The 51718-nt window shown below is 47.5% G+C and overlaps 1 protein-coding gene and 1 long non-coding RNA gene across 3 annotated transcripts; one reads left to right on the top strand and one right to left on the bottom strand.

Annotated features, from left to right (window-relative positions):
• Nucleotides 1-24789: 24789 nt before the first annotated feature.
• LOC311436989 lies at nt 24790-47914 on the bottom strand. Its single transcript, XR_014693194.1, has 3 exons — nt 47625-47914; nt 46332-46498; nt 24790-25075 (listed from the first exon to the last, which is right to left on the bottom strand). It is a non-coding gene; the product is annotated as an uncharacterized lncRNA (long non-coding RNA).
• Nucleotides 31530-47742, top strand: TH (tyrosine hydroxylase). 2 transcript variants are annotated; one of them, XM_084519636.1, is made up of 14 exons: nt 31530-31641; nt 35109-35312; nt 38560-38734; nt 38882-38970; nt 39180-39247; nt 41002-41052; nt 41730-41875; nt 42279-42414; nt 42513-42582; nt 43218-43274; nt 43870-43965; nt 44132-44265; nt 47088-47196; nt 47606-47742. In XM_084519636.1, exons 1-14 carry the CDS (start codon nt 31552-31554, stop codon nt 47621-47623), a joined length of 1443 nt encoding a protein of 480 aa, XP_084375762.1. In that variant the 5' UTR covers nt 31530-31551; the 3' UTR covers nt 47624-47742. The 2 variants fall into 2 exon arrangements, with proteins under 2 accessions (XP_084375762.1, XP_084375761.1); XM_084519635.1 differs by having other exon boundaries at nt 47088-47742.
• Nucleotides 47915-51718: the final 3804 nt, after the last annotated feature.

The raw sequence follows: 51718 nt of genomic DNA, 5'->3' as shown, positions 1-51718 counted from the left end.
AACCCTGCCCAAGCTCAGGCTGCAATTCCCTCTTGCAGCACTGGGCTCCTGAGGTGAATCACATAGGGTGTAAAAATGTGTGTTCATTGCTTCAGGACACTGCTAGCATTTCTCCAAGCCATTCATTATTTTTGAGCCTCTTTCTGCTTGCCCCAAAGCTTTGCACTTTTTTGTTCCTCTAGCTCCAGCGTTTGTCACTGGCTTCAGCCTCATTCCATTCCCAGCAAGGCAAAGAGAGCTACTGGGCTTCTTCAGCTGTTATTTCTGTTTCTGTAGCCTTTGTCTTAGATGAGAGGCAGTCTGCAAACTGCTGGTTCAAAGTCATTTGGTCAGAGCTTGAGCAAAAAAGAGACCTTCCCGTCTGCGCAGGGGAGACGTGTCCATGGAGGTCAAGGTGGGGCGTGAAGGCAGAGCACTGACAAAGTAGCCACTCACCCCAAGATAAAGCCGCTGAAGACCAATGTTAATTAAACAAGGAGAACGTTTTTGTTTCAGCATGTTTATTAATTATTATTATGACTAGGCACCGTTTACACTGCTGTAATGCCTACAGGTCTGAATTAGCAGTGCAGAGTCGTTGTGCTGCATGGTGAGCGAGCACACGCACGGGCAGAGCTCACCCACCAAAACACAGCGTGGTTAGCACTGCTTTTCATCCCTCAGCCCGACAAAGCACCCGCAAGCTGCTCCTTCAGCCCTGGGGTGCACCCCACCAGGCAGGTTTCGAGCAGCAGGGAACAGAGTTGTGCCCCTACATCCCAACCTGAGGACCATGTTGGACCACTTCTGCCATGGGGCCACCAGCTGACTCCTGTACCTACACCTACAGAGCTCAAATCAGGTTCAGAAAGGATGCTGGTTTACCTCGTCACCTTATTTTATTTTATTTTATTTTTGCCTAAGGCAGTAGTAGCTAAGGGTTTCACTCCTCAAAGCAAAGTCCCCTCCCTTCTGGCTGTGTTTCACAGGATTGTGATATACAGGCCATGTAGAAGGAGCAGTAGGAAAATATTAGGAAAAAGAAAAAAAAAAAAGAAGGGAACAACAAACAGTCATGACCTGAATGACTCTGTGACCTTCTAGACACATTGCAAAGCTTGGGAGCCATCTGTCTTCCACCCAGAGCTCCTTCTGCAAGAGGGGGCTCTCTCTAATTTCCTGGGCATCACTAATTAAAGAAGAGGGGGTTCCTCCAGTCCATCACTGCTGCAGAGGAAGGCAAACCCTTGCCTGGCACCCTGTGCAGGGACACCCAAGTCCTGTTGCCAATGCTGCTGCCCTCTCTGGGGGGTTGTCTAGAAGCTCCCCTGCTTCACCTTCTCTCTCCTCCAGCCCTTGAGCACCTCTGTCCCCTGTGGTTCCTCTGCTCCCTTCAGCTGAGGCTTCAGGTCAGAGCTGTGAGGAAACCATCATCGGCCTACACACTGAGTCCCTCCAGAAGAAGGATCCGGAAACCCTCTGGCAACCAGTGTAGTGAGGCCACCCTGAAAAATCATTCTTAAAAATAGGAATTTTCCTTTTTTTTTTTTTTTTTTTTTTTTTTTTTTTGGTGTTTTGTTTTAAATTTGAAGCTGGAAAGAATGGTGGTGACCCTCCTTAGACTGTGCCATGGTTTTCTGATGGCCTCCCAGCAATGGGGATGTTCCTGGGGAAGGAAAGAAGAGGATGCCATGTGTAATATCAGCCAGCATCCCCACACCCCTGGAGCATGGTGTTTGTTTCTCTGTGCTCATTCACGGCCCATCACAGTGCCCCAGGTTCCCTGAGGGGACCCCAGCAAAGTGGGTACCCAGAGCAGTGAGTGATGCCGGGGACCCCAGCAGCAAGCAGAGCACGAGCAGACAGGCACAGACACATGCCCTATGCACCCTTTTGCCTCCCTTTGCCACAACAACAAAGAATTAGCCCTTTCTTTTGAAGTTTATCTCCTCCAGCCCCAAATAACCCCCTGTCCCCCTGCCTGAGCTTTCCAAGCTTGGCTCCTTGGCCAGCTTGCCCTGCTCTGCGAGCCGGAGGATCCCTCCTGCTGCCTCCCTTGTGCTGCCATCAGGTCCAACCTGTTCGATTTGCGCTGCCCTGGGCGCTGTGGGTCCCAGCTTTCTCTTTCTGCTTCATTTAATTTGAACACCCGCACCTCTCCCTGCTCTCCTCCCTGCTCACTTGGAGCCCCAGGCACTTTGCTGTGCAAGGCGCAAGGCAGGGCATCGCTTACACACCTGGAATATGTTGCAACAAGCCCAGCAGCCTCTTACAAGGAAGTCTTGGGCCCAGACGATGAGCTAGAAAGTCCTTTGCAAGGCCGCCTTTCTAGGGGAAAAAATATATATATATATATTTCAATTGTTCCTGGAGGGATTGGTTTGCTGCCCCACTTTGTTCTTCTTTTTGGGGGGTGGGAGTTTAGCATTCCCCTGTGCATGCACGTGGATGGCTAGCCAGGCGTGCATGTACACAAACAATATACACAGGGGGAAGGATTAGCTAAAACTGCTTGCCTTTTTTTTTTTTCCTTTCTTTTTCTCTTTTTTTCCTCCTGATTTCAAAAGAAGGCCTCTGTTGAAATACTTCAGTCACTTGCATGGTGGTGGGGAGCACTGAAACGGGATCTTGCTGGCATGGAGGAGCTGCAGGAGGGTTCCTCAAACATGTAGCTGTGACTTCTATATGCAAAACTGCAACTGCACACCCTACCCATATGTAATACACCTTCCCCGGCATTGCCATCCTCTTCCCAAAGGCAGGGTGAGCCTGCAGGAGTGAGACTGAGCAGGGGATGGGCAGGCACTGATGGCTGTGGCAGGAGGAGGGATGCTGCATGTCCTGGGCTGTGGCATGGCATGGGCAATGCAGCCTGACAAGCAGATCACCCATGGATGCTTTTGGGGGTCTGCAGAGGCAGCAGGCTGCAGGGGGTGGCTTGCAGCATTTGTGCCAAGGCACAGCTCTGCTGTGATGGTGGGGAATGAGCTGCTGGAGATATCAGATTGATTCAGCAGGGGAAAAAGGCTGCCAAAGCACACAGAGCTGGACCTATGCTCTCGAGTAGGACCAACGACAGCAGAGACAACAACATGATGATAGATGATAGAAAGCCTTTGGGCCTCTCATTTCTCGGTGAAGATTTAAACCCCTGTCCTTCTGCTGAAGAGCCAGCTGGAAACGTTACACCATTTAGTGTAAATCGCTTCTCCGCTGCCACTGCACCCAGCTGCACGGCCTGCGTGGTGGCTATACACTGCAAAGCACATAAGCATCTCATTCGGTGCAGGGCTTTCTCTGCATGGTTTCTCTGCCTCAGCAATTTATTCTGCTCTGTGCTGTTTCTCCCTACTGATCAATTTGAACATCCGTTTCTTTGCTTGTTTTACAGGCACAGAACTACTTGGCCAAGACACGCTGCAGCAGCGCTCCGTCCCGAGCATCCCCTCCTTGTTTACCAGCTCGCAGCAGCTCAGAGGATCAAGAGTTCAGAGCAGCACTCCGAAGGTGAAGCCGAGCGGATGCAGATGCCGTTCAAGGTTGCTTCTCCCCTCCAAGTGGGTGGCAGCAGTGCTTGCTCAGCACTTTGTGACAGGCTCATCCAGAGGGAGAGCTGCTGGAAACTCCTCTCTGCACTGCAAGGGAGAGCAGGGGCTGCTGCCAAGCCAGGAGCTGGCAGAGCCATCCCCAGCACATGGGCTGACATTTGGGCTGGGCTGAACTCAGGGGGAATCTTAATTTATTTTTCACTGCAGATTTCAGCGTGGCTGATCTTTTATTTCCCCTTTAAAACAAAATAAGAGGGTGCACTTTTGCCTTCTATCTCAATCTTTTGCAACCTTCCAACACTGCCTCAAACCTGTTTCGTCTGCTTTCTGTTTTGAAACAGCGAGAAGACGACCATAAAGCTCACTATAATCTGTCTCACCTGGGTGACTCACGCAGAAATGCCACCAGCCTGTGGCGGTGGCCCCGCGGTCCCCAGGGATGACTCAGAGCGAGTACGGGAGCATCCGCATGAGAGCCTGGTGGGAGCCGCGGGTAGGAAAGTGCACGGAAGCAAGCAGCTTTGTAGGTCAGTAAGAGCTTTTGGTGCAGAGTTGAGACCATTTTTTGGTAAAGCCATGTTGGTGCCTCCTGGGGCAGAGAGGTGGGAGAGAAGGGGAGGATGATGCTGGTGCGAGGCAGGGTGGAGGAAGGGGAGAGGAGGAAAAGATGCTTTTCATATGAATGTTGCCTTTCAGATGGAAATGGCAGGGTCAGCAGCAGCAGCCCTTGGACAATGGCCCAGTTCACTCTGCTCCCCACTAGCCACAAAGTGATGTGGGGATGATGGCCGAGGAGCATCATCCATGCCCCGAGCCTGGGCTGAGCCTGTCGGGGCTCCCCGCCGGTGTATAGGCTGCTCGCTGAGGGCCCACAGGGCACAAAAACCGGCTGGAAGAATGCTAACATGATGAGGGGGAGGGAGAAAGAGGGAAAAAGGAGAAGGAGAGAGAGAAAAGCCAAAAGATTTCAACACAAATAATCTTCAAGGAGTGTTCTGTAAACAAAAAGGAGGGCATCGCGCCAGGAGCACCTGCCTCTCCGCATTGACATTAATTGTTTGGGGAAGGAGAAAAAAATACATTTCTCTTGCCGCACGTGCATGCAGGGAGAGGTGGCTGTGCTCTTCCCCAGGCCCTTTCCAGAGGAGGCAGGAGAGGAGGTGATGCTGGATGCAGGATCGTGCCCGTGGGTGCTGCAGCAAAGGCAGCCCTGGAAGCCAAACCCAGTGGCATCTACTTCGCCTTCCTCCTGATCGCTTCCTCGAGGATGCACATTCTTTCTAAATCTCTTGGCAGTTGCAAGCTCTCAGCATTTTGCATCACTCTCCGATCCCACTATTGTTTTTTCTCCACGTACCGTGGGCAATCCCTGGTCAGACGCTGCCAGGCTCCTGACCTTGTGGCTCTCCTGAGCTGCCGAGTCCCTCGGGTGCAAGTTTCTTCCTGTTCTTGGGGTGGGTACGGAGGAGCTGGAAGGCTCCTGCACCCACACGAGCAGTGGAGGAGGATTAGGCTGTGCACGAACAAGTCCCTAATCATCCGGTTTGGCAATTTCCTGCAAGCCACCTCACCCCTCCCGGGTGCACCACTCACCCATGCAAAGTGCCTGGCACCTCCAGTGACCACTGCAGGCTTTGCCAGTGTGGACAAAGTGCGAGGCTCTCCCTGTGCCTGCTCTTTGGCCATCCCCGTGAGTGCCAGCTCACCCTTAGCCGGGTGGAGATGCACTGCTTGTTTGGCCAAAAAGGCCTCGGGGCTGTGACATAAAGAAAGGAGCTTCAGAACATTGTGGTGGGGAGAGACAGAGAGGGACAGCAGGACTTTGGTAGCTGTAATTGGCATTATCTGTGACGCACTGCTTTGGGAGGGCTGGAAGCATCCACATTTCTTCACTCGCAGGTTTAGAGGCTAAAGGCCCCAGTTCCACACAGCATCCCCAAGCAGAAACCATCTGCGTCCCCTTCTGGCTTTATCATCAAGATAAAGTGGCTGTGGGAAGCCATGACTGAGTACTGGGACCTCAGGGGGTGAGCACAGGACTGAGCTGAAGCCACCTGGGCTCCTGCAGCAGGAGATGAGCTCCTTCCACATGGGCAGGACCACAAAGCTGGTGTTTTATAAAGGGACATGGGGCTAAATGCTTACCTGGTGCTGGGAGCATGACTGAGGTGGGCAGAGCTCCCTCCTGGGGCACCTCTGGTCTTCCTGGTGACATGGATAAAGCTCACCTGAGGCACACAGCAAGCCTGAACAAAGCCATCAAGAAATCTGCTGGTGCTGATGGGTTTGTTAGCTGGTGCAAATGGTAACGGGTTTCATCTGAACACCGTGGGGCTGATTACAACTTGCTAGAGAGCTTTCCTGGGGATCATGTTCGAAGATCTTCCTACAGATACAGCTAATATCAGCAGAGGGCTGGCACCTAGTGCCTGTGTGCTGTTCTGGGCTGTGTGACCGAATTTTGCAGTCACTGCTCAAGCGCCATGCAATGGCACATCGTTACCTCCGCATTTGCTCATCCCATAAACGCAGAAGGATGTGCAGCCTGTGTCGCTGGAGGCAACTAACGGGCCAAAAATCTTGTTTTGCCAACACAACCTGAAACGCTACTGTTAAAAGCCCTCTGGTGTGGAGCAGTCCTTGCTTTGCTTCCTCCGGGGAGGGAAGTCTGTGGTGGCATCGCCCACCTTAAACCTGGGTTATGTGGGTGCAGCAGAGCTCAGGGAGTAACACAGAGCTCCACTGCAGACTGGTGAGCACGGGGGATGTCCAGACCCATCCTTTTGCAGCCCGTGATGCCGCCTTCCCCCCAGCCCGCCCGCTCCCAGTTTAACCATTAACAGGCTGGCTGGCCCAGTGCAGACAATGGTCTGTTTGTTTAGCGCCGAGGGCTGGAAGGGAGCTCGTATCGGGGCCTGGCAGATTTATCAAAGCGGAGTGATTAGCTCTATTAGAGAAGGGATTTGTGTCAACAAAAAGACAGGTGCAAAGAGACTATTCCAGCTGGCAAAGGCTTCACAGAGCTTTAAGCATTTCAGTGGCAATAAAACTTCTTCCAGGAAGCAGAGTCGGATGGGAGAGACCATGTGTGTTGCTGACTTCTTGGACTGGCCCTCCCAGCATCTTGTCCTCACTGTCTCCATGGGGGATGTAGCCTTTAGGGTCCCCATGTCCCTTGTTTCTTCTGTGAGGTTGGAAGTGTTTCCCAGCTTTGGATGCCCCATCCCAAGCCAGAGGAGGGTGGGATGAAAACCAAGCATGGGGTGGCATGAGCTCCTCCTTGGGGACATGCCACTTGCAGCCCCTTGAGCCACACCATGGGCTGTAAATGCCCAGACCTTGATCTCTCTTGCGAGCTTTCTGTGGAAACAGAAATGGAGAGCCCTACTGACAGCTCAAATAATGTCAGCTACTCATTCTTAATACCTTCTCTTCTGCACTTGCAATTTCGCTGTAATAACCGCTCTGAAATTATTATTCAGTTTAGGCTGCATGGAGAGCAGGAGGAGCACATTCTTACCCCTGGTTCCAGGGTGGACAAATCTCACTCATAAGAAACGCTTTCAATGACCAGAACACAAAGTACTTCCAGGACAGCAATTCTGAGCATTTCTGAGAACCAGCTGGAATTTTGATTGTGAAAAGTTTATTGGGGGGCAAATCAAAGAAACGGGAGAAACCTGAGCATGGATTGGGTTACTACTTCTCTGACATGAGATCCTGGCTAACCTGATATGGGAATGATTCATAGAAGAGAAATTTGCTACCCTTCCTCAGAAGTCCACCAACATGAAACCATTATTTTATTTTTTTTCTTCTGTAATAATATTTTTCCTACACTAACAGATATATTTTCTGCTTCTCACGTTGCCTACATCCTTATAGGATCTCTTCAGAGGAGCTGTACTGATGCTGTAACATTTTACTGAGTGTAACATGGATGAAAATGTTTCTTCGGGCACATTATGCTGGCTAATAGTGTGTTAGCAATGCTGACTGAGGGCTGGATTTGCTAGCTGATTCAAGTCCATATGGCAACTGAGCACCTACTGAGCTTTTCAGAAACCTACTAGATGATAATCTACATTTTTAGGCATTGACTTGTTCGTGACTTTAAGCACCTGAGTCCTCACTTCAGCCCTTAAACCTCTTCTTCTGAGTGCTCCAAATGCTTCTGAAACTTTGGTGTGTGTGTGTGTGTGTGTAAGTATAAAGCTGTATTAAAAGTGCATTCAAGTCCTCCCAGCAGGATAGCTTCAGAAAGATCCCTGTATTTGCTTTGGGGCTCAGTGGAGGATCCAGCCCTAAGGGTAGCTCCCGAGATCTCTTGCACACAGGTCCCTGATGGAGCAGAAGCCTGCAGACAAAAAGCACCTCCTGCCACACCGATTTGCTGCAAGACCTTTGGGGCTTCATTCCACCTTCCCTTGCCTTGGCTCTTTCTGTTCCCCAGTGGGACTGGTAGGATTGTTCTCCTTAGGACACGTACCTGGAGAGCCGTGAGGAGCTCAAGAGCTGCTGCTCCGCTTGCAGCCGGCCACGCTTTTTCACAGCTGCATTCTTTGGCTGGTTGGAGGGAGTGTTTATCACTGAGGGCAGCTATAAAATAAAGGCCTGGGGCTACGTTTTCAAAACAGGTGCCTCAAACGTGGTCACAAAATATGCACGTCCCAGCAGGGAGCTGTGCAACAAGAACTGGGCGCTGTGCCTGCACTGTTTGCATTGCCTGAGCAATACATGTTTTGGAGCTGTGATTGCCCAAAGTCTGGTGCTGGAGGAACCCAAAGGATTCAGATTTAAGGGTTTCCATCCGCACCCTGAGTTATGGGTGCAGATGGAAAGCTGGGAGGATGGAAACCTGTGTGGATGGAAACTCAGGGGAGGCATCCTGAGCCCCACTCTGATCAGCCATGGGAGAGCTTCTCCCTCCCCTTCAACATTTTCCCATTTGTGCATGAGCTTCTCAGTTTCCCTCCTTGTTTCCTTCATGGTGAGGATTTTTTGGGACCTGCTAACACCTTGCTCCGCTCTATTTCTCTGTCTAGAGGATACATGGAGCTAACAGATGTGGGGGGATATCAGAAGTTTGGGCAGTGAAAGCAGAGCTGGTGTCAAAACAGAGCAGGGCTAAAGAGAAGAGCCGTGGTATTCATGCAGTGTGCCTGATTTCTCATGCTCAGTGCTTTCCACACAGCAAAGGAGACTCTCTCCTGCTTATAGATTCTTGCCAAAGTCTTTCCTGTGTTTTTCTTTTACTGGTATCACATAATTTGCACTGACAATGAGGAGGGTCAGTTCCACTTTATCTTGGCATCGTAGAGCTGTTCAAAACAGAAAGCTCAGAGGCTCTGCTCTTGCATCAGCCTTCAAGGAACAGAGCACATTTCACCCCATCAGTGCAAAAGCATCAGTTCTCCTCTGTCCAAACGGCAGCATAGAGCCATCAGCATGACAGAGGTATCTGAGGGCTCTCCATTTATGTCTCTTCCCCAGGGATTAAATAACGGAGATAGGCAGGAATGGAAAGAACACCAGGCTCGTGAAAATTCATGCAATTATTTCGTGGCAGGTCATCACTGCCATTTTGCTTTTGGGTCAGGAGGATGTACAAATGCTGGTGCCTGGGCAGGGATCCTGAGAGCATGGGCTGCTGCCTGCCTTGCACTAAGGAGCCTGAGCACTGCACACCATGGTAAAGAAATGGCATGAACTGCAAAACTGTGATTTCCCCTGGTCTGTGCTCTTGCTTTGCCAAAGGGGTCTTTTGCTGCACCAGTCAAAAACCTTACTTTGCACAAAGCCAGGAAGTGAACAGAAGGGCAAGGCAAATGAGATGTCCTCACTCCTGCTTATCAACAGAGAGGCTCACATCCAGTCTGCCACCTAATCAAATCCATGCAAATGCTGAGCATCAGCTGCGTCCAACAGTGGCTGCTCCACACAAAGGCAAGGCGCTGTTCCTGGAATGTGCAATGGCACCTTTACCTTGTAACATATGGATCACCCACCATCACCCCTGAGAACTGCAACATGTGTGCAAAATTGTGTTTTACATTGCTCAGATGTCCCAAATGGCAGCACTTTGGTGAAAGGACAGTGGACTCTTGGCTGCAGGAGGTGACTGAAGCTGGTGCAGCTTTGGGAGGACCTTTCTGAGCTGAGAAGCAGCAGATGCAAATGGCTCCATCCAGCCTGGGCTAGGCATCCAGTAACACGGCGTGCAGGTTGCCATCGGTCATGGCGTATTCCCACAGTGCATCTCACACTGCTACCTGTCTCCTCGTTTCCCCATTTTTGGGAGCTTGTGGGTGCAGGTGGTGGGACTAGGGACCACACCAGTCTGTCTCTGCAGTCAGAGGGCTCCCACACCGGCACACCGTTGGTCTAGGGCAGACACCTACAGATACCTAGTTTCCAGGCACCATATTTGTATTTTAGCCCTCCTTTGGCAGAGACTGAGCCTCATACACCTTCTGTGTTTGAAAGCCATCCTGGTGTTTCCCAGCAACACCAAAAGGTGGCAAAACCCACGCAGCCCTGCACACCTCTCCTGAGGAGTGTATCTGTTCCATGGGTACTTGTGTGGAGAGGTACAAGTACTTCCAATTTTCTAAGTGCTCTTAAGAGCTGGTTATATCTTGCAGACACCTGCAGAAGTCCCTGGGAGGATGGAAAAGGAGGTTACACCTGAACCGCTGCTAATTTGCTCTTGACCCCTTCAGGGGCCATGCAAAGACCTGTTTAAGCCGTGAGGGTTAGGGAGAAGGATTTTAAAAATAAGGTTTGAGTGTGTGGAGAGAGGTAGAAGTTATGAAGGTGAAAAAGGGTTGCTTCACCATTTTTTATGTGCTGTCCTATGAGTCTGGGTTCGCTGTTTGGATGAACAGGTAGAGGATAAGTCTAAATGATTGTAATGAATACTGCTGGTCTTGATAAAACCCTCACTCGAGCTTGCTGGGTTGTGAATCTCAGACTATCAGTAGGTCATGCCTTGCAGTCCTCCCCCTTGCCTAGGCTTTCATTTTTCTTGTCTTACTTATCATGGATCTTCAAGGAGATTTGCTTTACTCCTGTGTATCAGCAGCCAGCCTACAGAGAAAGGAATGAGGTGGAAGAGGAGCACTGAAGCCTGGTGAACCAAGATGCAATGGTTGGATGAGTTTCTAGGCAGGTAGGGGATTATAGCTGACCCCAGAGAGGTCATTTCTCTTCTCTGGGTCTCTCTCTACTGTATGAACCTAACACAATACTCAGCTTTGAAATCTGTGGCTTGGAGAACCGCTACAAAGAATTACTAGAGAGATGTCAGATATTTCAGTGATACCACTGGTTTGCAGGGTGATGATATTTAAGCTCTGGAGAGGCAATACTTCTCATGCCAAAGTGCAGCACTGAGCTGCCAGTTCAGCAGAGCATAGCTGTTCAGAGAGGGCATATTCCTGAATTTCTCTTCTATGCCATGAAATCGAAATCCTACTCATTGCTCTGTGCGGGTGGCAGGCTGGAGAGCAAAACCTAATAGGCACAAGCACAAGCACTCATCCAGCTCCCTGGTGCTCAGCACCCCAGCAACCCCCAGAGGCCCTGCCACCTCCATCCCTCCGTGGGTGGATGCAAGCCCTTCTCATCTACACCACGTGCTGGCGTACCGCTCTTTTCGATTATTTAATTTTGTTTCATCCCAAGCAGCTCCCTGTTGTTTGGTGGCATCTGCAGTGAACCCTGTCTTGGGGAGCCCCTGGGGTCCCTGCCTGGCGAGGGCTCTGCTGGGGGACCTTCCCTTGCTGCTGGTGGAGCATTCCTCATCCACCCTCCTGTAGACACCCGCACGCCTTTTGTTACCTGCCAGGCAAGCGGAGGAACAGGATTGCTCAATGAACATATATGTACCTTGGCAGGCCACCAGCTCCAGCCACTGGCTCCACCCTGCCTTTCCTTCCCCGTAGCCATATCGCTTCCCCCCTCCTCCTTTGACATGCCATTCCTCCTCGCTATCTAGGCTAATCTTCATCAGTCATTGCCCCGATGCTCTCCTGCTCCGACACGCTTGGAGTTTCAGTACAATTCCTGCGGCAGGTCGTGTCACGTCCTCTCACGCCGGCTGCTTTACGTGGATCCCTGCCGAGGCACTGCACAGCCTTGAGCAAGACTTCTTCTGCTCGCAGTAATTTAGGGCGGCTTTATTGCTGGATGTTCATCTCCCCAGGAGGAGGAGCCGGGGCTCTTGGTTTGCTTTGGAGAGCTGGCTAAAGCGCAGCGCCGGGTAGAAACCAGCCAGCATGTTACAGCTTGAGCTCCCGCCTGCGTGATTTAGGCTCTGAGGGATGCAGAGCTGTTATTTCTGGAATGTCAGAGAGTTTCACTTTGAGGTGTGTTTTTGTTTGTTTTCTGGAAGGGCCCAAGCTGGTGCTGTGCTTATGGCCAGCGTGGCATGTCCCCCTGAGCACAGTGGGGGTCTGTGCCATGCTCACTGCCACAGCTGGGCTGCACTGGGGCGTACAGCACTTCTCCCACCAGCCCTTGTCTGTGGGGGCAACGACTGTGGCTCTAGTGAGGGAAGGAGCCAGTCCACGCAATGCTTTCCCCCCTGCACTTTCTATCCTGTCCTACCCTGCTATCTCCTCCCCACCTCAGCCTGGTCCTTGGCCCCTTCAGGCCATGCCAGCCCCTCTCCCCATCCATCCCTTGTGCTGGCTGTTTCCATACATCCTTCCCTGGTTGTCTTCTGTCCTTGCTGGACTGTGCTTAATCATTAGGTGACACCTTCCCTTGTAACCTCACAATTCAGTTGTGAAACAAGCATGTCATGTAGAGAGGTGCTACTTGGTTTTTTGGTAAGACATCTGTGAAGACCACCCTGCCTGCTGAAGCCATGCCCCTGGTGGATGGGTGTTTTGTGGCGCACTGACCAGTGCATTGCCCAGAGATGTTCGTGACAGGGAAAATCTTTGTCTTGATTGCATGGGCAAAAGCAGAAGGAGAAGTCCCGGAGCCTGCATGAGAGAAGCCACCTGAGTCTGGAGGACGCAGAGGTAAAACATCTCTTGGTATGAGCACGGGGAGCAAATCAGGAGGCTCACTGAAAGAGAACCAGCGTGCCTGGCTCTGTGATTGCCCTGGCTGCTCAGTTAACATGCAAAGGAGATCGTGCCGCCTTTGTGTTTACATCTGGTATCACTTCCCCGGGCGAGCCACGGGGCTGGGCAGTGCACGGTGTCACGGGCTGTAATCTGTGGTCTTTGTGCTTTGTTGTATAGTGGTAATGCAAGCTGATATTTCGGAGCGCTTTGAATGCTAAGAACGTGTTTGCATGTTATCTTTTGCCCTAGGTAATTGCAAAGGGCCCGACAGATGAGACGTGGTGAGAGAAAGCTCCCTGGAGAGAGGAAGCACTGCACAGAGAGGGGGACAGCTGTGGAGATGAAGATCTATCCTTACCCTTCAGTAAGTTCCCAAAGGAGTTTTGGACCCAACCTAGGAAATAAAATCAAACAAGGACGTGAATAAAACACTCTATAACAGCTTCACTTAACATTTCCAGGCATTTCTCAGTGATGTCACTGCTTTTGGGTAGCAAATAAATTCCTATAGACACCAGAACTCCTCTTTGGTTAAGGACATTGATTTTCCTAAATCTGTGCTGTGATGACCTTTAAGCTCATTAGGGTCATATCTTACCTATGACACTCAAAACTCCAACCCCAGACTGAAGCACTGAGGCATCTCGCCTGCTCCATCAGAGGTTGGAAGGAGCAGAGCGAGGAGGGAGGTGACGCCCATCCACCATGAGCAGTCATTTTGTGCCTACATCCCCACATCCCCCCTATTTCCAGCCCTGGAAATGGCAGTTACCATTTTTGTACTTAACAATAAATAAGGAACAAGGAAGTTCTGAACCCAGGCATGTAAAAATGCTTGGCCAAAAAGCAGAAAACAGAGTGAAATGAGTTCGAGGAACTAATTTCCTTTCACGGTGACAGTTTTATCCCCTCCTGAAAAGAAAAAGGCAAGAGTGAAACATGCCTAATGTAACCACTAAACCACTAAAAAGGCCAAGAAAAATTGGTTGCTTAACATCTGGTCTTCAAATAAAGGTGGAACAGAGCCGTACTTGTTGCAGGCTCGTTCCCCTATCTTTACTCATGATGACTAAGATGTTTATCATCCACCAACCCCAGAGCAAATTATTGCTCTGCATGAGCAAAGATGACCCTAAATCTGGTGGCACGCTGCGGTGGTCTCCTTAGACTTGCTGCCCCAAATCCAGCCTGGTGTATTGCTTAGCACTGTTTCTGGAAGTGTTTTTGGACCCTTATCCAGCTTGGGCTTCCCTTGGATGCCCACCTGCCATCCTGACTACAAGGAGCCTGGCAAGTCCTGGTCCTCGCCTGACGCCCCAAAATTTTGGCCGAGCCCAAGCCAGGGAGAGCCTGACTCTCACCCTGGTCCCTCTGCTCCATGCGATGATGGGGAGGAGGAGGGCATTAGGCAAATATCCCCAACTTCTTAAGATTCCTGCTTAATGAGCACATTTGCTCAGTGCAGCAGTTTCCCTCCATATCAGTAATCTTATCAGGCTGAGCCTGCCTCTGCCACCTGCAAGCAGAGATATCACGGAGGGGGGGGGCCATAAACCAGTTTGTTTTAAGTTCATATGCGCTAAAGTCAAGAACGAGTTTCAAAGTGAACTTATCTTTTTATTTTTGTCATAAAAAAAAAGGAAAGAAAGAAAGAAAAAGGGATAAAACACGAGCCGGCTCGCTTTATGATCGCCTGATTGCAGATGTTTCCTGTCGGGTGGCTGGGCTGCTCGGCTTTCTGTTTGCAACTACCGAAAGGCGAAAGCACTTGGCACCGTTTTTGGGCACGTGTCGTGCAACTGTTGAGCCACCGAGTCTTGCATGCCGCCTGCCCAGGAGGTGCCAAGTCATACAGCTTCACCTCCCTGCGTGCGTGTCTGCCTGCCGAAGGACCTTCCTACCTGTACCCCGGCTGAAATAATGCTTCCAAAAGGAGCTGGGATGAGGAGGTGAAAACAAGGTGTGACAACTTCGTGCTGCCACTTCAAATGTCGTTACTTTTTTTTTTTTTTTTTAATATCTTCTGGCTAACTGCTCAGATGTCTTATTCACCCCAGGTTTGGGCTGGATCTTGGGCACGGAACAGGCAGAGGATTGCTTGAGAGCCAATGCACCTCTCCAAGAGACAGTGCTGCTCCGCTCCTGCCTGCATTTGTCTCTGCCTGGCACAAGATTTATTGCATCCAGGAGCAAAACACTGAGTTGGCATCATTAAAGTACAGAACAAACCATAAACCACTTATTTCTATAAATACATCACAAATATGTAGGGCCTCGGGTTATGTCAAAGAAATCTTGGCCAACTCTTTCATGCTTTAAACACATGAAAATTCTGGTTTTTAAGAAAGTTTTGAATCATCCTATTTAGAGAACACCATACACGTTTTTATTTCAAATGATAAGTCACATCAACCCTCCAAATTGAAACCCCAGAGAAGACACATGCTGGATGCAGCAAAGGTGACAAGAAACATGCAATTCCTCTCTTTTTCAACTTCTTATCTAGTGGCTACATCACATCCATGTGCAAGGATTTCCCAGCCAAGTACCGGAGGTGCAGAGCAGCCAGATGAGGCAAGGGGGAGGATTTTTGGTACCAAGGGTACAGTGCAGCTGTGTGGCTCATCATGTGCCAGCACAGAAGTGGCTGACGTGGATCAAGAGAGGTGCGAATCTGATTTTGGAGATATGGAGGGAGCTTTTTCATCTCAGGGAGGGATCACCTGTGAGCAGCCTTCTCCCAGAGACTCAGATCTGGGAGAAAAACTCTTAGGATGCTCACTGATGAATGAATCACTGTGTTGTACTCCCTGATCCCAGACCCAGTCCCACCAACACCCAGGCAAAGCCTCACGCTGCTATTTTTTGAAGGAAAAAAAAAAAAGCTGAGACAGAAAAATGTGAGGCTCTAAGGGTTGTTTTTTCTTCTCCTTCTCCCTCACTGAGCCATAAAGATGCAGGGTAGCTGGAGGCTGAGCTTACTCAGGATCTGTCAGCTCCCCAGCCCTGCCCTGCGCTTTAAACAGGACAAACAGGTTATGACATTAAAGTTTCCAAACCTGGGGGTGCTCCTTACCCAGGAGAGGTTAACACAGGGGCACTTTGGGCCCCTGGAGAAGGGGAGGGGATGCTTGCAGGCTGAATGTTGCTGGGTGCAAGTGGGTTTTGGTTTTATTGCTCATAAGAGGGCTCCCGGCAAGCCCTGGGGCTGCAGGAGGAGTGGGTCTGCTGTTACCAAATCCTTGTTGTTTTAGGAGGTTTAGGACATTGCTATGGGCTTTGGGGAAGGAGAACACTTTGCTTGTGAGATATGAACTGAGCCACGGATCAGGCAACGTACCTAAAAGCTGCTGTAATGGGAAGGACCTCTTTGGGGTCCTGAACACCCTCTAAGAGATGCCCTTGGGAAGAGCAGTGTCCAGGCAGCCAGCTGGTGTTAGCAAGCATCTTGGAAACTGCATCTGCTTCCTGGGGCTGAGAGAGAGGGGAACAAAGCTTTTTGGGACAAGAGCAAACACTTGGCGCGTGCATTTTACAAGCTACAGAGTTTCCTTAAAACCGATAGGAGAACTCCCATGGGATTTATTGTGCCACTTTACAAGGTAACAGGATGTTTCCACTGCTTTATGGTGCAAAGGTGCACGGCATCAGAAAAGACACTGGTGTAGAACAGGTGCATCGTCCTGGGGCCGTTTGGTGCTCGGGGCAAGGGGTGTGGAGGAGGAAAGCCCTAAGGTCTGCAGTTTGCCATGGTGCCCTTTGAGATAGAGGGTTGGTCCCACTCTCCAAATACAGGCTGTCCCCAAATGCTCTCCTGATATTCCTGCCCCATAGCTGTGATTTGTCCCTCCCTTTGCTCCAGCTCCCCCCTGCTGCCTGTATCCCCCCTGGGTGAGCCGTGCCCTGGATGGGGGCAGGCGGGCTGACGTCCCCCCAAGCGTCATGAGGGTGACACTGTGACATTTCCCCTTTGCCTGCCGTCTCCATGTATCACTTCTCAGCAGAGCCAAGTTGCTGCCAAGACCCCCTGCTACCCCCGCTGTATCAGAGGGTGCGGTGCCCAGCAGGGTGAATGGAGAATAGTGGCAGACTGGGGAATGGAGATGACAGTGCTTGGGAACACCCCCATCTGCAAGCAAATCAGGCTTTGCTCCCTGTCATCCTGCAAATTCATGGATCTACATTAAAATAAATAAATAAAATAAATAATTTCTTCCAGCTTATGAGGCCCTCCAGTGCCAAGCTGTCGTTTTGCTCTTTTAATTGTATGTATGCTGCTCTACAGGCAAGTCTGCGAGCTGCTTGCAAGCTCTCTGGATCCTTAACCATTGGGAGGCTGGAAAATGTGCTGAAGGGCTTTTCTTTCTATAGGACGGATTCTTCCCTTCTTTCCTCTCTGTTTCAGAGGCTGCGGGAGCTGGAGCCACAGCTGCTGTTCAGCTGCAGCCAGATCTGTGATGGAGCAGGGAGAGCATTTGGAGAAGGAAGGCAGCCCTCAAGGACCGTCCTTGCAGCTCCTGATTTAGCTCAGATTTAGGGCTCAGGGAAGTAAAAGCTAAAGAACCTTAAATCTTTGCTGTTCTAGCAGGTTGCCAGACAGAAGGGTGAAGTCGTGCCATGGAAGAGAAAGCTAAAATAGATTCAGGGACACACATTTTCTGTCCAGAGGGAAGCAGGTACCAGAAGCCCAAAGAAAAAGCATCCAGCCCCCAGCTTCCCTCTGCTCTTTCAGCTGGGTCTGACCTTGTGTAATCCCTCTCTTATCAGCAGAAATTCCTGAAGCCCAGAGGTCTGTGGGGTGACCTGGGAGCACAAGTCCTTCCCAGCAAGCCTAAGGGCAAGGAGAAGATGCTTTTACCTACAACATCTGCTTGAGTGATCTCCAGAAGTGGTACTTAGCTGCCCTGGCACATCTGCAAAAGCCAGCAAGATCCTACCAAAGAGACATTTCCAGCAGCAATGACACTAGCAGTGTGTGTTGGGCAGGAAAATACCTCCTGTGCTTTTTGCATCAAGTCATACACAGAGACAAAATGGAGCACATGCCACCTGCCTACCTGCTTTAAGTGTGGGCAGGTGGTGGGGATGAGCAGCTTGCTCCAGTACATGCAGAGATGCTGAGGAAGAGATGCTGCAGGGATCCAGGATGAGTTTGCAGGGTTGGCTGTTAGACTCAAGGTGGACAAGAATATTTAGTTTGAAACTTTTATCTTCCAGAAAACAAGGGTTATTTATACAAAAATGGCTGCTGCCCAGGCCAGTTGTACCCCATGCATGGAATAGACAGGATATAGGAATGCTCATCAGCCCTTCAAAAGAATCTGTTACATGAATTCCTCCCTGTGCTATCACTCATCCCTACCCCTCACTTTCCTCTCGCATTCAGGATAGACTCAGATATAACATCATGCTTTCTTACCCATCAGGCAGCATTTGTCCCTCCACACAACCTTCCTCCTCCCTTTCTTTTCTCGCACAGTCAGATTAACACCAGGCCCACACAGCTGGGAGCCTAGCAGAGGATTTGTGCAGCGTGGGGTGCACACATTCCCTTCTGCCTGTCCATGGACCTTGGTGCCCCGTTCCCAGCCTTGTTCTCTGTGGGGCAGTCGCAACGGGCTGGGAGCATCCAGAGAGAAAGGCAATGCCAGGCACAGCTCATGGCAGGCGCTCATTTTCTAGGTGCCCCTGGGGGATGTTCTCCTGCTGTTGGTCATGCATAGGCCAACCAGCCTCACCTGGGCAGCAATCACTGGCACATGTAGAAACAGCCTAATTCAGGGGCTTGTCTGGGGCTGATTGCCACAAGCTGGGGATTGCTGTCAGCCCCCGGAGACTGCCAGGACTTTGGGTCATACATCACAAGTCTATTAGGAGTCCATATTCATCCACTGGGTTATTTTCCCCAGGGAAAATAATTCTGTGAGTGCAAAGCATGCCCTAGGGGACTTGCATTGTGTGAATCCACAGGAAAAAAAAGCACTGTCTTTAACCCTTGCAGAAAGCCATTAGGTGATTTGGGTGCAGGCTGGGGTGAGCACAGCATCCATAGGTGACAGCAAGGACAACTGCAGCCATGCTTCAGCCTCCTAACAGGGACACCCAGCTACCATCACTGGCTTTGTCCTAACTCTGCACGGAGCATCATTTTGGGAAGCAAGGCTCCTCTTTTGCTTGTCATTAGCAAGGTGCAGGGGGCAGCTGAGGAGCCCGTCTATCCGGGCTCCCTCTCCTCCCTGGAGAGCTGCTCCTTCCTCCTGGCCCCGTGAGGCAGGCGGGATGCCAAGAGGAGCATTTCAGCAGCAGGAGGAGCATTTCAGCGAACGGGTGACTCCGGCAGTAGCAGGACGGCCCCGCAGCGCCGCCCGCTGCTCCGCTCCCGCAGCGCTGTGCACCCGGGGAAAAGCATCTCGGGGCCAGGCACCACCCGAGCCACCGCTCTCTTTCAGGCTTAAACCATCAAATATCTCCGGCCAGAGAGGCTGCCGTCCTCCTTTTCACCGAGGATGCTTTGCTTTGGGCTAGCTCTGCAGGGTTGTTATGCTGCAGCTAACTTTTCATTGCATGTTAACTCCTCATCTCCCCAAACAGAAAAACTTTCAGCTTGTCATTTGCAGCTCCTTAAATTAAGACAATATTATATGACAGGAGTTCGCCATGTGACAGCTACATCTGTCCCAGACCAGCTCACATGTGCTGCTGCCTGTAAAGTGTTGGTGCAACAGAGGCATACCTTTGCCTGGGGGCATGAAGCCTGTCCTTTTCCCATAAAGAAATCACATCTGCTTATTTTCTTGCACCTCCCAATTCCAGCAGCCTGAAGTGGCACCAAAAATCTATACCGCTTCAACATGACACGCATGGCCCAGGAAAGGGCTAATAGGAGAGGCAGACCACTTGAGAGGCCGATCGATACGCCCACCTGCTTTTGATGACAGGTGTCTGGCAGAGCAAAGCGCTGTCTAAACCCTCAATTACCCTTCCCTCGCATCTCTCTGCCTCCTGACAGTCGCTGTGGTCAAGCCCTCTTCACGCCTTGGAGTGGACCAGGTATCTAATAAAATCCTGTAAAATGCCAGCACATCCCCAAGCCACTTCAGAAAGTCTCTAGTTAATGCTGAAAAGGAACGTGATGAAGGGAAACTGCACCCAGTTATGAGGAAAAGAGGGAAAATAGAGAAAAAGGGAAGATGTAGTTTTGGAAAATATATTAAGAGGAAAAGGAGGTTTAAGACCTTTTAAAAAATTTCAAGTGAAACCTTTGACCACACATTTTCACAGCAGCCAGGTACTTTTTCAAAAGTTACATAAGCATCCAGATGTTCAAAAAAATCACCTGCTTAATACAGAGAAGTGTCCAAGCAGGGGCTTTTTTGAGTGGTCTGAGTTCTGAGCGTGGAGAAAGGCAGCACGTGGGGCTTTGGAGCTGTTCCCTGTCCCTGTCGTGACATATCCCAGGGCTGCAGGTGGGGCTGGTGGAGAGGCAGGCGGCCAGCCGCAGAGATTACCAGCAGCCACCCTGAGGCGACGCACAATCCAAATGAAATGGGAAAAACAAGGGAGAGAGAGGACAAAAGAGCATGTTGTCAAGAGCAGATGAGGGACAGGAGGCTTCTGAGGGCTGGGGCTCGGCGTCCAGCTGGAGTCAGCGCACTCATCTTCCTGGAAATTCGGCAGGGGAATGAGATTTCAGGCTCCCTCGTGCCCATCTCCACCCATTAAACAAATGAGTGTTTACTGAAAGGAGGAGAGCTGTTCCAAGCCCTTTCTTGTTTCAGGAAACCTCTTCTTCCTTATGGACTTCTTCTGGTCCAAGTGATTGGCAGCAGGGGGAGAGGAGCCAACCTGAGAGCTGCTGAGGTTTTGCAATCCTCCTTGGACATCCACCTCAATGTAGGGCTTGCCCATGGGAACAACTCCACTTTTCTGCCTTCCACTTCAACCCCTGGCTGACCACCAGCATCCCGTGCTTGGGCAGAGGGAAGCCTTCAGAGAGGTCAGAAAGTGTAGGAGACTTGCAAAATCAGGCGCTTTCAGGACAAAATCCTTCTGTGGACAGTGAGTCACGGTGGAGAAGGGAGCTGAGGGGATGGTTTGGATATTTATTTTCTTCCTAGAGACATCTCTGATTACAGTTCTTCAAGACTCAAGAGAGCTTTGACATCACTGACGAAAAGGCAGGATGGAGTTGGCAATGGGGCTTTAAATCTGCTTTGCATACAGAGTAGGCACAGTTAGTTTCTAGACCAGCTTTACATCCTGTTTTGAGGCAACCTGGCCCTCAGAAGGAGGTTTCAGGTTCAGAACTGCCTTGCACACATCTCCTGGGCACCACTGTGCGAGGAAACACGAGAATGTTGCTTCTTTCAGCCATGCATGTGGGGACATGGGCAGAAATAAAACACTTCCAGCGGCTCCCGGGCTGTGACTCGGTGCAGGGCTCAGCCTGCAGCCCTGAGTCACCCCGTGTCACTGCCAGCGGAGGTGACAGGTCACCCGGCACGTCACAAGCAGCTGCCAGGCACTCAGCCCCCTGCAACCCTGCCACTGCTCCATCTCCGTGGCTCATGGCTGCCCTGAGGACACTGGGGACCTGAGCAGGAGATGGGAGGATGAGCTGCTTCTCTGCCCCCCAAAATGGGATGTTTTGGGGTGCCTTGAGACACAGACACCTCCAGTGGTGCTTGGAGGAAAGTCCCACCTGAGCGAGGAGCTTTGCAGCTGATGTGGGTATAACACCAGTGGATTGTGGCAAGTAAAAGAAGGCAGTGAGGCATCGTATTATTGACAAGAGCACAAAGTGGTCTTTATATAAAAGTTGCCCTAGGAAACTGAAAAGTGCATTGACTGGTTGGAGAATGGGAGACACTTCTTTTTCTTTTTTTCTCTTCTTTCTGTTTTTCGGTTTTTCAGGTGGGATGTGCAAGAGGATCTTTTTGCAAAAGCTTATTATTATTATTATTTTTTTTTCCTTTTCATTGACAAGCCCAGAATGGCAGAATGGTTGCTGTAGGAAAAGTTCTCCGGGTGGAGCTCAAGCAGAGCAGACTTCTTGGGGCTGGGTCCAACCAGGTCCATCAGCAGCTCCAGGGCTCCACAGAAAGCTGCTTTCCTGCTGGTTGTCCAGCAGTATGTACTGGTGCATAGGGTGATTACTCCCCAGGGGCAGGACTTTGCATTTTCACTTGCTGAGCTTTGTGAGGTTCCCACCTGCCCACCTCTCCAGCCTGTTGAGGTCCCTCTGAAGGCCACCATGGCCACGTGTCACCCCAGTGTTCCTGTTTGGGACCACAGATATGAATATTCCAGAAGAAAACCAGTGGGAATAACATAAAAGGTGTCTTCCATCTTGGAGGTGAAGATGGAGACCAGACTGCCTGCCCATCCAAGGTCTGGAGTGGCCCTGCATCTCCCCTGCCCTGGATGAGGTCCTTGAGGGTTGCCATGAGGTGTGGGACACGAGCTGATGACACTGACCCAAAACGGGCAGTGGGGCTGCACCAGCCCCCACCTTTGGCTCGTCTAAGAGCAGGGCTGCGGTCTGAGCATCGCCGGCTCTGATCAAACAGGGGCTTAGCAGAGACCTTCTCCACTCATGGTTGGGGCTGAAAAGCAGAGCTGCGTCACGGGGAACAACAGGCAACTGTCTCCGCTACCAGCGTGTGCTGCTTATCGGCAGGGCAGCCAGAGGGCTCCATTTAGGGCCGTGTTTGCTTTGCTCAACTGCGGTGCTGCGATAGGGGCTGCAGTGAGACACAGCCGCTGCCAACGTCAGTGCTTCGGCTGCCTGCTCCCATCCCAAACCTCCGCCGGGTCCAGCCCAAAGCCACGTGCCTGCCTTCTCCAGGCTTTCCTCTGTCTGCCCTGCTTATATTTGCCCAGTTCACCCCGATCTGAACCTATCTGAAAGTCCCCTTCCTGCCTTCCTGATCCCTCTGTCTCTTTGAAAAGCAAAAGGGAATGCTCAGGTTTTGCTTAGTCACTTCCAAAATGCCCAGCGCTAGGGTGGGGATCTGGGACTGCATCCCGGCCCCCTTCGGCTCCCCCCATCCCATCCCTGCAGTGCTGTCCCTTGCCAGCCAGGTAGTTTTTGAATGGATGGAGAGTCTTGGTCACCTTCCCACAGAGCAGCAAAATCTGAAATAGAGACAGCAGCTAGACACAAATGATAAACACACAGGAAGAAGAAATGCCTCAAGGATGCTCAGGTCCCGGAACAGTACATGAACAGAGGATATAACCTAGGCAGCATTTACCTGGAAGATGGATGGAAATGGTGCATTTTGAAGGTTCTTCAGCTCAAGAAGTGCTCACAACCTCAAATGTTCAAAGTTTTTTTGCATTGGCAACTTTTTATACTTTTCCTAGCTCTCTGCCTGAGTCTGTTAGCACTGCTTTCCCTTGAAGGTTTCTTTTCCTCCTCGGTCTGTGCTTTTCCTTTTCTCTTTCCAAGGGCACATCCTTCAGCTTTCTGTACCTCTTTCTGCTCTGGTTTTCTTATCTGTCCATACCTTCCCTTTCATTTCTCCCAGCTAGTGAGAATTTGAAGGCATTTGGAGGCAGGGTGAGAGGGACATTTGCCAGGTTTTTCGGAGCAGTCTTGAGGATCTCATTACAGATTTGTTTAGCATGTTCTCTCCCTACGCTGCTGCACTTGGGGCTCAGGCATCAAAAAGTGCCCAAAGCTTTCTATAGGGTTCATTTATGCAGATATTGCTCAGCATCCCTACAAAATAAAATCCCTTTTAGTATACAAAAAAATACCACAAGATGGATTACCTGAAGTTTCAGAGGGGATAAGCCTGGCACAGTTGTGCTGAAGGCAATGGGATAAGTCTTTTTACACCCAGAACTAGTAAAGTTCCTAGTATAATAAAATCGTGCTGAAGAAATATTTGCAAAAGACAACAAACCAGAGAACAATTTATTTATTTGTGTATCACAGGAACTTTCTTTCATCCCAGTCATGACAAAGGAGTGACTTGGAAAGCAGGGATTTGCTTATAGTCCTGAAGAGCACTGGATCTGTATCAGCCAAGCAAACCATAGGAAAGTGTTAAACTAACCTTCTGCCATCCTATTATCAAAAAGAAAAGAATAAAAAAGGAGATAATCCTTGTTTAAATATCACAAGCAGCAGCTGAGTCAGTGGGAGCTTTAGACTGGAAATGTCAGGGAGGAATTTAGATTTTCAGAGCAGTTGCTGCTCTGCAATTATCATAAGTCACTTACAAGGACCCCTTGTCTCCCGTTGCCCTCAACCACACATCTGCAGGGAGGGGGAGCAGAGACAAAACACATGGCCCTACCAGGGACTGATAAGGGAAACTGAGCGCGATCCCACTAAAGGCACAAGGCAAATCCCTCCAGGCTATGGCCAGGCTTCTCTGACTGCAGGTCGGACGTAGGCGGGCAAAGGCAAACCGATGGGAGAGGCAGGCAGCAATATGAGAAAGAGGAGATTGCTGGAGAAAATTGCATGTGAGCTTACCCCCAAAAGGCGTTTATTTGATTCTGGAGTTGTTTTGGGGGTAAGAATGAGGAGGAGACAGAAAAATGGAGATCTGGGGTTTTTCTACCCTCATATTCTTTCTATGGTTCCTTTCCTCTTTTAAAAGCAAGCCTTGTTGCAGTCTAGCACGTCCCTGACGTAAATTAAATAAGTGAAAGTACTATTAACTCTCCTGAGACAGGCACTGCCCCTACCAGCCTGGGAAAGGGGAGAGGATGAGCACTTAAAACACGTAATTTCCACCACATTTCGTGATGCAGAAACACGCATTTTCCCATCTGGTACACGTGAGAAGGCTAAAGACTTCCTCTGCAGGGATGGTGGTTTTCTTTTTTTTTTTTTTTTAACCTGTCTTTTCTCACTACAAATGTCAGGTTTCCAAGGCCAGGTCTTTGCTAGGTGCAGGGTAGAAGGACCTCAGCCATTTTGTTCTGTGAGGAGATAACAGGGGTCTACCATGCTACCATCTCTGATGGACACGATCTTCAGGTGAATATCCCATTCTGGTTAGGAAACTTCAAGCAAAGGGGCACAAAGCTTCCCTCATGGGTTTGCTCACCCTCACTGTTAAAAACTTGCCTCCTACTGCTACCTTGAACTTGTCTTCTTTGTCTAACTTCCAGCTACTGATCCTTATATTTTCTTCATTAGATTAAAGTATCCGTATTTGTAGAGGACTGTTCTAGAAGTGGGAGAACAGGAAATATATTGTAGACCCTGCTTTTCCATCGTGTCATCCCAGTAGCTTAACGGTAGAATTACTCAAGTCAGGCATATTGTACCAGTACAGATCTCTGATTCTTTTCTTTCTTTACTTTCCATGACTATGGATCAATAAAACACTGTTGATACACTTTGAAGATCCAGAAGACAAGCAGAGGGCTTTGATGAGTCATCCTCTTAAGCCTGCTGGGAAACATGAACCTTGCCATGGGTAATGCATTTGAATTCCTCCTCTGAAAAGAAAAGGGAAATATTTTCCCATGTATTTACTTGACAGCTACCTGTTAGGAATAACAGATAAGATCCCAAGCAGATGTGAATCAATAGGAAAGCATTGACTTCACTGCGAAATGCTGGCGCCAATTTCCAATGCAGAACTGGTTGCATCTACATAATAGATCTCATCCATTTGAGGCTGAATGCAAAACGCCGTTCTGCCTATAAACAGAACTATGAATAAACATTTGTATGAAGTCAATACGGTGACATTTTCATAGGTCTGAGACCCTTTGTGTGACTCCTAATGCTAAAATCACATCAGACCTTTTGTCTGACAGGCAGATGGTTTTTATCCTCCAGTGCCCGAGGAGAGAAGGAGTAAGAAGTCGGCAATTTTGTGTGCACGTGGAAGTAGCATGGGCTGCATTGCACTGCTCCACCTGGCCGAGCCAGAACTGCTGCTACGGAAGACAAGAAAGGGGCTAAAAGGACTAGGGGAAGGAGGAGTATCTATGCCAAAGTGACACGTTCATGAAACAGGAAAGTGCTAGGCAAACACTGATGAAAAACCCTGGGCTTCTTCCAGTATAATTTCCCTCCCCCCACAGCTAGAGCAATGAGGAGTGAGCAACTGGGAATGATCCTAGAGCAAATGTGGGGTGCAGAGCCACCCCAGCCATGCTGTGCACCCCTGCGGTGCAGGTCCTACTTGTCAGGGGGACCATTTGCAATGGCTCAAAGTCTCTTTTGTTCCCACACCATCAATTTTGGTGCTGCTAGGACCACACCAACACACTGTGAAACATCCCCAGCCCCTTGGAAAGGGTTATGGGAACTTGCTTTGGATCCCTCACTGCTGCTTCCCTTTCACTGATTTGAGGATGCCACGAGTGAGATAAATTATGTCTTACTGCATGGCATGGGTGGATGAGCATGAGGGGCATGCCCTCACCTTTCTCTTTTCATCTAGAGAAAGAGTTGCAGGATCCGGGTCACTGCAGACCTCTTAGTGCGGGGACTTCAAAGGACTTGGAAAAAAAAAAGAAAGCAGTAACACCAATCCCTTTTCCACATGTACTGAACAAGGCAAAGACCGATAGAAAATCAGACTACAGACAAGAGGAGGCATTTCTCAGGTTTCTGAAAGCAAGCTAAATTCCCCACTGCCCTAGAACCTCTTTTGGCCATGAAGGCATCACAGAGGATGACTTTCCTTTGGCATTACTCTCCAAGGTGAGGCCAGGAGATGAAGGTTCCCAAGAGTGACAGAGAGGCATGGATCTTCCTTCAGCTGGAGGGCACAGCTCTGAAAAATCAGAATGCTTTGGAAAATATGTAGTGCGAAGCCAAAGGAGAAGGGTTGTGGTTGGAAACAGGAGAGGATCAGACAGCCACGATGGAAAGCAAGCAAGGTGAGCACCTTAGAACCAGCCACACGGACCCATAGCCCTACCTCCCCTTGTTTTAGGGCTCACCCGTCTGAAAGGAGGCTAGAACCAAATACTTCAGTCAATTTCTACATCTACTGGCAACTATTAACTGTTTATTCGCAGTAGTGCTGAAAAGAGTGGTATCTACAGCAATTACCAGCCTGAAATCTGAAGGCAGGAGGTGAAGGCAGAGTTAAAAGACTTGCCCAAGGCCATACAGCAAGCAGTCAGAAGCATGCTCCCGGTTTTCTGTGCTGGTTGGTGGCAATAGAATTAGCGCCGGACATTTGATTTTTTTTTTTTTTTTCTTTTCATAATGTTTCTGATGTTCTAGGGCAGTTGTTTACTTGTACATTTATTTTTTTTTTTCCAGAAAAGCAAATTCACTGTCAGAATCGATGCTCAAATAATTCTGTGCCAGATCTCCACACAATAATTACTGTTTTTGGGGGGCTTTTTTCCCCCCCTCTGTTTGGGAGCTCCCAGACCACTCTTCAATCTTTCCTCTCAAAAGGGCTGCCCTTCTTTTTTTTTTTATTATTATTATTTTATTTTTTAAATGAAAGCTGACTCCAGGAGCTGGGAATAAAATACTGGGTATCACAGACATAAATTAAAATCACAAAGACTGGCAATCCAGGAGAAGACTTGCTGCAATACACGTAGGAAGCTACTTCTCCGCACAAAGGTGAAATTCCCTGTTGACCCTGTTAAAGAAGTTGTCTATGAGTTGAAATATAGTGGGCCAGAGGTGTCAGCAATTAGTTTTCCAACCATACAAGATGGCACGCTTCAAGAGATGGTGCTTTTTATTCCGCCACCTGCTCCTGACTGTCTGCTTGCTGCCCACATTTCCAAAGAGAAAATTGCTCCTAAGTGCTTCCCCATTGATCTGAGACAAGATGGTTATTTTGGATTCTGCAGTGGCGGGTGAATCATCAATACAAGGTTTCTGAATTTACACTTGCATGTTCCCGATCCATTTCCTGAAGCAGCAATGGAGATTGCTGCTGTTTATATTCCTAAAACTCAGGGTAAATTCCCTGTTCCTGGGGAGAGGGAGATGCCAAGTCAAGCAGCTTGAATTCTCTCTGAAAACCTATTCCCCCCAAATTCACTATTTTGCCTGAAATCACATTGTTTTCTCTGAAAAGTTGATTGCTGTAAAATTTTCCTGGAATTGCAATTTCATTTTTGACCAATGAGAGAAGAATCGATGGGTTTAGAGGCAAGATTTGAGCAGAATGAGCACAAATTTTGACTCTGGATGTGGAGTTGTGAGACCAGCCAACCCTATGCTCTGAAACCAAGGGCGAGGGGGCATTTTTGGTGCCTTATAGGAATATTCTCAGATTTATCTGAAAACTGAGATGGCCTTCTGAAATGTGAAATCATGGACACAGAGGTTTGCACTTAGCTGCTAAAGGTGTTGGCTGTAATCCTTAAGTCATTGGATTTGCACCCATGGGGAAGAACTATCCTTTGACACAACCCTTTAAAAATGCACTGATAAATACCACAGCATAAAGGCACTAGATGAGGTTGCACAGACCTACTCCATCTCCTATAGAAACCTCTGGGTTTTGCCACTTTTTTTTTTTTCATGTTGGCGGTGTTGTTTTTTTTTCCTTTTGGTTTTGTTTTTCATTTTGCCCAGGGATTCACCCAGTGGTTAGAAGAACAATCCCGGCAACGGGGCTCTTCATCTCTCAGGGGTCACCTCTGTGACTTGGGGAACAGAGGACCCCACACCTGACCCATTCATCAGAGCACATCTGAAGTTGCTAAGCCTCCCCTGATCCAGCAGTGCCTTTCTCCCAGCGTTGCAGCAACCATCTCAGAGCCCTTACTGAGGAGTTACACAGCTCTGCTCCTTGCAGCCCCCCTTCCCTTGGGCTCATCTGTTGTGACAGAGCACAAGCACAAAAGTCAGTGTCTTCTAGATAATAAAAGACTGCAAAGTTAAGAGAGAGATGTGGATTTTAATTACTTTTTTTTTTTTTTTTCTCCTGTTGCTGCCCCAGTCCTAGGGAGGCTGCAATGACATGGAGGTCTAGGGTGTCATTATGGGTTATTAAACTCCTTTGAGGCACTCAGAGATGTTGAATGAAGAGGAGGAAAAAAAAAAACTCTTGATGGAGCTGGCTAACTGTAATTGCTTTATGTGGCAGACTGTAATTATTCAGGCTAAGGAAGGGAAGAGGGAAAGAGTGCGGGCGGGTGGGAGAAAGAGCAATAGGGGGACCTGGCCACCCCACACGGCCATCAGGGCTGTCCTCGGTTGTGATGGGAGGACATCAGCTTGCCCTCCCATGGGCAGACACGATCCCTTTCTTTGGCCCTCAGAGGGCCACTTCTGCAGCTCAGACCCTGTCCTTGCAGCTCCCTAGGCCACCAGAGAGCCCCCCCAGCAGGCTGGGCGGTCATTGCCTTTTGCTGCTGCTTCCCCATGGGACTCGTACCAAGACCTGTTGCATTACACACTGTTTTATGATTACACACAGCTACAGGCTGATGTGCAGAGCTCTTAAAGGAGTAAAGGAGTAGGACTTCACTTTGTCTCTGTGCAGCCTCTGTGCTGGAAAGTGTTTCCAAACAATGTGGGGCTCTTGTCACCAGACAGAGAAGGGGAGACAGCTTAGCAGGATTTACGGAAGAGTCGCATGCCTAATTTATCATCCCTGTAAAGAAGAGGGATTAAAAATCAAGGGCTTTGGGATGAACTAAGTAGAAGAACTGATGGGTTTAGATAGAGTGCTGGATTTTACAAGGAGAGAAACAATACGTAATGAAACAAAAGGAAACCAGAAAATATATTCAAAGCAATCCTGTCTATTTGTACATTAGTCTTGAAAACTTCCCTGATATTATCAGCTCTTTTTAAAGCCCCTGTTTGTCAGAAGAGCCCTTGTATGTGATCTCTGAGTAGCAGCCTGCAGGAAGGCTGACTGACTTGCTCTGTTCCCATATTTGTTAAAATACTTCACCAATTTTCTCAATTCTTCACATGAACTGACATTTTAAGGCTATCCTTTCAGCAGCTTGATTACAAATTTGAATAAGTGGGACTTGCTTTGATGGCTGATTTTAGGTTTATCATCCTTGGCAAATGCTATTCTAAAAAGACCTTTAAGCTAAGTCCGTTATCAACAATTAAAATTCTATCAAAATGGCTGCTCTTTCTGATTTTAAGGTAAGAAAACAGTATGAAGGAAATATTTTGAAACGTGTATTTTCCTGAAATTGAACTGAAAACCAAGAACGAAAAAATACTGAAATTCTGAATTCTGTGTGTTGTTTTAAAGCAACGTGCAAGTTAAAAGAGTTTATCCAGACAAAAATATTCAAATACAATTATTGTAACTCTCTCCTACCCAAGTCCCGTTTTCTTTCCTAAACAGGTTGGCCCAATCTTAGAAAGGCTTTTTACTGTAAAATTTTCATACTGTAAAGGTGGCAAAGTCTGTGAATAGTTTTAATCATATTTCTTCAGTACTTAGCCTAACTATGGCTTTCCTTAGTATCTTTGCAACTTCATCCCAAGCCATTTAACACCCTGATGGCATGAAATGGCCTGGGGTTGCTGTAAATCTGCGTAAGACAACTTCTCCAGCAAAGCAAACAGGCAGTGGCTGGAAAAGGCATCATCCTTGCTTTCTTTATATGCTTCCTTGCCGGGGAGTAGAGTATGTACAAACTAATGGAGTTCCAGAATCCACAGTGGGTGCTCTTTATTCATGTATAACATGAAAGTTATATCATTCTTACTTTTGCAGCCTCTGCTAGAATTGATTCTTCTTACTGACAGCCTACATAGTTTACTGATATGGTCTGGGTTTGCTTTTAAGTCATGTATGTTCATATGAGACCTACCAAGGTATATGAGGAAGCACTAACAGCAGGGTGTCCCTGCTGGGGGAGAGGAGCCCAAAGGATGCTCAACTCCTTCCTCTGGTTCCCACTGTAACCAGCAGCAGTGTCCCTCAGCACCCGCAACCAGACAAGCTGCTCGACCCAAGTCAGAATTAATTTTGGCTCAGAACTGGGCCAAATTTTTAGCTGCTGCCAATTGCTCACTTGGGCTTCAGCATCTACCACCCTCCAGGCTCTGTGGGCTTCCCCAGTTGCCTTGGTGGGGCTGATTGCGCCGCCTGCACCCTGGTGTTCACAGGAGGTGGCACAAACCCAGCTTCCACACCAACAAAGTCAGCAGGTGCCCTCAGCAGACAACTTCCGAGGCATGCTCGCCACCAAGCATTCAGGGAAACCCAACTGGTTTCCCTACCACAGAGGCTTTGGACAGCCTGTCCCCAGCACTGTGGTGGCTCACACAGAGCAGGACAACATTTCTTTGTTGCCAGAGAGCTGCTGTGGATCCCACGGGGGGAAAGGGGCCCTCCTGCACTCAGCAGAACAAGACCCTCAGGGTCCTGAAGTGCCACCCATTGCCATAGTCCCAGAGGTCCTCAGCCATTTGGGTATTTGGCCTCTGGAGAATTACAGCAAAAGAAGCAAGAATCAAAGCCATCGGGAAGGTAGGGTTGACAGGTGTTTTTTTTTTTTTTTTTTCCCCAAGCTTTTCAAGCTTTTTTTTTCACAAGCAAACAAGGAGAAAATAAAAGGCTACATCTCTTCGTTCCTTTTATTTTGTCCTTTCATGGATCAAAATCTTCTCACACAACACCCAAGCTGGGGAAGTAAATCTGCAGGAGTGAAATACGGCGTGAGAATGAACTCCACCAGAAGAAAGGGAAGTGGGGGGACAGAAAACTGAGCGGAAATCTTTGGGCACAGTGAAACAAGTGGGGGGGAGCAGCAGGTCTGTGAAGGCAGGGTGTCTGCAATCTTCGTGGCGATTAGATTTAATGGGACAGAAACGTTTCTCTCCTTCACGTCCCCTCCTCCTCTCAGCCCGAGGGGGAGAAAGGAGGGAGGTGGTGATGGGGGGGGGGGGCTGACGAGGGGGGGAAGATTTGAAAGAGTCTTTGACGTCAGCCTTGCCCTATAAAAAGCTGGCAAGGAGCTGAAAAGCAGAGAGCAGAGCTCGTGGCAGAGCGAAGATGCCAACCCCCAACATCTCCACCTCTGCAGCCAAAGGCTTCCGCAGGGCGGTGTCGGAGCTGGACTCCAAGCAAGCTGAGGCCATCATGGTAAGACAACCCTACCCCACTTCTTTTCTTCCCCCCCCCACCCCAAACAGCGCAGCCTCTCCTGTAGCTGTAGGCAGTGGCAGGCAGGGATAGAGAGGCCAACGCTGTCAGCAGGTGCTTACCCCAGCCCTGGCTCCAGGCTGGCAGAAGAAAATTACTAACACACTCCTCTCTACACATTGGTATGTGTGAAATGCAAAGATTTAGGGGGATGAAAGCTCAATCGAACATACTTTCACCCCCTTGCAACCAAAAGCAACTTAAAAAACCTCTAGACCTAAGGCAGAAGTAACAAAGTATCGCCAGCGCAATGCAATTTTGAAAACTTTGATGCTCTTGCTGATTGCAAGGCAATAAATTGCAGTGATTTCACCTGTTATAGCTTAATGAAAAAAGAGTGTCTTTTATTTTGGACTACCTGCAAGGCACAGGCAATTTGCTCCATTTGTTTGTAGTTGCTCTGTCCCAATACTCCCTTCCCCTGTTTCTATTCCTGCCGCTCCCTGGATTGATTTAGGGCCCTGGTTTTACCTCAGGGAATACTTCTGCACACACCAAAGCTACAGGTGTAAGAAGAGGAAAACATCCCACTGAGCTGCCACTTACCTTTAGAAAAAAAAATTCTGGCGAATCCCTTGGACAGGACGTAGGGACAATCCCCACCTAACCCAAATGGCTGGGACCCCAGGGAAAGGGTGGAGACCGGTGGCATGGGGCAGCCCTACAGGTCAGGGACATGGCCAGGCTGTGGGTGGCCCTTAATGGCACAGGGAGGGGATGCCCCTGGGATGTGTGCTGGGAGGAAACGCGGCAGAGACAGCATTTTAGAGCATGTGGCATGTTAGAAGGAAAGGAAACATTTAGCAAGCAAAGAGGTAAGCTTGCTTTCTCTAACGGATGAAAATTAGGGAAGGCTTCTATTTTGTACAGCCATTTTCACCCTGGCAAAATAAACTCTTGCACGGTTCTTTGAAAATGGGGAATTTCCAGGCTGCTTTGTCAAATACATTGGCTGCTGCCTGGTTATTGGGCAGGCTGGGCAGCTGCCATGTGTTCGGTGGGAAGCAGGGCACTGAGCGAGGGGCTGCAGGAATCTGGATTCACGGGCAGGAGCGCTGCCGCCTGGATGAGTGCCTCCTCCAGCCCAGAGCAGACATAAGACCTCAGCCCACCTCTGCATCTCTTCTTTGAATAGAGATTCTCAGAACAGCAAAAACAAATTAAAAACAACCCTAGCCTAGCATAGGAGATCACCACAATCCTATGGTTTATTCTGCTAGTTTGTACCAAGCGAGGGGCATGGCTCTGCACTTCTACATGACAGCACATGTCCTCGGCCCTCATGGTATCCTCAGGCCATCGGCCACCCAGCCCCTGCCTGCCAGCTCCAGCAGATGTGTCCCCTCTGAGCTTTGCAATCCCAGGACTCTTCCTCACCTGGTGTTTCACACATTAGCTGTGCCAGGCAGAGATAAAACTCGCCCTGTAGAACATCTTTCTATTATATATTTAGATTTTCTGCTGCTAGTAAGTTTTTACAATACACCTTGTAGCTCTAGCAAGGTTTTGGTTGCAGAGTGTTCAAACAGACGGCAGCTGGATGCCAAAGTGCAGGAAAGATTGCCCAGGATTGTTGCAAATAACAAGCCCAAAAGCTTTAATTCAGAGCACTGTATTTTTAACAGCGCTTCTCAGGCTTGGCACTCAGAGCAGCAGCAATTTCAAAGGAAAAACTAAGTACTTGTTTGTGCAAAGTGAATGGCCACATCAGACTCAAGTCCCAGATAGGTAAATGTTTTACAAAAATAAAATTAAACTTCTTATTGTAGCTGGACAGGTACACTCCATGGGGAAATATGGAAATACTGCCAAAGAATGGAAGGCATTTATCATGACAGATCAGTTTGGTCAGCTTATATGCAAAAATGATGCCTAAATGCCCTCCCAAAAGGAGATATTTCCCTGATGAGCACAAACGTGAGAAGCAGTGGAAATGATGTTGAGAGGGAAAGCGCACAGGCAAGCAGCAGGCAGACAGCCCCCCCCCCGCTGTTCTTCTCCCTAACAAAATCCAGCCTTGGCCTTTTATTTTTTTTTTCCACCCCTTTTCAAACTTCCCCACTCAAAACATGTTGGTGTGGAGCTAAGCATCTCCTAGGACCCCTCAACAGAGATTGAACCCCCTGCTCCTGCGTGCCAGTGACACAGGTTCTCACACCAAACCTCCTTCCAGTGCCTTTTTTTAAGCTGATTTACATCCTAAACGGGGGGGGGGGTCTGGCTCCTCCCCTCCTCTGCCCCACTCCACCCCAGAGGAAAAATCCTATTGCACCTTGGGACACAATGCAATAAAACTCCTGTAGCTAAAGCGCTTTGGATGGCTGCAGAACGCAGATCCTGTGGCTAGCACAAGACTGTTTGCCCTGCTTATTGCGGGCACCTGAAAGCAAACAGCAGCTTAGCTTTAAACGTGGTAGCAATATAAAACACACGCTTAAAGCTGAGCACGTTTGCAAGCTCTTAAAAGTTACAGCCCAGGATATTTATTAGATCTCTTCTCTCTTTGGACACGAATACCACCAATTTAGACAAGTGGCAATATGTACTTATTTGTTAGACATTTCTCTGTGCTGCAAGGAATAAAGTGGTTGAGGATCAGCAAATATTATTCCAGAGGGGCGTATTTATTAAAAAATAAAAAGGACTGGGGAGAAGTGCATGGGCTGATGCCTAGAGGTGCTGTGTTTTCCAGTCTGCATTTCAAATGTCGGGGAAGCCCTGAAGCCAGATTTGTGTCAGCTTAAAGCACCTAAGAAGGCTTTCAGAGAAAACATCGTGGTGGGCTTTGAAAATTAGAAAGAAAACTGGCTTAGCATTTAAGCAGGCTATGCTTTTCAAAGGAAGACCTCAAAAACTTCACAAGATAGGAAAGGCATTCCTTGTTTAGCAGCAGCTATTTTCCAAATACTTTCAGTAGAAAATGGCTGTGGGATGCATCTCAGTGCAGCTGGGGGTGTATGGGCAGCAAGGGCCTGGTTTCCAGCAATGGCACAGTTGTGGGCTTCAGCTGTCCTTCAGTGTTTTTTTTCAGATGTCTTCATGTTTATCTAACACCTCTCCCCTTCACTTCATCAGACACTTGAAAAGCATGCAAAATTGTTTCTGATTTTTAGTTTTTGAAAAATATTGAAAGCTTTTGCTAGGGAAGTTGAGGAGAAAAGCCCACTTCAGTCATACCACAAGCATATTTTGCACAGATTTTCCCCAAAGCTCTACATTCCTGAGTTCACTCCTAATGCCTCAGTTCTCCTCCTCAACCCTTCCTCTGCAAAGCTGGGCAAGTCAGCACAACCTTCCCCATCTTCCCCTATTCAGACACCTTGCTCACACCTCACCCAGCTACTGGGGTCACCTCTGATCCCCCCTAGCTCTATTACAAGTGTTATTTTTTCCTGGTCTGCCTCCAGTCTCCACGGTTCATTGGTAGACGTCAAAGCCTCATCGAGGATGCCAGGAAGGAAAGAGAGGCTGCAGCCGCAGCCACTGATGCTGCAGAGTCCACAGAGACCATTGTCTTTGAGGAGAAGGATGGGAGAGCCATGCTGAACCTCTTCTTCATGCTCAAGGGATCCAAAACATCACCACTGTCCCGAGCACTCAAGGTGTTTGAGGTGAGTCCCTAACTGGTTTCTCTGGCCTCAAGGAACACACTATACTTTTCATGGTGGTTCTGTGAGAAATAACACTTGAGTCTATCAAAGACAACTCAGACTGTGTCTGACTACTGCAAGTTATAAGTTAATTTTCTGCATCATCTCCCCACAGTCATGCTTCACTCATGCCCTAGCATGCTCACACTAGGAATGAGCCCTACCTCTGCACTTTAGTGCTTTTATAACACTCTGGGCTGGATTTTGCTTAATTACTGGAGTCAGCCACACAACTTGACACCCACAATCCACACCCACATTGCTTGTAGCATACTGACAGCCCCCTCTACTGCTCAGCATTTCAGCTTCATGCACAGTGCTGATTCCACATTCAAAATGTGCTGTGTGCCCTGCATGATTACAGAGTAGGTCCCCCTTCCACAGTACTGATCAGCATCTGGGTCAAGGCTTTGTTAGTCTCTGATTTGTGTGTTAAAGGTTGGTTCCCCCCCCAGAGGTGCATCTTGTAAATGGCTTTAATATCAAGGGAAACTCTTAACTCTTTGAGCTTTTTTTTTCCCCACCCCTAGCCAGCAATATAATATTCTGTTATTTAGTATCTCAGTGCCATGAATGGAAAGACTGAGATAAGCCCTGGCTATTTGAACAGCAACCAAAATGTGACAACTTGCGTTTATATAGTGCATTATCATCCAGAAAAGTTCAAAAGTGTGTTGCAAACTTAGGGTTTGAGCTATGTTTTATGTATGCTAGTTTAATCTCATTAACTTCAGCAGTAAGGAGAGGACAATTTGTTCCTATTAATCAGTCACGTGGGTTGTAAGGGACCTTCAGGAGTCCCCGGTCCAAACTTCTGCTCAGAGCATGTCTGGTTGCAGCTCAGGGCCATGTTTGTTGCATTGAGTATCACCAAAGCAGAAATTCCGTAGCATCTTTGGACTCTTGTGTGCTGTTTGTTTCCCCCCCCCGCAATGAATTTACTTTCAGTTTGTGCCCCTCGCCTCTTGTCCTCCTGTCATGCACTTTTAAAATGACCCTGGCTCTGTCTTCTTCACACTCTCCCACCAGGTACTAGCACACAGCAATCTCTCCCCTGCACCTTCACTTCTTAAGCCTGAGCGAATTCAATTCCCTTCCTCTTTCTTCATATAACACTGTGCTCCAGCCACCTGTACACCTCAGCATCCCTCCACTATATCTGTAAGAGCACATCAATGCCTTTCTTCTACAAGACACAGTACTCTAGATATGGTGTCCCTCATCCCAGAGGAAGAGGAGGAATCACTTCCCTAGACCTGTTTTCTACAGTCTTGTTACTATACTTTAGTACATGGCTGGCCTTGGTCATCACAAAGGCATGGTGCTAGCTCATATATTGATATACATTACTATAAAACACCTTCTCCCTCACAAAATGCAACCATTTCTGGCATAAAGTCAGATCATAAGCAATACCATATAGCCGACCACTATGCAACACAAAAATTATATCTGGAGGTTACACATTTCCCTGTAATCAGAGGATATTCTGGTTATAGAACATGCAGCACTACCTCTGATGTTCTTGTGAAAAGTGCTTCAGATCTTCAACAATTACAAAGCATCTTACATCTTCTCTACGAAGACTGTTTCGAGAAAAGTTTTCTGCACAACATAAGATTCTTGTCTTAAGACCAAAATAACCTGTAGCATGTGCCTATGAGAAAAAAAAATCTTGGTATTGCCATGGCTGGGTCTCCTTCCTAAGAGAAGTTCACAGCTGCCAGAGAAGGCATGAAAGATCGATCAGTGTAATATCTCAAATGTAACACCGCTTAGAGGGTATGAAACATAGAAGTATAGGTTCTCATAGTTGGTAGATTTTATGTTAGTGCATCTATAATTTAAACAAATTTTAAACATAAAGCAAGAAGTAGGGGCAGTTTATGTCCAAATATCATTTCTTTCTCGTGCAAATTACTTGCTGCATAAAGATCTCTCCTGGTAAAAAAGCTCTTTGAGCTTGTCACAGAGACAGCTTTAAAGATAATAAAAAGTCAAGCATGTCAAGCCACAACAGAGAAAGATTCATTTCCCAGATGCCTCTGGCAATGCAGGTACAAGATATGAAAGCAGACGGGCATAATGACATTTGCCTCATCATGAACCAGGCTGCAGGGAAGCTGGTTTCACTCTGCTGTATGTGTTACATGCAGCCAAAGCATAGGTAATGCAATCACAGCTGTCAGATTAATGCAAAGGTATTGATTGTTGAGGGGACAATGTAATAGTGTAGTTGGTAGATACATTCAAAAACACAATCCTAAATTTAATTTACCTGTGGCATTACATCTGTTCCTTCTCATCTTTCTGCCTCTGATTAACAAAAGAAATTGTGTCCTTTCTTCTACCACAGATCTCCCAGAGACATTGGAAAGGTTGGGTCATTGCAGGGACTTGGGCTTATACTAACAGTTTTCACAGAACTGAAGATATCAAAAAACAAACAAACAACTACCAGGGCCCTTTGGAAGACTATAAACTATTTTGTCTCATTCCTTGGGTGAATTCAGTTCTGATAGAGCCCCACATTAACACTGAGTCTGGACAGAGCTCGGCATATAGCTGGATGTAGGCAGAACAAATGTTTTTCAAACTCTTCCTATGCTCCTCAAGATCCCTTACAAAATATACGAAGAGAACAAATCAGTTTCTCTTACCCTTTTGATCATTTCAGCATTGCAATATGAGTTTCACAGGGGTCTTCATATCAACAACTATCAGTAAAAGTGAGGCCAGACTCTTCTGATGTGGGGCATTAAGCAGCAATGAGATAGTCAAACATTTGTGATGTAGGCACAGGGCCCTCCACCATGGGCTGGCCCAGGCAGCTGTGGTTCAGCACCATGGCCAGCACCCCAAGCCAGCCTGAGCCCGCCCCTCCTACATCAGCACCCCCAAATTTAGGAGATTGAAGGAAAAGTGGATCATAGGAATTAGCTTTTTGCTCTGTCGATTAACTTCTTGATCTAATTTCCTCTGCCACTGTGAAAGTTTTCTATTGGTAAATCACTGACCAGCCCAACTGATTGTCCAGAAACAAAAAACATGAAATTAATAGATAAGTGTTTACCTCAGTTAAAAAAAAATAAAAAGGACAGTGGGAACCTCCCCACAAACACACATACGTATCTTTGGAGAGTACCAGTAGGTGTTTCACGTGTTACAGACTTGTTTAATGCTTTTCTCTTTCTCCCTGTTCTACAAGACTTTTGAAGCTAAAATTCACCACCTGGAGACAAGACTGAGCCGAAAGTCCCGTGAAGGGACCGCTGAACTGGAGTATTTTGTGCGCTGTGAAGTCCACAGCTCTGACCTCAATACTTTCATTAGCTCCATCAAGAGGGTAGCAGAAGATGTGAGGACCACTAAGGAAGACAAGTGTAAGAAACTTACAAAATATTCAATATTAATATTTGATATATAAAAGGAAGACTGCCTCAAGGGTCACCTCCTTGCACACTTCTTCATTGAGTCTCACATCCATCTTTCATTTCCAGTCAGTTTTTCCTCCTTCTCTTTCCCCACAGTTCACTGGTTTCCCAGAAAGATCTGTGAATTGGACAACTGTCACCATCTGGTCACTAAATTTGACCCTGACTTGGACCTGGATCACCCGGTGAGTTAGTCTGCATGGGCACATCTTTGCATTTGAATCCTGAGACATCCCTCAGAAGGAAGGGGCTGGAAAACAACCATTGATGCAGCTGGCTGGGGAGCTGTAGTGCAACCACCACCACGAGAGAAGTTGCTCCAGCCAGTGATGAATGCTATTGAGTTAGAAATTTAGTAATTGATTAAAAATCATGTTCCTATTTGTCATCCCAGGGCTACTCTGACCAAGTATACCGCCAGAGGAGGAAATCAATAGCAGAAATCGCTTTTCACTATAAGCAGTAAGTCTTTCCTAGCATCCATATAGAAATTACACCATGACAATGCAGCCTATTGGGAACTCATTATGCTATTTGCATGAGACTTCTGGTTTTGTCCTCTGTTCAGCCTTGCCAGCTCCTTGTGTGCATTTTTCTCCATGTATTCCAGTTCCTTCCTAATTTAAAAATGTGTACAGTCATTAATTCATATATTAATAAAGTCAGAATACACCTCCTGCATAACAGAAGCTGCTCATAATTCCATCAGATCTCTAACTTTGTTTTGAAATGTAACATCTCTTTCAGAATATCTAGTCTCAACTTCAAAGTTTCACATTCTGAAAAATATACCACATGCCTAGAAAATCTGTTACAATGGTTCATTATCCTGGCTATGAAATAAGTTTAACACTTAATATTTTAAGTGCAAAATGATCTTTGGTAGCTTTAGCTTTCACCTAGTTCTTTCTACATACTACCTAGTGGTCTTTCATCTGCTAGATGGAATTCTGCTATCAGATTTATTTTTTATTTTTTGCTGTAGGGCATTTATAGAATCTTAAGAGGTTCACCTCTTAACTGCCTCTGATAAATTAAGTACATTCCAGTAATGATCTCATCATTGTCTTATATAGAATTGAGACCATCTCTTGTACTCCTACTTAATACTCTTGTTCTGATGTATGCAGTGATAGCTCACAATATCTCTGCTACAACATCAGTCAGCTCTAATATTAAGTTGGGTTTGTAAAGTATCCCCTAGATCCTATTCAGTAATGCTGACTTCCACTGTAACGTCCCACATTTTTTAGCAGGACTTAAAATGTAGATTCCTGTCGAGAGCCATGCTGAAAGCAGGCTATGGAAATTATCTGGGTCACCTTCTTTCAGCTACCTGTGCAACTGATGCGATCCCAGCACAGCTTACTGCTCTTTTGTTTCATGTTCATTGCAAAATTGAAGTCCAGAGTACACGCATTGGTGTTTTTGTCCCATACTAATACTAAATGCATGGAAAGTCACTGTGCCAGCAATGATGTCCTGAGGGGCCCAAGAAAAATTTTCTCCTAAGATAATGTGAACAAACATTTAAGATGCCTTCTCTTGAATCTCATCTGCAGGTTAGTATTCATAGTCTGCTGTGTAACATCCCTTCAGGCTGTGAATGGAACAGGAACTACTTTATCTCTGTCATATGTGAATATATCATATGTTTAAATACAAAACAGAAGGATTTAGGAAATACAATTGTTAATTATGAAGCAGAAAAGGCAAGTGTCAGTCTTCAGTTCCCATTTATAATATTGCTAAGAATCATTTTTCTCACTGCCTTTAATGTCACTGACAATACATTTTTCTGCAGTTCAAATACATTTAGTTTTCCTTATTATCTGCTTTTATTTCCCACCCACTGATTCATTCCCCCAGCCATCAGCTCTCTGTAGCTCAGGCACACAAAATTAATTTCTTACAAAAGGCTTCCCATTTTTCTAGTAAAAAAAACATTTGGGCTGGAAAATACTATGTCAGCTAAGCTTTTGCTCATCCCTTGTTTGTTTATAACCTCCAGTTGGACTAATGCTTTTCTGTCTGTGTATTTGTTACACCTGCACAAATGACCCATTACCCGAGGCTTGTCATTCCTGTCACTTCATTTGGTTTACAGAAGATTGATCAACATCATACAGAGCTTCTCCAAGGGGCTTCCTTCTCAATAGGGAGAGCAGCCTGCCTCATGCCCTGCTGCTGTCAGTAATGGTGTGCTTGCCTTGCAGCGGGGACCCAATCCCTCACGTGGAGTACACAGCGGAGGAGATCAGTACCTGGTGAGCATTGGTTTAACCCACAGCCTTCAGTGGCTTCAGCACCAGAGGCTAGGAATTGAAACCTAAATTGTTCCGGTGTGATATTTTGAAAGAAGTAGCAGGAGCACAGTTATCCTACTTAATGATTTGTTATAAAAGATATTAACATGTTGCAAGTTTTTTTTTTTTTTTTTTTTTTTTTTTTTTTTAAATGGATGGTAGGGACTGCATGCAGGAGAGCAAGCTGTCTCTAAAATAGTGATGGTCTGTCTCCTCCTCTCCTGGGGCTGTACCAAAACCACATTCACTCCACAAACTGCAAGAGTTTCTTCCAGAAGAGCTTACTCAGAGAGGCAGTTCAATCAATTTGGAGTCCTGCTGGGTACTCTGACTCCCATATATTGTCTGTCTTTGTAGTGCAGCTTCAGAAACTTAGAGGAAATATATTAATTGCAATTAGTACCTTGTATATGGTCTTCTGACCTTCAAGGTCAGAAGTAGGTCTGTGCAGACATGACTACTGACCTTGCAGACTCATTTGAATGTGTGTAAACATTCATGCAACCCTATAGACAAAGAGACAGACTTAGCAGTGCAGAAAATAAAGGCAAGAAATCTAGAGGCATGAGCACTTGGTAGCATATAAGCAGAGGACACGAGTGGCCAAGCCACTGAATGTGTCATCTTTCATCCTGAAGGAAGGAGGTGTACAGCACTCTGAAGAGCCTGTATCCAACCCATGCCTGCAAGGAGTACCTCGAAGCTTTTAATCTACTGGAGAAATTCTGTGGCTACAATGAGAACAACATCCCCCAGCTGGAGGACGTCTCACGTTTCCTGAAAGGTGGGTATGAGCCTGGGATGGAGAAGAGGAAAGCCCAGGGGACCCAGCTCTGGGTCTGCCAGGGGTGCAGCAAAGATGGGGAAATTAAACATGGAGGAAAGCATGAGCTGAGATGTGGGAGAAGAGCTGGTGAAGGTTTGTGCATGTCCCAGAGGACAGGGTTAGACCCCAAGAGGTGGTGGCTGCAGCTAAATCTGATGGGCTACACTTGAAGGCCAAGCCCTTCAATGACCCCTAACGAGCAGAAGTTGCTGCTCAGTAGGAGCACAAACATCATTCTGGGCAATAAAGGAGCCCGTTAGTTCCCAGCACTGAAGATTTTGCTTTCAGTGCTGGAAACACTGGACACCAGCACAGCCCATGAACTGTACCCCCACCACAAGGGCCACATGCACTGTTTCAGAGAGGACTGGCTTCCAGCTCCGGCCCGTAGCTGGCCTGCTGTCTGCACGGGACTTCCTCGCCAGCCTGGCCTTCCGCGTGTTCCAGTGCACGCAGTACATCCGCCACGCATCCTCACCCATGCACTCCCCCGAGCCGTGAGTACTCCAGCAATGAACATTTCACCTTTCCCTAATGGGCAAGCTATCCTATCTGCTGCTGACCATGTTTTCCTCCTTTCCCCTGGCAATGGCAGGGACTGCTGTCACGAGCTGCTGGGGCACGTCCCGATGCTGGCCGACAAGACATTTGCCCAGTTCTCTCAGGTAAGGTGGCCATCTGCTTCTTCACCCTGAGAACACCAAGCTCTAGGTGGGACACCAGACTGACCTCGGTGTCGTGCTTCTGGCAAAGAGGTCCAAAGATGTTGCCTGGAGGAGAGCTGCTCCTCTCCAGACTTCACCTGGGCTTTTGCTGCACCAGTAGCTGGACACATTTAACCTGAACATGAGCCCACAGGAGATGCATGGCAGTTCAGGGAACTGATATCTGCTGTCTCAAGGCAATAAAGACTGAGCAACCTGTAAGAGTCTCACTCATGCCCTTTTGGTAGCCATCAAGGAAAAGGTGGGTTTGAGGAAAAGAGGGCAAGGAGAGGTTCACTGGTGGTAAAGGAAGGGAATCCCAAGAACAGTGGGTGGAGGTACTTGCCTGGAGGTGCAGTGGGGTAGCTGGACAATGCTCAGGGCAGGAGGCACTGGGCAGGGGAAGGAAGAGGCCACAAAAGAATGTGAGAAAGCAGCATTTCAAACAAATGGTTCCAGCAGAAACACTGGAAAATGTGAACAAATCCCCTGGCATCAGCTGCAGAGCAGGCTATGAAATAGACAGGAATTCCCAATAACACCACCCTATTGCTGCAAATCTATCCTGAGGTCTACCCCTTCCCTTGTCTTTCCAGGACATTGGGCTTGCATCTCTGGGAGCAACTGATGAAGAAATTGAGAAACTGGCAACTGTAAGTCTTTTTCTCAGCACCATGGAGGCCCCAACCTCCACCAGCATGTCTGTGTTACTGGGGGGACTGGCACAGCATAGTGTGACCACATGTGTGCTGGACCCTAAGTGCTGGCTTAGGGTCCCAAACCCTCTTTCATGATGACCACACAGAGCAGAGATCAGTTAAATAGCAGAGCTCATTTGCACATTAACCCAAGTTTCACAGGCACCAGAGTATCATCAGGCATCATATTTCTAATGACAGCACTGCTGGAACCCTTTGGGATGGGATTAAATTACATCCACTTCCTCTGTCTCTGCCTCAGCAAGGTGACCTGTCCTGCTCCAAGGGCATCATGCAATGCCCAGGCATGACAGGACCAGCCTGGGGACACCATGTCTGTCCTGCCATGGCAGCAGTTTCACTTAGCACTCTGGCAGGGATCGGTGCAAGGTATGGTGGCAGGATATTATCCTCTATGTTTGGTGGCCACGTCAGGCACGTATTCCTTCAGACATCCCCAAACCCTTGCTGCAATGCAAGGACTCAGAAGGGATAGGGAGATGAAGAGGAAGAACTGTGTTGCCCATGTGTTTTTCTTTTCCTTTCACAGCTTTACTGGTTCACAGTGGAGTTTGGGCTCTGCAGACAGAATGGGATAGTCAAAGCCTATGGGGCCGGGCTCCTGTCATCTTATGGGGAGCTCATAGTAAGTCTCCACACAAGTTACCTCTCTGCTCCAGACCCTATATTGCAATCACTTTCCTCCTCTGCACAGCTGCAGTGATTTTATCTGATCTATTCTCCACCTCTAGCATGCATGTCCTCCCCAGTTCCCCTCTTTTCACACTGGCATTTCCTGCCTGTCTCCATAGCACTCCTTGTCAGATGAACCAGAGGTGCGGGACTTCGACCCCGATGCTGCTGCTGTTCAACCCTACCAGGACCAGAACTACCAGCCTGTGTACTTCGTGTCTGAGAGCTTCAGTGATGCCAAAAACAAACTGAGGTAGGACTGGGCACTGAGAGAGACCCGAACAGGGATACAAACCTAGAATATCAAAACAGGGCTTGGCACCTCAGCTACTTTCAGTTCAAGGTCTCAGAAGCACTCTATATAGTTTTTTTTTTTTTTTTAAATTTAGGCCTAAATAGGCATTCACACATTTTTCACCTGTAGTAATTTGCCATGGGGCCCAGCTGTGGTATGATTTGCCCAAGTGTTGGTCTTGAGGGCTCAGATGTGAAGGAATGTGTCAGAGGGGGAGGCACTCATGGAGATGGGACTGAGGGAGTGAAAGAAAGGACAAACCTAGCTCCCTAGTTCTCATAGAAAGGAGTTAAAGACCATCTCCAGTTCCCAGGAAGGCCAAGCAACATAAGAGTGGCAGGTCCAGAAATCAGAGACACAAAACACCCCCAGGACCTTCCTTGCTTCAGGAAGGCTAGGTCAGGTACCAGCCAGCCACACAGGAGCATCCCACCAGCATGTGTCCCTATGAAACACACATGTTGGGTCATGTAAAAATTTTAGCATAGATGTGAAAAGCTGCTCAAAACAGTGCTGGTCTCTGAGTTTAGGAGGCAGAGAAGTGTTTCTTTCTGAGCAGCCACAGGACAGCTTACACATCTGTCATTTAACCAGCAAAAATCCCAGACATCGTTAATAGCTTTAGTTACATGGAATGGACAGTTTTATCCACAGGTGGAAAGGAAGCTTTTGCTTCCTCTTCTGGTTAATGTGTTAGCAGACCCCACACAGTACCCCACTAGTATAATATGGTTTCCCTGTCACAAGTGACTGCAAACAGGATGGAGGCTGCAGGGGCAGTTTTACACACAGATGTCAGATCAAAATAACATTTTCTCAGCCATCACCAGAATCACCTACAGGAGGAAAGCTCAGCCCTGCCACATTGAGCTGTCAGAGGAAGCTTCTGTCTATACTGTTTTGCCTTAGCTTAGGGAGGGCATAGGTTGAGACTAAGCACCACATAACATGCATGACTTTGCAGGTCCTGTAAATGGGGTAGTTCCCATAAATAATGTGGCAGGGACTGCTCTATTTCAACTTCTGCTTTTATGACACTCACTTGCACCACTCATGTAACCCAGAGTCCAGCTGCTCAAAAGCAAGCACCTGGGGAGCCCATCCTCTCACACACACTAGGCTGCTTTAAAAAAAAAACCACACCAAACTGTTGGCTCATGAGTCATTTCCTTTCATTTAAAAGGGAAAAATACACCACTTCATCAAGATTAAGCTATAAGGTTTTGGCAGTGACAGGCACTTTAAACAATCCTCTTTACAGACCACACAGATGTTACCCTATGAGGTGAAAATATTAAAATGCTCATATTATTTGCATTACTGGCAGCTGCCACTATGGGATTGACTAACAACACTACCCCTCAAGAAAAGCTCTTTTCCCAGAGTTTTCCAGGGTGGACATGCACCCACAGCACCCTTCCAGAGGCACACACAGACCTGAGCACTTCACCAAGGTGTCAAGCAAAAACAATTGTGTTAGAAGGCAAGTTTCTAACCATCAGCAGAGGAAGGGTGTGGGAAGTCCAAGCAGTTGTGCTAAGGGGCAGCACTGCAGGTGATAGCATTAATAAGCTGGGTGAGATAAGCCCCATTTTCAGGAAGCAGACTAAATGGGTTTGCAGAAAGCCCTTCCACTTGCACTCATTTCCCCTTTCTGCAGCACAGCAGCACCCCCTCAAGCACCGGCCTGCAAGCTTTGGCTATGTGACCCCCAGTCTGCTCCTGAGACAGTGGTGTTTTCACCCTAAATCCCAGTAATGCATGGTTAGTCTTCCCCACAGCACACACAACAATGGGAGAAAGCAAGGCATTTCTTTCGTTGTGCAGACGCACAGCAGCCACAAGAGGGTACCCTAAGCTAAGCAATTCAGGAGCAAAAGGGTGAAGCCTCAGCCAGGAGCATGCCTGCCCCAACATGCCTCCCCATATCTTCCCAGGCCTTTTCAGCACAAGATTTTAGCCACAAGCACCCACATTTAAATGCCCAACTCAATGTTAAGGGTTAAATAAAAACACAAACCTACCTTGTCAAGAATACACATGCTAGCCTCTGAGCTGACCACGATTTCTTTTCGCCATCAGCTTCACAGTCACTGGGCCACATGCTTCTTTTAAAAAGGTGGCAAGGTCTTGCTCCGCAGGTGCATCAGGCAAAGTCAAACTTGTCATTGAGGTTCAGGCTCCAGTTGACCTTCGGTGCAAAACAGTGCAACTTTGATCAGCTGCACAGCTTGGGTGATGCCATTCCCATCCCCTAGCTCAGGTCTGAGCTGCTCCTGTCAGTCCCACCCTTAGCACGGCCTGCGGCCAGTCATCCCCTCCACACGCAGAGACTAGCAAATTAGCTAATGTCAGAAAGGATTTAGGAATCTAATACTATAATACCACACGTTTTCTCTGCAATTAGCTTCTAAATCTCCTTGGTATTTTTGAAAAAGAAAAGGGCAATTAAAGTAGAAAGTGCCTGGAGATAGCCACAGAGGAATAAGTGCAGTGCACCCTTCAGCTTGATGCAGGCCCACGCTTTCCACCCCAGGAAATCCACACTCAGCACCCCCCCTTGCTGAACCGGATTGATTTCAGCTATCCCTACAGCCCTGTGAAGCTGGAAAGATGGGAAACCAAAGATTTCCTGTTAAGCTAGATATTCTGCCTAAGGGAGGCATTAACCTGTTGTTGTCTGGATGAACAGCGATGGGGAGGAGGAAAAGGAGGGTAGGAGCCAGGCTCCAAGACTCATTTCTTGTGTCGAGCCCTCTGCACCCTTTCTTTCCTTGCAGGAGCTATGCGGCACACATCAAGCGGCCCTTCTCAGTGAAATACGAGCCCTACACCCACAGCATTGAGCTCCTGGACAGCCCCCAGACCATCCGCCACTCCCTGGAAAGTGTAAGGGATGAGCTGCACTCGCTGATTAATGCACTCAATGTCATCAGTTAATACCAGAACTGGGCTACTCCCTGCCCCTCTTCCCTCACAGCCCCAAAATGCCCTCACCTAACTTCCAGCCCATTACTTCTACCTGTTTTCTCCACACATTTGCACTGCTGCCTGTCACCACGCTACCCCAAGAGTTTGCCTCCTCGGTATGCAGGGCCAAGCTTAAAGGAGGGCAGAGGGATGGACCCAAAGCCTGCTGGCTTCTGGGGCAGCTTTTTTAGGGACTGCTGGGAAAAGCTTGGCACAGACCAAGCTACAAAGCTGAAGTCAGAACTTGTGCAAGGAAGAGGAAGAAAGCTGCTTTGTTAAAAGTTAGCTTTATTAAAGAAGTAAGAGAAAAAAATCTATTTTTTTGCAGTTTGAGAGAATAGACTAACCTGCTTTATGAGCTCCAAAGCAACCCCATAAGGGACCACTGGTCTCCACCACCTCCTGCCTCTTGCAGCCCTTGGTATTTGGGAAACACTGTGCCAGTAAAAGGTTTTCTGCCTCAACCATCTCCATGAAATTTAGAGTCTGGTCTTCTAGCCTCCCCTCAGCTGCTTGCACAGAGGCTGCAGTGAGCACTGGAGCCTCCTTGAACCTCACCAGTGACCCAAGCCAGGAGCTACCTGCCTGGCACAGAGCAGCCCCAGCCTACCTGCATCCTCCCCAGCACAAACACCCTGAGCAGGGCCTCCAAGCCCTCTTTTAAAAGCTCCCACACCTGGGACCATGGCAGTCCCCTTTGCCATCAGGGTTGGGCTCTGCAGCTTCAATTGACTCTTAATGCCTCCCACTTCTCACCTTGAGAGGCCCACCTGGGCTGCAATTTCCCTGATGAAGGGACCAGCAAGGGGGACACAGAGATCACAGCCAGCCATCCAGCAGCCCAGCTGCCATGGCTCACAGCAGATAGCAGTCACAGCTGTTGGTGTTCAGGCATGCTGGTGGCCTTGAGCAGCCTTAGTGTCTTGAGTTTATCAGTTCTTGCACTCGTGTCCCTTGGGAGAATTTCACACGCTTTCACTTTGCCAGTATTACACAAACATAGCATCACCTTCTTCTTAGATATCCTAATATCTCTGTCACCTGATGTCATTCAGGTGCACAACCAACTTTACTGTTTGTCATTTCTGAGGAAGGTGACATGGCCAGGATGCTCAAATCCAGTTTTGTCTGGCTTTCAATCCTGATATAAACGGCTTGATTTGACCCAAAGTTCTCAGTTTTACTCCCCCTACTTTTGCCCTTCTTATCTTCTTGCAAGCTGTCTCATAATCAAGTGGTTTGCTCAGAAGTGTGGCCCAAGGTTATACATCTGTGCAGTATCAGAGCTGGGCTTGGGATGCGCAGAGACAGCTAAACAGCTGGGGGGACAGTGGAGGGGGGAATTACTTGTAGTTGTTCATATAGTCAGTTGTTACATTTCTGTATGGACTTTTAGAATCCTTATCCACTTGGATTTTTATCTTTTTTTTTTTTTTTTTTTTTTTTTTTTTTTTTTCTTCCCCCGGAAAGAATCTTAAGGTTTAGTGGTTAGGTTTTAAACAGGTATCCTTCAATACTTAAATAACATTACCCATCAGTATTTACCTCTACTGTAGCTGTCATAATAGCTTACAATTCATTACGCTTTATCCTATTTCAGGCCTTCATTTACATATGTTTGACCCTCAGTTCTCTCTAATTTTAACTACTTAGCTGCTGACAGCACATTATTAGTCTCCCACCTGCTTCAAACCTTCCTTTCTGTTTTCCCTCCTGTATGAAGCCCTCCTAATTTCCTCCAGCACTCACACACTTGCTTAAAAGAGCATTACAGAAATTGGCAGCTTGGCACTAGGTCTAGCTGCTTCTCCTCAAGTTGTTCCTCCTCTGAGGATTGTCCCGTAAATTAATAAAACTACTGAGTTCATTCAGTTATTGTAATTTTAGAACATTTTTCCAAAGCTTCAGCTATGATTTCCCAATCTGTGTGGATTCAGATCTTGAGCTGTAACTCTCAAGGTTCCCTTAAGATCTGTAACAATTTTTAGTTTGGGTTCTTAAGTTATTACTATTGCATTAAGCAGCTGCAGCAAGCTAAGCGAGGCTAAGGCAGGCTAGGTCACAGGTTAGCTATAATGCCATGAAAAAGATGCTCGTCTGGCCTCCAAACCTGTAAAGGTCTAAGGGTGGTCGCCTCTGATTCTACAATGCACTTTACAATCATTATCTGCCTTGTTAAATGTCTCTAATTAATGCAGTGTATAAAAAGAACAAAGCTGTTAATATGGAGTGAGGAGCCAAGTTAAAAATTCTTTCAAACTGCCGGAGACCTCAACTCCTCCGCCTTGCTTCAGAGTTTGCATCACTGCACTGTGACTCTCTCAGCTGCTGCTTTCTCGTGGGGCTGTAGTAAAATCTGTTGCCCTACAAAAATAGAAAATAAGCAAAGCTTGAAGCATAAACCAGCAAGTAGTATGCAGGCACATAAACAGATCTGCTGTGGTCGCGCGCGTGAGCACAAGCGAACGGCACCCCCTTCTTTCTGAGAGCTGGGATGATGCTGGGCATGCTGAACAGGCTGGGCACTGGGCAGTTTTCTGTGTCTGTGCTCTTGGCACATTTGTGACTGATTCCAGAATGATTTGGCCACTTTGCGAGACATCTGAGAAACTTGAGCCCATTTGTATTTACCATTGCCCTTATCTATTTAATATCTTAGAGGATTTATCCTATTAGTAACATAATAAGTCCCCTTCCATTTTGTCTCTAAGCTTGTTCTTTTATATCCAATTTTGGATACATTACTTGGCCCCTTACTTTGTAATCTATCTATGAATTTTATTCTTCTTTCTTATTTTCCAATGTTGCCTCTGAGCCTTGATTTCTTTCTCATCTTGCCCTAATGTTTTTGAGTCTTGGACACAGTTCACCAAGAAATAGGCTAGGCAAACAAAATATGGGAGTGTTGTAAACCAATCCCTCATATGTCACTGCTTCTGTTCTACTAATATCAAGGGTAATTTTTCAGCCCATCATTTTGGACATCGTCCTACAATTATCTTTAGTCTATTTTTAATAGTCTGACTCATTCTTTCTATCAGTCTGGAGGATTGCAGGTGGTAGGGTATATGCAATCTTTGCTTAATCCCCAGGTTACTCATTAGGACTCGAGTTGCTTCACTTACAACCCCCCCCCTCCTTCATCTCATCCTATCTTAGCTGCTGTTCCATACCTATGGACAATCTTCAGCAGGATTTTTACAGTTACAGTGGCTGTATTCCTTTTTGTGGGAAAAGCCCAAATCCATTCTGAAAATATATTAATGGTGACAAAGAGATATTGATACCCTCCTTTAATTTGATAGCTTAACTGCATGATCCATTTGTAGTATTTGCTAACATCTTTGTTTAGCTAATGCAGTAGAGTTGGCAGCTTTCTTTTACTAGTTCACTATTAATATCATTGCACACCTTACGCAGTTTTTACTTATGTCCTCCATCTCTTGCTTTGTTTGGGGCCAAATAAGAATTCCTTGTACTCTTTTTAGAATACCCTGTACCCTTTATATAAATTATGACAGTCTAAGATGATTTGCTGTCATTCAGCTGGCCACAGTAGCCATCCCTTTTTGTCTTCTATATGGTTCCTGGTTGGGGCTGCAGTAAACAAACTTGAAATCAATTTATCTGCTTGCTCATTAAATTATTTCTCAGCACTCATTTCAGTCTTCTTATGTGCTTTAACATTCTTTATGTATATTTGATTCCCACTCCCTTTAGGCTCGTAAAATAAACCTCCAGTTTTCTATGTGGGTGTCCCACTATCTGCCTGCCATCACCCTATCAGGCATCCAGGATCTTATGCCATTATCAACATGGTAGATATCTGTAGAGACATACTGGATTTATGTCTTTTACTGATTTTGATGACAGCCTGTGCTTTTGCTCCTTGGCATGATCCTTGCTCTAGTGTCCCTATTATTTGTTCCTTCATTCCACTAGTAGCAGTATCCTGAATTATTTTTCCTCCTTGTTCAACCTTAGAACTCCTAAGAATGTACAATACCGTTGGTTTATTACTGGTTTCCTTTCAAAGGACAGTCACATTTTAATCCATTTCTTCTCTTTGTGGTTAAGAACAGAGCATGCAACTAAACTGTTGATGATGAATGGTTTGAGGACCATCACAGCCCAGACCAGGCTTGCGCATGGCCAGGGAAATTTTGGTACCCATAGGCTATTGGTACCCATTTTCCTTCACTATTTTTTTGTGATAGTACTGCTCCCACAGAATCAGCTCATGTTGAAATTCTTATTAGGAATGACTTTCCTTCTGCCAGGTGTCTAATGCAGGAGATTTTCAAGCAGCTTCTTTTACTTCATGTAAAATGTCGTGATCCTTGCTTCAGCTCCATTCCTGATTCTTCTACTGTAATTTTCATGATGTTTTGATAGTACTAGCAAAGTTATGGGTAAGGCGCCACAAAAAATTAAATCCTCC

The sequence above is a fragment of the Aythya ferina genome (genome assembly GCF_964211825.1).
Source record: "Aythya ferina genome assembly, chromosome: 5".
Lineage (NCBI taxonomy): Eukaryota > Metazoa > Chordata > Aves > Anseriformes > Anatidae > Aythya > Aythya ferina.
This window is presented reverse-complemented; position numbering and strand designations above follow the sequence as displayed.

Bases quoted from the DNA above. Each gene is read 5' to 3' on its own strand.
- TH (XM_084519635.1), top strand. From the start codon at position 31,552: ATGCCAACCCCCAACATCTCCACCTCTGCAGCCAAAGGCTTCCGCAGG. The intron at 38,971-39,179 runs GTGAGTTAGTCT...TTGTCATCCCAG, and splicing joins ACTTGGACCTGGATCACCCG to GGCTACTCTGACCAAGTATA. The intron at 44,266-47,087 runs GTAGGACTGGGC...CTTTCCTTGCAG, and splicing joins GATGCCAAAAACAAACTGAG to GAGCTATGCGGCACACATCA.